This window comes from Symsagittifera roscoffensis, chromosome 9 (assembly GCF_963678635.1).
Source record: "Symsagittifera roscoffensis chromosome 9, txSymRosc1.1, whole genome shotgun sequence".
NCBI lineage: Eukaryota > Metazoa > Xenacoelomorpha > Acoela > Convolutidae > Symsagittifera > Symsagittifera roscoffensis.
The window spans coordinates 49,967,319-50,039,407 of NC_087070.1; the positions used below are offsets into that span (position 1 = coordinate 49,967,319).

Consider the following 72,089-nt stretch of genomic DNA (forward strand, 5'->3'; position numbering starts at 1 on the left):
ATAGTTTACTACAAGTTTATAACTCACAATTGAATCGTACTTTGAAATGAATGTTTATTTATACAGAAACTCATGTATGGTGTGAAGTAATACTAGCTCACTGCTTACCTGTCGCCGGCTGAGATGGCATCGCAGCCCTTTTGAGTCTCAAAGGAACTCACATCACCCACACTACTAGTTGATATCTCCATCTCATTGTCATACGCTTCCATCATACAATATGCAGTGACAACAAGTTACCATCTGATATAAAACTTCACCTTGTCTAAAAGCTACAAAGGAATTGGTCGGCTCAATTCCGGCTGATATAACAAAAACAAATCTGAAACGACGGAACAAATACAATAACGCCAAATTACCTTATAGCTCTAACATCTTAAGTAGCACCGACACTACATTTAAACGACACAAAATCTTAGAGCTCAGTTACCTGCACTATTACAGCTAAATACAGCTAAATTTTCAAGTAAACTGAAAGAGCACGCTCAAGACTAGCCCGATAAAAATAAGCAGATATACGATAGAAGAGAAAAACATTTTAAAAGCCGAAATTTCCGTGGCCAAGAACACTATTGCCGACTCGAACACTAGGCCTTTTTCAAAATGATAAACAGGATGTTGTCCTGAACAAAGTCGATGTCTCCATCTGATAATGATTGCTTATCGCATGCTACAAAATTTAGACTCGCCAAATGTCTTTGTAGACAAAAAAAAAATTGTCAGGTCAAAATTGAAAAATAAAAAATTAGTTTTGAAAAATAGTTGCTAGAAACTAAGTCCAAACAAAGTAACCGCAAGCCATGGCGCCCAAAAGTGAAAACTACTCCAATTTTATCAACTTTTGGTGTTTGAAACTCAAAAATGTGAATTGTAATTACACTGCTGGAGATTGAATAAAAAAACTATAATTAAAGGATGCAACAAATTTAAAAGGAAAAAACAACAAGAACAACTAAATTGAGATTCTGAAAACATGAATTCTCAAAATCTTCCTAAATCCCAATTTCTAACTCGAAACTTTTATCCTTTCGAAAAACTATAGTCTTGACAAAACTGAAACCAATATAAAAAAAAATCTGCTGATAGAGAACGGATCAAATTTGTACCAATAAAAATGCGCATAAAATGCGCATAAGAATGTCAAAAATGGCATGCTATCAAGAAGTAACGAGCAAAATCGAACAAAGCTAACATTGTGACAGGGTCAAAACGGCGCAAAAAACAAACTTTCTAGTTTTTCAGCGACAGCCAGATAGTTTGTTTTAAAGTTGTCGAACTATAATGTCAGAGTTTAATTAAGATTAAATGATGACCAGAGCTTGATCGAATAAAAAAACAGGTCAAATTAGGACAGATATTAGGCCGACACCCAAAAAGCTGAAAATTAAACGAAAGTACCTGAAAGCACCAAGAAACCGCACATTGCAAGGTCTTGCATGTACCGCCTATATAGCAAGCATGTACGAGCTTTATATACTTGGTTCATTTAGGTGGTACATGAGTAACATTCTCATATACATTTTTGGTCATTCTTTAAACTAAGATATTTTCAGGAAAGCAGTCTAGTACCCGTTTGTAACACCTAGGATTAACGCAGGGGTGAAAACAACCTAGTTTGACATTTTTTGAGTTAAAGCATAATTTAAGGATTAACACAGAGGCGAAGCTGCGCTTCGCAAACACTAGCTAGAAAAGGATAAAAAAGGGCTCATAAAGTTGAATAAGAAAACAAAAAGTATAAATAATCGTTGAAAATTAAACTTTTGCTGTCGCGGTACTCGATGTTACAACCAGGACATTTAGAGTCCCCTGTCCTCGCATTTCCGCCACAGGTACTTGACAATTTATTAACACTCTCTCAGAATAAAAGAGCTACATATGCTAATAAATTATGAACAAAAGAGCTACATATGCGATCCAGCTAAAAATATACCAAATACAAATAGACATGTAACAAATTGGAATATAACAAAATAAACGAATATACACTAAATTTGCATGTAATAAATTGGAAAGCAAAAAGGCAAACTATGTATAAATTATGCACTTCAAAAATATTGCGAGATACATTGAGTTGGAAAATTTCTGAAATCAAAATTTTATTACTGTACTGTTATTTGAAACAAAAAGCTATTTCCGATTCATTTGATGAACAAAAATTTCATCAACTGTGTTAACTTTTTACTAATCGAATGTCAAAGCACATGCTATCAAAAAGCCGTAAAGGTGCCACTATAATTGGCACCAAAGTTGGCGACTTAGACTGGAAACAAAAGAATAGTCGTACCAATAATACACTGCTCACTAAAGCTCGAATGTCCCATAAAATTTGAAATGCAATTGTAAAAGCAAACCAGCACTTGGAACTAAAAACTGCAGTTCAATTTTTCGAACCATTTTCATTCTCAACTAAATTATTTTCACTACATTCAGTACTCAACAATTGATACTGGTTTAGCGACTTAAGTTCTTTTCGGTAAAAATTTCACCGTTTTAATGAACGCTAGGGTTTGATATGTTTTCGAACCATTTTCATTTTAAACCAAATTTATTTTCACTACATTCAGTTGTAAAAATTGATAATGGTTTAGCGACTTGTTCTTTTCGCCAGAAATTTCACCATTTTATTAAATGTTAGGGCTTTGGTATGTTTTCATATATATTTTGATCAATGGTGTTTTTTTAATCGTTTCTACTTCAACAGGATGTCATTCTCCAAACCACAAACAAAACTTAAGCGACCAAGTGGTCCATTAAGTTTTGATGTGGAGAAAGGCTGCTTAATGTAAAATGAATTTTTATTCATTAAATGCTATCGTACAAGATTATTTAATTAAATTATTCCAATTTTTGGAGGACAAGGTGGGTTAAAAAGATAAGTTGGTTAAAACATAGCAAACAGACAGTTGGAAAGGAGTCAATGAACGCAAGTAAACATAAAAAATTTTAGAATTCAACGAAAAAAAATTATTGTAAGCTCTCCGAAATTCAAGAACAATTCATGATTGACTTTTTTGAAAAATTTAACCCAATGTGAGAAAACTGGATCAATAGGTAAAATTTTTGTTTCGCTGGGAAGTTCAATAATTTATTTCCGCTTTTGGAACTAGAAGTCCAGCGTTTTTCGTGACCTTTACACTATCGCTGTTCGATAGTGGAGTTTGCTTTCCTTTCAACGGTTAAATTAAACGTCAAAGAAAAAATCAAAGTCAAATCGCCAAAAAGTAAATTTGAAACTGAGCCTAAAGAAAATCATCGCGACCTATAAGAAAGTTTGAAACATGTTCATTAACTCTTAATAATTATTTGCAAAAACAAGACTAAAAACGCAAATGAGCATAAAATTCCCTGATTGGCTTTAAATTAGGCGATTTTGAACTCGACAAAAAGGTGTCAGGACTATTTGCCCCAAGTCAATTGCCCCAAGTCAATTGTCCCTATGCCAACTTGTCCTATACTAACTTGCCCTACATGGCAACTTGTCCTATGCCAACTTGACCCACATGAGATTTTGTCCTATGCCGTTTTGTCCCATACTTAACACTTTTACTTGATTCTTTGATGTTCAAATTGAGGACCAGCAAGTGCTAATTAGCTAACTTTCCTCGCTAGTCAGAACAATAGAATAGTTAACAAACAATGAGAAAACATTTTCGGAACAAAAAAAAATTGAAAGCAAAGGCAAGGACAATGTCAACATGGAGCTCTAAACCACAAACAAAACTTAAGCGACCAAGTGTCCATTAAGTTTTGATGTGGAGAAATGCTGCTTAATGTAAAATGAATTTTTATTCATTAAATGCTATCGTACAAGATTATTTAATTAAATTATTCCAAGTTTTGGAGGACAAAGTGGGTTAAAAAGATAAGTTGGTTAAAACATAGCAAACAGACAGTTGGAAAGGAGTCAATGAACGCAAGTAAACATAAAAAATTTTAGAATTCAACGAAAAAAAATTTATTTTAAGCTCTCCGAAATTCAAGAACAATTCATGATTGACTTTTTTGAAAAATTTAACCCAATGTGAGAAAACTGGATCAATAGGTAAAATTTTTGTTTCGCTGGGAAGTTCAATAATTTATTTCCGCTTTTGGAACTAGAAGTCCAGCGTTTTTCGTGACCTTTACACTATCGCTGTTCGATAGTGGAGTTTGCTTTCCTTTCAACGGTTAAATTAAACGTCAAAGAAAAAATCAAAGTCAAATCGCCAAAAAGTAAATTTGAGACTGAGCCTAAAGAAAATCATCGCGACCTATAAGAAAGTTTGAAACATGTTCATTAACTCATAATAATTATTTGCAAAAACAAGACTAAAAACGCAAATGAGCATAAAATTCCCTGATTGGCTTTAAATTAGGCGATTTTGAACTCGGCAAAAAGGTGTCAGGACTATTTGCCCCAAGTCAATTGCCCCTATGCCAACTTGTCCTATACTAACTTGCCCTACATGGCAACTTGTCCTATGCCAACTTGACCCACATGAGATTTTGTCCTATGCCGTTTTGTCCCATACTTAACACTTCTACTTGATTCTTTGATGTTCAAATTGAGGACCAGCAAGTGCTAATTAGCTAACTTTCCTCGCTAGTCAGATCAAAAGAATAGTCAACAAACAATGAGAAAACATTTTCGGAACAAAAAAAAATTGAAAGCAAAGGCAAGGACAATGTCAACATGGAGCTCTAAACTATCAGTAAAAACTATTAAAAAATGGAAAAAAATTAAAGGAAGTCAAATATTTGAAAATTCGAACTCAGAACCAAGTTAACATCCTCCCCCTAAACGGATGGGGGGGGGGTGGATGTTGAGTAACTTGGTCCAACTTTGGCATTAGAAACCGGACCTCGTGTTCAGTGCCTTCGCACTTGCTTTGCAACTCTGTCAAAGACTTTCCTGGACTAATGGAATAGTTTCATAAGCAATAGTTTCAAAGAACAAACAAATCGAAAAGCTTTTCAATTTTTTTTTCAAAACAATCAACTTTGATAGAAGAATAAATAAATCACGCAATAAACGCTTTTAAAATCAGGATTTTTTCATGATTAAAACTGATATGATTCAAAATGAAAAAATCAACCAATATATTCTTTCGAACGGTGTAGAAAACACTTTAGACCGGAATGCCAGATTGAGAGGAACGTTTCAAAGAAGGAAAGTTGCGCATCACGTTGCTCGTAAGTGACCGTGTAATGCCATGGTTTACTTTCGCTTCTTTGTTTTTTCCAGTTGCGCAGTACCAAATGTGCTAATATCTCAAAATCGAAATAACGATACAACTGGAAATGAATAGAAAAACGAGTAAGTAACACATAACTATCAAACAGTAAGAAAAGAGTCAATGAACGCAAGAAAACAGAATAAAAAAAGAATTTGGTTTTTTTTTGAAAAAATATTAACTTTTAAATTACGAAGAAAAAATAGATGATCGTTAAACTCTTTGAATTTCTAGAACAATTTATGATTGATGTTTTTTTTTGATAAAACTAACCCATTATGAGAAAACTGAATCAAAAGGCAAATTTTTTATTTGGCTTGTAAATCTGAAACTTAAATTTCATTTTCGAAACAAGAAGTCGATCACGTTTTTCGGCAAATTTTATAATTTTTCGTGAGAAAAACGAACAGAGCCAACTGACAGCTGGAAAAGAGTCAAGGAAAGCAAGGAAACAGAAAAAACTACTAACTTGTTTTTCGAAAAAATCTCAAAATTTGAATTTCAAAGAAAACACATAGATGCCCGCAAAGCTATCTGAATTTCTAGAATATTTCATGATAGAAACTTTTTTGATAAAGTAAGCCCAATTTGAAAAAAAAAACTGTTTTAATAGGTAAAGTTTTAGTTCGGCTAATTTAATTTGAAAATTAAATACCACATTCGAAATCAGAAGTCGATCACGCTTTTCCGTTTTACTGTTGGATCATATCGGATTTGGCCTTTTTTAACGAAGGAAATGAGCTGAATTTCAAGAAAAATTAGAAGTTAAACCGCGAAAATCAAATTTGATCGTGAACAAATTTTGAGACTTTTCCTGAAAAAAAAAACAAAAAAATCATTACGACCCATATAAGAGTCTGAACTACGTTCATCGCCTCTTTAAACATCATCACGACCTATATAAGAGTCTGAACTACGTGCATCGACTCTAAATAAGCCGATGGAAATAAACCGGACAACAATAAGCTGATAATTAACCGAATAATTCTGACAACGCCAAAAAGCATTCACTGCAAAATCTTGCATGTTCCGGCTACATAGCAAGACCGCACGCGCCCTTTATATGTGGTACATGAGCCAATTTACCTTTTTTTCAGATTGGAAAATCGCTCAGAGATAGTTTGATACACGTCAAATTATCTTAATAAAATCCGCGTTTTTCTATTTTGTGTCAAGATTGAGCTCAATCTTAGTTTCATGCATTGAAAAAAGTGGCTTCGTTCGAGCAATAGATTTCTTCGAAGTTGGCTTTCACATTGAAGATTGCAACTACAAACTGCAACAACATTCAGAAATTTCTCGAAAATCACCTACCGCGCATAATAAATTTTGACATAATAGTCTTTGTACTGATCCAAAAGAGCTGGAAAAATATATTTGGCCTGACAACAATTAAATTTGAAATTTGGCCTTACTTGGGGAGGGGGACTGTCATTCATTTGCTGATGCCGTTCCCACCTTGAGGAGGCAGATGACATTGAGATTCCTCCAACCGGTACCATTCGATTTTCATCTCCATCGTCAGTTTTATATAGTCCATCATAGTTCAATATTCAATTTCATTTAAAAACAAGTATTTTAACGGCTTTAAATTTTTCGAACTAGTTTCAGAACATTGCATTGAATTAAATTGTCAGCAAATTCAGCACAATGTATATGTATTAATACATAGCACAAATTCATGTTGATATAACTACCAAAAGAATGAAAAGAGAAGTTTGAGTTGAGAAAACATTTCATGAATGCATGACATATGGCATCTACATGTTGTATGTCGAACCTGTGTGAACTTCGTTCATGTTTTTCATGTGTAACTTCATGTGAAATCCTTCTTTTTCATATCGCCACTTCATTCGATCACTTCTCACACGCATTCCCAGGCGGCTAATTTTCTCATTATCAGAGGCGATTTCTTCCCATTTGATGAAAATCGACTGATACATTGAGATAATTCAGCGTTTATGTCGTATAGGCTTGTACAAAGCAACGAACCAATTTTCACTCTCTAAACTTTTCGACCGGCGTTTTTTTGCTTTCAATCTCTCGACCAAATCGGCAGGAAACGATCGATTTGTGTACTGGTATTCATTTCTTTTCCGTTTAACACCGGTCGCTAATACAATCACCAAGCAAATATGAACATGGATCATCGCATAGTAACATTTCAAACAGCGTTTCATTGTAATTTCAAGAAGGTAAATTGAGATTGCATTGTAATTAAGAGGTAGCTTTTCATATGTTGCATGTTAATCAAAGTTGCATATTTGTGTAGGAAATTTTTCAGTTTTTAAAACAGCATGACATTGCACTACATTTTATGCATAGCTTGTAATAGTTTGGAAGCAATATATCAACAACTAGGTTTTTGACAGGCTTTTTAGGTTACTTTATTCTAATCCTTAAGAACTTTTCGACTTAACACGATAAATTACTGGCGTTTGACACACGAGCGACAGTTTCCAAATAGGCTAAAGTTTATTTTAACATCCAATTTCAGGCTTCCATTCCTCGAAAAAAGTAAACTGATATTTCAAGGTGAATCTGTGAATCTTTAAGGGAAACTTAATGAAGTGACTTTAAAGGCATAAATCTAAATGCAGAATAACAACAGAGCTATTTAGAACACAATTTTGATTGAAAAGGTTTTGACGCTGAAATAATTCCAGAGATAACTTTGAAGACATTGAGATTTAAATGAGGATAAAGAATGTCAATTAAGCGTAACATAGGTCGTAACATTGGCCTTCTTCGTCCATAACTTCTATTATGATCCCCGCTTGAACCTGATTTAAGCAACCTCACCTGGCCAAGTGACATTTTGAGGTCAAAATCCAGAAATTAACGGTTAACTACAAGCAGCAGAGAATCAATCGGCGCACTTATTTCTACCACGTTTCTTTAGTGCCATCACTCAGAATTAATGAATTCTTAATTAAATTAGACTTTTCAAGCAATCTTTCGATGGACGAAAAACTGTATCATTGATTCATGCCTTCAGCAGGAGGTCTGATCTGTTGCTGTTGATTGAGAATATTTTGTTGCTGTTGAGCCGATGAAATGATACCATAATGTGCTTCCAATCTCTCCTTGAGCAGCTGTGGAAATTGAGATACAAATTTGGACCAGCTCGCGTCACCCACTTGCTCTTTAAATCCCATTAGAATCTGCAGACAAACATAAACGGAAGTTAAAATTAGTCAATCAGAGTGAAGGGCTCAAGTATTCAAAAGAAGGATTTTTATTGGTTGGATTTCTTTGCCTTTCGACAATTGTCATGAGAAAGCAAACATATGGAACACTAGCTAGAAAAGGATAAAAAAGGGCTCATAAAGTTGAATAAGAAAACAAAAAGTATAAATAATCGTTGAAAATTAAACTTTTGCTGTCGCGGTACTCGATGTTACAACCAGGACATTTAGAGTCCCCTGTCCTCGCATTTCCGCCACAGGTACTTGACAATTTATTAACACTCTCTCAGAATAAAAGAGCTACATATGCTAATAAATTATGAACAAAAGAGCTACATATGCGATCCAGCTAAAAATATACCAAATACAAATAGACATGTAACAAATTGGAATATAACAAAATAAACGAATATACACTAAATTTGCATGTAATAAATTGGAAAGCAAAAAGGCAAACTATGTATAAATTATGCACTTCAAAAATATTGCGAGATACATTGAGTTGGAAAATTTCTGAAATCAAAATTTTATTACTGTACTGTTATTTGAAACAAAAAGCTATTTCCGATTCATTTGATGAACAAAAATTTCATCAACTGTGTTAACTTTTTACTAATCGAATGTCAAAGCACATGCTATCAAAAAGCCGTAAAGGTGCCACTATAATTGGCACCAAAGTTGGCGACTTAGACTGGAAACAAAAGAATAGTCGTACCAATAATACACTGCTCACTAAAGCTCGAATGTCCCATAAAATTTGAAATGCAATTGTAAAAGCAAACCAGCACTTGGAACTAAAAACTGCAGTTCAATTTTTCGAACCATTTTCATTCTCAACTAAATTATTTTCACTACATTCAGTACTCAACAATTGATACTGGTTTAGCGACTTAAGTTCTTTTCGGTAAAAATTTCACCGTTTTAATGAACGCTAGGGTTTGATATGTTTTCGAACCATTTTCATTTTAAACCAAATTTATTTTCACTACATTCAGTTGTAAAAATTGATAATGGTTTAGCGACTTGTTCTTTTCGCCAGAAATTTCACCATTTTATTAAATGTTAGGGCTTTGGTATGTTTTCATATATATTTTGATCAATGGTGTTTTTTTAATCGTTTCTACTTCAACAGGATGTCATTCTCCAAACCACAAACAAAACTTAAGCGACCAAGTGGTCCATTAAGTTTTGATGTGGAGAAAGGCTGCTTAATGTAAAATGAATTTTTATTCATTAAATGCTATCGTACAAGATTATTTAATTAAATTATTCCAATTTTTGGAGGACAAGGTGGGTTAAAAAGATAAGTTGGTTAAAACATAGCAAACAGACAGTTGGAAAGGAGTCAATGAACGCAAGTAAACATAAAAAATTTTGGAATTCAACGAAAAAAAATTATTGTAAGCTCTCCGAAATTCAAGAACAATTCATGATTGACTTTTTTGAAAAATTTAACCCAATGTGAGAAAACTGGATCAATAGGTAAAATTTTTGTTTCGCTGGGAAGTTCAATAATTTATTTCCGCTTTTGGAACTAGAAGTCCAGCGTTTTTCGTGACCTTTACACTATCGCTGTTCGATAGTGGAGTTTGCTTTCCTTTCAACGGTTAAATTAAACGTCAAAGAAAAAATCAAAGTCAAATCGCCAAAAAGTAAATTTGAAACTGAGCCTAAAGAAAATCATCGCGACCTATAAGAAAGTTTGAAACATGTTCATTAACTCTTAATAATTATTTGCAAAAACAAGACTAAAAACGCAAATGAGCATAAAATTCCCTGATTGGCTTTAAATTAGGCGATTTTGAACTCGACAAAAAGGTGTCAGGACTATTTGCCCCAAGTCAATTGCCCCAAGTCAATTGTCCCTATGCCAACTTGTCCTATACTAACTTGCCCTACATGGCAACTTGTCCTATGCCAACTTGACCCACATGAGATTTTGTCCTATGCCGTTTTGTCCCATACTTAACACTTTTACTTGATTCTTTGATGTTCAAATTGAGGACCAGCAAGTGCTAATTAGCTAACTTTCCTCGCTAGTCAGAACAATAGAATAGTTAACAAACAATGAGAAAACATTTTCGGAACAAAAAAAAATTGAAAGCAAAGGCAAGGACAATGTCAACATGGAGCTCTAAACCACAAACAAAACTTAAGCGACCAAGTGTCCATTAAGTTTTGATGTGGAGAAATGCTGCTTAATGTAAAATGAATTTTTATTCATTAAATGCTATCGTACAAGATTATTTAATTAAATTATTCCAATTTTTGGAGGACAAAGTGGGTTAAGAAGATAAGTTGGTTAAAACATAGCAAACAGACAGTTGGAAAGGAGTCAATGAACGCAAGTAAACATAAAAAATTTTAGAATTCAACGAAAAAAAATTTATTTTAAGCTCTCCGAAATTCAAGAACAATTCATGATTGACTTTTTTGAAAAATTTAACCCAATGTGAGAAAACTGGATCAATAGGTAAAATTTTTGTTTCGCTGGGAAGTTCAATAATTTATTTCCGCTTTTGGAACTAAAAGTCCAGCGTTTTTCGTGACCTTTACACTATCGCTGTTCGATAGTGGAGTTTGCTTTCCTTTCAACGGTTAAATTAAACGTCAAAGAAAAAATCAAAGTCAAATCGCCAAAAAGTAAATTTGAGACTGAGCCTAAAGAAAATCATCGCGACCTATAAGAAAGTTTGAAACATGTTCATTAACTCATAATAATTATTTGCAAAAACAAGACTAAAAACGCAAATGAGCATAAAATTCCCTGATTGGCTTTAAATTAGGCGATTTTGAACTCGGCAAAAAGGTGTCAGGACTATTTGCCCCAAGTCAATTGCCCCTATGCCAACTTGTCCTATACTAACTTGCCCTACATGGCAACTTGTCCTATGCCAACTTGACCCACATGAGATTTTGTCCTATGCCGTTTTGTCCCATACTTAACACTTCTACTTGATTCTTTGATGTTCAAATTGAGGACCAGCAAGTGCTAATTAGCTAACTTTCCTCGCTAGTCAGATCAAAAGAATAGTCAACAAACAATGAGAAAACATTTTCGGAACAAAAAAAAATTGAAAGCAAAGGCAAGGACAATGTCAACATGGAGCTCTAAACTATCAGTAAAAACTATTAAAAAATAGAAAAAAATTAAAGGAAGTCAAATATTTGAAAATTCGAACTCAGAACCAAGTTAACATCCTCTCCCTAAACGGATGGGGGGGGGGGTGGATGTTGAGTAACTTGGTCCAACTTTGGCATTAGAAACCGGGCCTCGTGTTCAGTGCCTTCGCACTTGCTTTGCAACTCTGTCAAAGACTTTCCTGGACTAATGGAATAGTTTCATAAGCAATAGTTTCAAAGAACAAACAAATCGAAAAGCTTTTCAATTTTTTTTTCAAAACAATCAACTTTGATAGAAGAATAAATAAATCACGCAATAAACGCTTTTAAAATCAGGATTTTTTCATGATTAAAACTGATATGATTCAAAATGAAAAAATCAACCAATATATTCTTTCGAACGGCGTAGAAAACACTTTAGACCGGAATGCCAGATTGAGAGGAACGTTTCAAAGAAGGAAAGTTGCGCATCACGTTGCTCGTAAGTGACCGTGTAATGCCATGGTTTACTTTCGCTTCTTTGTTTTTTCCAGTTGCGCAGTACCAAATGTGCTAATATCTCAAAATCGAAATAACGATACGACTGGAAATGAATAGAAAAACGAGTAAGTAACACATAACTATCAAACAGTAAGAAAAGAGTCAATGAACGCAAGAAAACAGAATAAAAAAAGAATTTGTTTTTTTTTGAAAAAATATTAACTTTTAAATTACGAAGAAAAAATAGATGATCGTTAAACTCTTTGAATTTCTAGAACAATTTATGATTGATGTTTTTTTTTGATAAAACTAACCCATTATGAGAAAACTGAATCAAAAGGCAAATTTTTTATTTGGCTTGTAAATCTGAAACTTAAATTTCATTTTCGAAACAAGAAGTCGATCACGTTTTTCGGCAAATTTTATAATTTTTCGTGAGAAAAACGAACAGAGCCAACTGACAGCTGGAAAAGAGTCAAGGAAAGCAAGGAAACAGAAAAAACTACTAACTTGTTTTTCGAAAAAATCTCAAAATTTGAATTTCAAAGAAAACACATAGATGCCCGCAAAGCTATCTGAATTTCTAGAATATTTCATGATAGAAACTTTTTTGATAAAGTAAGCCCAATTTGAAAAAAAAAACTGTTTTAATAGGTAAAGTTTTAGTTCGGCTAATTTAATTTGAAAATTAAATACCACATTCGAAATCAGAAGTCGATCACGCTTTTCCGTTTTACTGTTGGATCATATCGGATTTGGCCTTTTTTAACGAAGGAAATGAGCTGAATTTCAAGAAAAATTAGAAGTTAAACCGCGAAAATCAAATTTGATCGTGAACAAATTTTGAGACTTTTCCTGAAAAAAAAAACAAAAAAATCATTACGACCCATATAAGAGTCTGAACTACGTTCATCGCCTCTTTAAACATCATCACGACCTATATAAGAGTCTGAACTACGTGCATCGACTCTAAATAAGCCGATGGAAATAAACCGGACAACAATAAGCTGATAATTAACCGAATAATTCTGACAACGCCAAAAAGCATTCACTGCAAAATCTTGCATGTTCCGGCTACATAGCAAGACCGCACGCGATTGGCGCCCTTTTTTTCAGATTGGAAAATCGCTCAGAGATAGTTTGATACACGTCAAATTATCTTAATAAAATCCGCGTTTTTCTATTTTGTGTCAAGATTGAGCTCAATCTTAGTTTCATGCATTGAAAAAAGTGGCTTCGTTCGAGCAATAGATTTCTTCGAAGTTGGCTTTCACATTGAAGATTGCAACTACAAACTGCAACAACATTCAGAAATTTCTCGAAAATCACCTACCGCGCATAATAAATTTTGACATAATAGTCTTTGTACTGATCCAAAAGAGCTGGAAAAATATATTTGGCCTGACAACAATTAAATTTGAAATTTGGCCTTACTTGGGGAGGGGGACTGTCATTCATTTGCTGATGCCGTTCCCACCTTGAGGAGGCAGATGACATTGAGATTCCTCCAACCGGTACCATTCGATTTTCATCTCCATCGTCAGTTTTATATAGTCCATCATAGTTCAATATTCAATTTCATTTAAAAACAAGTATTTTAACGGCTTTAAATTTTTAGAACTAGTTTCAGAACATTGCATTGAATTAAATTGTCAGCAAATTCAGCACAATGTATATGTATTAATACATAGCACAAATTCATGTTGATATAACTACCAAAAGAATGAAAAGAGAAGTTTGAGTTGAGAAAACATTTCATGAATGCATGACATATGGCATCTACATGTTGTATGTCGAACCTGTGTGAACTTCGTTCATGTTTTTCATGTGTAACTTCATGTGAAATCCTTCTTTTTCATATCGCCACTTCATTCGATCACTTCTCACACGCATTCCCAGGCGGCTAATTTTCTCATTATCAGAGGCGATTTCTTCCCATTTGATGAAAATCGACTGATACATTGAGATAATTCAGCGTTCATGTCGTATAGGCTTGTACAAAGCAACGAACCAATTTTCACTCTCTAAACTTTTCGACCGGCGTTTTTTTGCTTTCAATCTCTCGACCAAATCGGCAGGAAACGATCGATTTGTGTACTGGTATTCATTTCTTTTCCGTTTAACACCGGTCGCTAATACAATCACCAAGCAAATATGAACATGGATCATCGCATAGTAACATTTCAAACAGCGTTTCATTGTAATTTCAAGAAGGTAAATTGAGATTGCATTGTAATTAAGAGGTAGCTTTTCATATGTTGCATGTTAATCAAAGTTGCATATTTGTGTAGGAAATTTTTCAGTTTTTAAAACAGCATGACATTGCACTACATTTTATGCATAGCTTGTAATAGTTTGGAAGCAATATATCAACAACTAGGTTTTTGACAGGCTTTTTAGGTTACTTTATTCTAATCCTTAAGAACTTTTCGACTTAACACGATAAATTACTGGCGTTTGACACACGAGCGACAGTTTCCAAATAGGCTAAAGTTTATTTTAACATCCAATTTCAGGCTTCCATTCCTCGAAAAAAGTAAACTGATATTTCAAGGTGAATCTGTGAATCTTTAAGGGAAACTTAATGAAGTGACTTTAAAGGCATAAATCTAAATGCAGAATAACAACAGAGCTATTTAGAACACAATTTTGATTGCAAAGGTTTTGACGCTGAAATAATTCCAGAGATAACTTTGAAGACATTGAGATTTAAATGAGGATAAAGAATGTCAATTAAGCGTAACATAGGTCGTAACATTGGCCTTCTTCGTCCATAACTTCTATTATGATCCCCGCTTGAACCTGATTTAAGCAACCTCACCTGGCCAAGTGACATTTTGAGGTCAAAATCCAGAAATTAACGGTTAACTACAAGCAGCAGAGAATCAATCGGCGCACTTATTTCTACCACGTTTCTTTAGTGCCATCACTCAGAATTAATGAATTCTTAATTAAATTAGACTTTTCAAGCAATCTTTCGATGGACGAAAAACTGTATCATTGATTCATGCCTTCAGCAGGAGGTCTGATCTGTTGCTGTTGATTGAGAATATTTTGTTGCTGTTGAGCCGATGAAATGATACCATAATGTGCTTCCAATCTCTCCTTGAGCAGCTGTGGAAATTGAGATACAAATTTGGACCAGCTCGCGTCACCCACTTGCTCTTTAAATCCCATCAGAATCTGCAGACAAACATAAACGGAAGTTAAAATTAGTCAATCAGAGTGAAGGGCTCAAGTATTCAAAAGAAGGATTTTTATTGGTTGGATTTCTTTGCCTTTCGACAATTGTCATGAGAAAGCAAACATATGGAACACTAACGAGAAAACGACAAAAAAGTAGCTCCATAAAGTGAAATAGGAAAACAGATAAAAAATAAGCCTTGAAAAAAACTTTTGCAGTAGCGGAATCAATCATACGACCAGGACATTTATAGTCCCTTCCTCACATCTGCGCTGCGACCTCTTAAAAATTTGCAAACACTAGCTACAAATGATGTAGCTACATATGCCAAGAAATTGCCAATCCGATGCAGCAAAAGTGGCACCAAATACCTATAGACACAATTTTGCATGTAATATTTTCGAATATAAAAAAACTCGGCATCCACACTAACTTTGCATTGATAAATTGGAAAGCATAAAGGCCAATTATGTTAAAAATTATGCATTTCGAAAAAAAGCGAGTTTTAAATCTTTGAAATCGAGTTTGTACTGTAATGTTGTTTGAAACAAATAGCTTTTTTCGGTTCATTTAAAATGCATCAACTGTGTCAACTTATAACTGATCAATTGTCAAAGCACATGCTATCAAAAAGCCGTAAAGGTGCCCAAAAGTGGCAGCAATATTTGCAACTTAGGTTAAAAATAAATAAGAGTGGTATTATTACACTGCGTTCGATAAAGCTATCTAGTGTAATGGCATAACTTGAGCTATAAAAACAATTTGCTTAATTCAGTTTGTACGATTTATTTTTTTAACGCACCTAAGAGAGGAGCTTGCATCACATGTAATACACAAACAGATGATGCTTAATATTTTTGAAAACCCAAAACTGGCAACAAACTAAACAGATAAAAACTGTTTATCAGCCAGCCAAAAAAACGGAAAGCTAATGAGCCCACAATAACTGAAAATTCGATTTTCTGTTTTTGGAAATATCTAAATTTTAAGGAACATTCATTTGAAAAAAAAACTTAGCCAATAGATGGCTGGAATGTCTATTAGAACTCAACTAAACTTAAAAAAGGAGACATTTTAAACATTTTTCCACTTCTGAACTTTGAAGAAAAAAATCACGTTAAAAATCTTTGAATTTCAAGAACAATGTTATGATTGACACATTTTAGAAACAGATGCTAAGCGAAAGTCCATACCACTTGCGTTACAACACGAATATAGCATGACAAACTAACCGACAGGGAGCCGAGAAAAAAGCCGTAGAAAAAAAAAAAGAAACTGATTTACCAAAAACTAGTCTTGAATAAAACTTTCATTCAAGAAAAAAGCCACAAGTAAGACAATTGAATGAGCATCGAATAAAAACTTAGAAAGATGTAACAGAGCCGACAATTCTTCAGCAGACACACATTGCGCCGAAAGAATTGATTCTTATAAAAATACAAAGCAGTTTTTAAGTCCCCCTCAAAACATTTATAAAAAACGCCTTAGCTACTCAAACGACTCAGAAAGAGGCCGTTAAGCCGATATATTATCAACTGAAACCTTTTAAGCCGACTAAAATGAAACATAGCTAATAGACACTCGGAAGAGAGTCAACGAACATACGGAAACAGAAACGAAACTAACTTGCGTTTTTTAAACTTCAAACTTCAACTATCGAACTTCACAGAAAAAAAAATATGCCCTTAAAGCTCTTTGAAATTTATTATGATTAATAGTTTTTTGATAAAACTAACCCAATTTAAGACAAAGAAGCGAAGCTCTGCATCGCAAATACAGAGAAAACAAAAAGCGAGAAAACAAAAAGCATCTGTAGAAAGTGCAACAAGAAAAATAAGAATAAGCATCGAATTAGCAAAAATTCGGCTAGGTCTAGGATTCGATCTGCGACCAGCTGCAATCAAGAGATTTTGAGTCTCACGCACTAACCACTCGGCACCGCACGCTGACCCATCGAAAAACACGGCTCACGAACAAAGCGGCTATATATGCTAATAAATTGCAAATGCCATTCAGCAAAAGTGGCACAAAATACAAAAAGACACTATTTCGCTAGTAAAAATTTGGAATATGACCAAATGCAGGCATCCACACTAGCTTTCTTCAGTTCATTTGATAAATTGAAAATGCATCGAATGTATCAAAATATTACTAATCGAATGTCAAAGCACATGCAATCAAAAGCTGTAAAGGCGCCCCAAAAGTGTAAAACTGACGCTGTAAAGCTGAGGCTAGTGTAAAAACTGTTTAATAGATAATGTTTACATTCAGCTGGGAAATATGAAAACTACACATAGGCGAAGCTGCGCTTCGCAAACACATCCAAGAACACTACTTTTTTTATGTCGCTTGATAGAGCTGTTTTTTGGAAATAGTAGAAATAAGCCTCGAATTTGTAAAAACTCGAGGCTTAGCAAAAACTCGAATTAGCAAAAATCAGCGACCTAGCAAATTTGAGTCTCGCGCGCTAACCTTCAGCCACGGATGCTTAAAATACCCAAAAACTAGCAACTAATAATGCAGCTTCATATGCTAAAGTAGCATCAAATAAATATGCTAAAGTAGCATGCAAAAGTAGCAACAAATACAAAAAGATGCACTTTTCCATGTAAAAAAATCGCAAATCATAAAGCCACATTATGTATAAATTACGCATTTCAAAAAATTGCGAAGAAACAAATAGCTTTGATCGGTTCACTTGATGAATTAAAAATGCATCAATTTTGTAAACTTATAACTATTCGAATGTCAAAGCACATGTTATCAATAAGCTGTAAAGGTGCAACTAAATATCAAAGGTGCAACAAAATATCTTATTGCCAATTTGATGCAGCAAATTCGACGCAGCAAATATTGTTGCTTTAAGCCACAACAATAATTGCGACTTAGCCGCAACAATATTTGCGACTTAGGTTGGAAAAAAAGGAAGTTCGTACTATAACACATTGCTTCGCAAGTGTAATAATCCACTTTTAAAATATGAAGTCCATTAACTTTATTTTCATTGTATTTATCTTTTCGTTTTGGAGAACGTAATTTACAGCAAATGAATTTTAAAGAAAACGAAAGGCCACTTGCGAAAAACAAAATTTGAGCGTAAACAAATGTGAAAACGACACGACTGAAATTTGTCTTCACTTCGTTCATTGAGACTTATTAAGGGAACCAAAACAATTAGGTATTAATTAGAAGTAAACTTAAGTGAATCATAACTGTAAACTTAGCCCGGATTACTAGCATTGCAATTACTAATTAATTTTATGAAATTGAGCATGGAACCACTTCTTGAAATTGCTGAATGAAAATAAGTCTAGTCCAGATTATATAAGACTCGCTCGAAAAATAATTTATGTCCTTCCCAAAAAAGAAGCTCGAAAAAAAACAGGGCAGCTTCTTAATAGAAACAGTTTACTCACTTGCATCTTACACAAATCAAAGCGGAGCTTCGCATCAGTTGCAATACAAAAGGTAGAAGAGAAAAACTAAATTTTTCATATTTTCCGAGACTACAAACCCTCACATTGCGACGGAAGTAGTCAAAAAAAATGATGAAAGAAATAAAATCAAAAGCAAATAGCCTTGAAAGTTTGCCGGCAACAATTAAAGGAAAGCCAAGTAAGACAGAAAATGACAAATTTTCCCTTTTTTTCAATTTTGCTTCACAGGAAAGTTATTTTGAAGATATTGCCACTTAATCTTGAGCTTACCATGTAGAACATCTGTTTGAGGTCCTGTTTAGGCGTGGCCCAGGAGGCAATGGCATCGCAAAAGAAGATGAAGTCCTGCAATATGCCGGCCGGGTTTACACTGATCATCGCACATATTCCTCGAAACGCAGAATCCTTCTCCTCGTTGTCCCGAATATTCCGAAGACTCGTGCACCTCAAAAGACAGGTTTTAGGTAACATCTCACAGTTACGCTGTGATTTATTTAGAAAATAGAAGAATATTATTCAAAAAATGGCCATCAAGGTTCTGGGCTTTGATCAGAACGGGCCAATTAAAACATACTTAAAACAAAAAGGACAAACAACGAAAAAAAATTTAAAAATTCAAAGTTAACGTTCAAGTTTCCGGACTGCTGTTTTAAAAATACCGCCCCTTGTTCTTTATGTGGTGATCTGAATTCACTTACCACGGTCTGATAAATTGGTGCAATTGAGGCGAAACTGCAGATGGACACACATAGCCGACTCTGCCCAGGGTGATCGCTAAGCAGAAACAAATCAAAAATTATTTCCACTAACTGTATTCTTTATATAAACAGACATTTGCTAAATTATCAGACAGTTGGAAAAGTGAAAAACGAAACTGAAAAAGGAACTCTGACTCGAGTTTCACAGAAAAAAGTTAGATCAAATTTAAAGTATTCGAATGTCAAGAATTCACCAAGTTGACAATTGAATAATTGGTTTTTTATTTCCTTCTATTTCTCCACCATTTGCCCATTAACAGCACAATTTGCCTTCAATTTGGTACATTATTTCAAAGTGAACTTAAGACACCATAATTCAACTGCCAAAATACTTTTTGAGCATAATCAAATGTTAATAAAGACTTTTCCGAAAAAACCACGACTAAATAGGTGAAAGAATTATTGATCCTCGATAATTAATCCTGAATAAGCATATTTAATTTACCTGTGTTCTCCATAAGCGTCTTGGGAATATTTGATCTGTTAACAATTTCGATCAGCTGCTGAAGAAATAAGTGCACATATGGCTCCATTCCACTCCCTAAAACCAGATAAATTACACGTCTTTGAAAAATTTCCGAAAGTTCAATTTTGAAGTATAGAAACGCATAGTGAAATCGTAGCAGATAAACAGAACAAACCCAGTTCAACAGCGGGCAACTTGCCTGAAAGCATCATTTTTCAAAAAACTTTGCTATAGCCAACAGACAGTTGGAAAAGCGTTAATGAACGCAAGAATAAATTGTGAAAAAAATACTGACTTGTTTTTTGAAAAAATCTCAACTTTCGAATTTCAAAGAAAAATAAGATGCCCTTAAGGCTCTTTGAATTTCTAGAAAAAATTATGAATGACAATTTTGTGATAAATTAACACAATTTCAGAAAATTAGATCAATAAGAAAACATTTCTTTCACTGGGAAAACTGAAAAAAAATTTCACTTTCGAAGATAGAAGTTGATCACGTTTCAACTAATGAAATAAACTGATCATAAAAAATAATCAAAAATCGAACTGCAAAAAAGTAAACTTGAGCCTGAAAAAATTATAAAAAATTTTCTGGAAAAACCAAAAAAATATATCGCGACCTATATAAAGTCTGAACTACGCTCATCAACTCTTATAAAATATGGCTTGAAAGCTCTCTGCATTTCAAGAGCATTTATTGATTGTTACTTTTTTTAAAAATATATCAACTCAATTTGATAAAACTGGACCCACAGGTAAAACTTCCAATCTGCTGGGAAATCTGAAAACTAAAATCCCTTGTTCGATACTAAGAGTCGATCATGTTTTTCGTCAATTTTTCACTTTTGCTGTTGTGGCGGAGTTTGCCTTCCTTTAAAAAAAGAAAGGAACTGAACTTCAAAAAAATCAAAAGTCAAACAGCGAAAACTCTTACTGCATTACGACCTATCATTACGACCTATACAAGAGTCTTCAATACGTTTATCGGCTCTTAAAAATGATCATAGCCAATAGACAGTGAAGATAAACAGTTACGTTAAAAAAACAAGGAAACCGAAATAAATTCATAGGATATTTTTGAGCATTTTTCATTATTTGATTTTCCATTGAAAAAATATATCACGAAGCTCTTTAAATTTCAAAAACTGCTTACGATTGGCTTTTTTTGAAAATTATCGTCTTCAAAGAAAACTGAATCAACACAAATTTTTTATTCCGTTGTGAGATCTGAAAATTAAAATCCACTTTCGAAACAAGAAGTCGAATCACGTTTTTTGTGACCGTGATTCGACTTCTTGTTATTCGTTGGTACAGTTTGTCTTTCTTTCATCAAAATGAATGAACTGAAATTAAAAGGACAAATCATAAAAAAAAATCAAAGTTGAACGTGAAATTTCAAGACTTTCCTGAAAAAAAAAATATTCACGACCTATATAAGAGTCTTCATTACGTTCATCTAATCTTTAAAACTGACAGGAAATTTTTACAAGGAAAATTTGTTTTTAAGTTTATTTTGAGAAATCATTTGTCGTAACATTCTGAACTTGTTGCACAGCAACCGGCTATCTTTGTTATATTATGCGACAAGATAGTGTCGTCTCTCCTTACCCATCTTCATGGCGATCTCTCCTATGGCCCAGGTGGCGTTGTTGCAGACGGAGATCAGCTCAGGCACTAGATTTTCACTCAGAACAGGCATCACTTCATCCATGTGGGGTTGAACTATGTGGAAGCAGGCCTTGGTCAGGTCTCCCAGAAGGGCAAAAGAACTCTGCCGCACCTATATCATAACCAAAAATGCTATATCCACATTTAACAACTATTATCCACAGTGGAAAGGACTATTCGGCTATTTAGGGAGACCCACCGCTGCACTAATTTATAATATTATACCCTGGTTAAAGCATTCTAGCATTTTAGGTTGTTTTTCTTTGTGTATTTATTTCACTAGAGTCTAGCTGCGGACCAACTATGGCCAGACCAATTGTCTTCAAGCACGGCTATTTTAACCTCTGGTTGTACATCTCGCATGCACTGGAGCAGCAGTGGCATCATGTCTGTCGTGGACGTGGGGGATGAATCCAGCAGTCCCCCTATATTCACGCCTCCCAGTCCCTCTACCACACTACTCATCAGGTCAATCGCAACCACCATGAAGTCCTTGTCCGGCTCCTCCGCCCCCGAGGGGTCCATGCGATGCATCTAAAGATACAAGTGACATATCATCAATCATGTTAAATGAATTCATTTTATTATTTATGGAAAGAGACCTTTACTGTAAAACTCATTATTGACAATATCGTAATGGTTTTAAACAGAGCCAACATACAGTAGAAAAAGAGTCAATGGACACAAGGAAACAAAAAACTGACTTCTTTTTTGGAAAACATTCAAATTTCATTGAAAAAACATATGGCTTTCAAGATCCTTGAATTTCAAGATCAATTTATGATTGGAACTTTATAAATTAAATTAACCCAATTTGAGAAATCTGGAGTGATTAGTAAAGTTTTTAATCCGCTGGAAATCTAACAATTAAATACCACTTTTGAAACTAGAAATCGTTCACGTTTTTTTGCTCCATTTGCACGTTCGAATTTGGAGAGTACTATTTACGTCACTTTAAGCAAATGCACTTCAATTGAACTCAAAAAGTGCACATATACCTAAAGGCATTCAGAAATGAATTAACCTGTGTGAATGAACTTGTGGTTATTAGAGCATTTTAGGCATTTCCAGACTTATCCTGAAAAAAGTAAGCAAGGATAGCCGGTCACTGCAAATAGCACAGAATGTTCCGACGATAGTCTTGACAAAAACACAAAATTTTTTCAAATTAAGGTAGTTTTTTTTCTGTGTGGTGTAATAGAAAGATATAAACGAAAAGATAGAAATTAGGCATATTAGGCAGTCATAGTCGAGACTAATTGGAAAAAACTTTTTGACACAGGCGAAGTTGCACTTCGCATACACAAGCAAAAATATGACCGATAACGCTACTGGGAAAAACTGATTGAGTAAAACTTTGAGTCTACAAAATAAGCAGTACCAGTCAATTTGAAAACAAAAGAAAATTACCAACTAACATGCCTCAATTTATAGAGCAGGCTATGGAGCAGTAATAACATGAAAAAAATAAATGTAATAAAACAAATCGATTTTTTTTAAATTTGAGATTTTTGTAAAAATCATCCCCCCACACGCCATATTAAGTACAAATAAATACATTTCGCTCCTAGTTATATTTTGATTGTGGCAAATAAGCTTCCTTCAACCAATTTGGAACGACTTTGATGACAGATTAAATCTCCGGTTACGTGTTAATAGCGCCTAATATATCGCGCATTAATTGTCCCAAATTGCCCATAATTTTACGTAAAATGATCACAGGTGAAATATCTTTCCAAATCTAAGCTCAGGACAACAATACTTTTTGAAGGATTTTTTAAAGTCTCGTCAAGATGGCTAGTTAAAAAATTCGAAATTTGTCTGAAGAAAAAACCACCCCGAGCACAAACATTCAATTACTTTCGTTACAAAAGTCAGAACAAAAATAGTCTGTGTTAATATCCTTAGCACTGGCTGTACTTAATAGCTGGTTATTGATCAAAATGAACACATTTATCGCAACAATATTTGCGTCGCAATAATATTTGCGACTTAGGTTGGAAAAAAAATAGTTCATACTATAACACCAGCTTTGCTTGAGTAAAGAAAAAGAATAAAAATGAAAAAAAAAAAATGTAAAAAAAATGAAATTTTTCTAAATTTTTTGCAGAACTTTTTTGATTCCCAAAGTGGTTTTCACGGCTTACCTTTGTAAGCCTGCGCGCTGACTGACCTTATGAGCTGGAAACTAGACCAAAAATCAAAAACTTCAAACCGGTTTTTCTCAAAACTGAGAAAAAACTTTCAAATTTTTTAATGTCGCTCGAATTACGACTAAAAGGGCTTTTATATGATATATAAATCGACCCATTTTGCTGATAGTTTTCGGTACCTTATTTTGCGTGGAAAACCAAAAGAAAAATACAACGATAGCCGGTTACTGAGCAAGTAACACAGAATGTTCCGACCATTGTCTTAAACAAAAAAAAGTTTTTTTTTTAAATTAGGGTTGTTTTTTATTCTGCGTGGTGTGCTAAAAAAAGATTTGAACGAAAAAAAAACTAGAACTCAGGCATATTCGACATTCATAGCAAAGTAGGCCAATCGGGAAACAGTTTTTGTAGAAAAATGACTAGAAAAACGAAAAAAAAATCGTTAAATTAAGCATAAATAAGCTTTGTAAGCCTGGCTCAGCCTAACCTTATTGGCTGGAAATGATCAACTTTTTACCAACTAACATGCCTCAATTTATAGAGCAGGCTATGGAGCAGTAATAACATGAAAAAAATAAATGTAATAAAAAAAAACGATTTTTTTTAAATTTGAGATTTTTGTAAAAATCATCCCCCCACACGCCATATTAAGTACAAATAAATACATTTCGCTCCTAGTTACAATTTGATTGTGGCAAATAAGCTTCCTTCAACCAATTTGGAACGACTTCGATGACAGATTAAATCTCCGGTTACGTGTTAATAGCGCCTAATATATCGCGCATTAATTGTCCCAAATTGCCCATAATTTTACGTAAAATGATCACAGGTGAAATATCTTTCCAAATCTAAGCCCAGGACAACAATACTTTTTGAAGGATTTTTAAAAATCTTGTCAAGATGGCTAGTTAAAAATTCGAAATTTGTCGAAGAAAAAACCACCCCGAGCACAAACATTCAATTACTTTCGTTACAAAAGTCAGAACAATAATAGTCTGTGTTAATATCCTTAGCACTGGCTGTACTTAATAGCTGGTTATTGATCAAAATGAACACATTTATCGCAACAATATTTGCGTCGCAACAATATTTGCGACTTAGGTTGGAAAAAAATAGTTCATACTATAACACCAGCTTTGCTTGAGTAAAGAAAAAGACTAAAAATAATGAAAAAAAAAATTGTAAGAAAAATGAAATTTTTCTAAATTTTTGCAGAACCTTTTTAATTTTTTGATTCCCAAAATGGTTTTCACGGCTTACCTTTGTAAGCCTGCGCGCTGACTGACCTTATGAGCTGGAAATTAGACCAAAAAATCAAAAACTTCAAACCGGTTTTTCTCGAATTACGACTAAAAGGGCTTTCATATGATATATAAATCGACCCATTTTGCGGATTTTTCGGTACCTTATTTTGCGTGGAAAACCAAAATAAAAAAACAAGGATAGCCGGTTACTGAGCAAGTAACACAGAATGTTCCGACCATTGTCTTAAACAATAAAAAAAAGTTTTTTTTTAAAATTAGGGTTGTCTTTTATTCTGCGTGGTGTGCTAAAAAAAGATTTGAACAAAAAAAACTAGAATTCAGGCATATTCGACATTCATAGCAAAGTAGGCCAATCGGGAAACAGTTTTTGTAGAAAAATGACTAGAAAAACGAAAAAAAATCGTTAAATTAAGCATAAATAAGCTTTGTAAGCCTGGCTCAGCCTAACCTTATTGGCTGGAAATGATTAGCTTATTACCAACTAACATGCCTCAATTTATAGAGCAGGCTATGGAGCAGTAATAACATGAAAAAAATAAATGCAATAAAAAAAACGATTTTTTTTAAATTTGAGATTTTTGTAAAAATCATCCCCCCACACGCCATATTAAGTACAAATAAATACATTTCGCTCCTAGTTACATTTTGATTGTGGCAATTAAGCTTCCTTCAACCAATTTGGAACGACTTCGATGACAGATTAAATCTCCGGTTACGTGTTAATAGCGCCTAATATATCGCGCATTAATTGTCCCAAATTGCCCATAATTTTACGTAAAATGATCACAGGTGAAATATCTTTCCAAATCTAAGCCCAGGACAACAATACTTTTTGAAGGATTTTTAAAAATCTCGTCAAGATGGCTAGTTAAAAAATTCGAAATTTGTCGAAGAAAAAACCACCCCGAGCACAAACATTCAATTACTTTCGTTACAAAAGTCAGAACAATAATAGTCTGTGTTAATATCCTTAGCACTGGCTGTACTTAATAGCTGGTTATTGATCAAAATGAACACATTTATCGCAACAATATTTGCGACTTAGGTTGGAAAAAAATAGTTCATACTATAACACCAGCTTTGCTTGAGTAAAGAAAAAGACTATAATGAAAAAAAAAAATTGTAAGAAAAATGAAATTTTTCTAAATTTTTTGCAGAACCTTTTTGATTTTTTGATTCCCAAAATGGTTTTCACGGCTTACCTTTGTAAGCCTGCGCGTTGACTGACCTTATGAGCTGGAAATTAGACCAAAAAATCAAAAACTTCAAACCGGTTTTTCTCGAATTACGACTAAAAGGGCTTTTATATGATATATAAATCGACCCATTTTGCTGATTTTTCGGTACCTTATTTTGCGTGGAAAACCAAAAGAAAAAAACAAGGATAGCCGGTTACTGAGCAAGTAACACAGAATGTTCCGACCATTGTCTTAAACAATAAAAAAAGTTTTTTTTTTAAACTAGGGTTGTCTTTTATTCTGCGTGGTGTGCTAAAAAAAGATTTGAACGAAAAAAAAACTAGAATTCAGGCATATTCGACATTCATAGCAAAGTAGGCCAATCGGGAAACAGTTTTTGTAGAAAAATGACTAGAAAAACGAAAAAAAAAATCGTTAAATTAAGCATAAATAAGCTTTGTAAGCCTAACCTTATTAGCTGGAAATTATTAGCTTATTAGCTTGAAATTAGATTAAATAAAATTTCAAACTGGTTTTTCTCGACACTGAGAAAAATTTCAAACTTTAAATGTCGTTCAGAGCATGCAAAAAACCTCCACTGTTGTCTATTTTTAGCACATCATTTATTGTTAATCAACAACCTTTGAAAAAAACTTGAAAGCAACATGGAAATACTCTCTACTTCACAAAAATCGAAAAATAAATTAAGCACAGAAATGAAAAAAAATCACGACTGAAAGGGCTTTTATATGATATATCACTCGAACGATGATTAATTTCGGTAACTGATTTTTCGTGGAAAACAAAACAAAGAAAAAACTTAAACACACCCTTGTACTAAGTTCCTCCGCATTTTTCAAATGGCCGCAACAATCACCAGGACCTATACAAGAGTATGAACTACATTAATCGCTTCTTACTAATTCAACTCACCGATTCCTGTTGGAGATTTCTTTCTACCAAATTTTTACATCTTGCGAACACTGGCTGTGCATAGGGAATGAACCCGGCCTGGAGTGCTGTGGCAACTGATGAAAGACACTCTAGGAGTGGGAAGAGACCCTTGTCATCGTCACGCAGTGCGTTCCACTTCTCGATCAGAGGCGGCATCAACAGTTCAATGAACTCGGGTTTGTTTAGATGTGTTCCCACGGCGTCTGCAAAGTAAGTAAATGACATTATAATAAGCACTTTTATAAAATAAAACTTTACAATTCCTATAGGTATGTTTTACATCTCAAGCAAAATATGCAGGCTGTTTTTTCCACGCCCCAATGAAACTTTTGAAAACTTTCATTGCTGCTGGAATCACATCTGAAAGGATTTTAATATGTTATACCAATTCTGAAGTTTATTGATGATCCACAAGTTCGAGCGACAAAAAAAACTCGAATTCAAAGTACTTCCACGCCTACGCTAATCGGAACAATTATGAAAATTGCCAAAAAATGGATTTTACATACCATTCAAATTGAAATATTTGTCGCAGTTCACAACTGCAATGAATTACTGCATCATAATGAGTAGTCTTACATCCCCGATTATGAAGATTTAAAATATTTCGACTGTGTGCAATTCATTGTGAAAAAAGCTTTCGCTTATTATTTTTTCAAACCTGCGAGTGTTCCGATGGCGTCGTAGAGGAGGAGGAGGTTGTTGGCCTGGTACTTTTTGAAGGCGTACACCAGAGTGTCCAAAATGAAGGGCAAATAGGGCACCAGTTCAGTTCTTGCATCCTCCTCCAGAGTCGCAAATGCACTAAAAATCACAATTAAAATCTATGCATTTTAACAACATCTTATCTTTTACATTGACTTATCATGATGAGTATAGTATGTATGATTGAGAGAATAAATAAATTAAGTACTTGTCCATGATTCTTCTCTTTCTGACAATTTTTTTCTCGGTTGTCTTTTTTGTATGCAGAATTATTACCCCTCCTAATTTAAACATTGCCTATTATTGTTATAATCTAAGCCATGTCAAATGCGAGGACATAAAACGCTACAAAAACCAAATGGGCTAAGTGTGCTACGTGCAAAAGTGTCTGTTCTTGCATGTGGTGGTCTGTACTTATAGTACCGTGGTCACATGTTAAGAAATGTGGTCGCCGAATCACACGACAAAAAAAACTAGTGAGACCTGCATGCTGCCTTCTGCACACGTTTGTTCGCATCTAGAATCTTCCTCAGCAGAGCAGACATTAAGGGCTGGAGACAGTGGTCGTGTGGTTGTTGCATCACCCACTGAGTGTAGCGAGACAGAGTCCAACACGTTATACTCCTCACCAGCGCCTTCTTAGAATTCAACGCCTGAAACGACAAAATTTTTTGAACCCAAAAAAAGGTGGCTAAATAGCTTCACCGTCGAAATCTCGACAGCATCTCTACACTACATTCGGCTGCATACTCATTTTCAAAACCAACGAGACATTTACCTCAAGTATACTATTAAAATATCACACAGAGGCGAAGCAGATCTTCGCACAACTTGCGATACAACAAAAGCGTACTATTGCAAGCTACTAAATGGTCAGTGACAAGGAAATAACTAAGTGGAAAAAAATGGAAATGCCAAAAATTCGATCACAGAAAAAGCAGATGAGAAACACAGCCACTAGCAATAAGCACGCTTTTAGTATTTCCGAGCGTTTACTAAGCCAGCAAAACGTGGTTAGACGTTAATTGATCCGAAACAAAAATAGCAAAGGAAATTCGAACATTTTTTTTTTAATACGAAAAATTCAACCTCTGAAAAACACAGACGACAAAAAGAGCAACTGGCATGAAAAAAGCTATAAATATTTTTTAAGCGTTCACTAAGCCAAAAATTCGTTTTTAGACGCCAATTAATCCGAAAACAAAACATGTCAGAGGAAATTGTTCTCATAAAAAACATTGAGCGATTAAAAAGTTTGAACTTTTAACCTTTATACAACCAGCCGAGCTGATTTATTAAGAACATGAAGAATCACTTTTATCCTTATACGGATGCACAATAAGTTCACCAATCGGAAAAACAGGAGCCGAAATAATTTAATACCGACAAAACAAGAGCCGATATCATTTAGGCCGAAAAAAAACTTCGAAGCGAAAAACCAAAAAACCGGAAAAAATACAAGTCAGGTAGAGTAATTTTGAAAAACTAATGGACTTACAGCGCAAAAAAAATGCGAGGTGGCAACTAAGCAGACAAACTATAACCCGACTAATCAATATTTCCCGGAAATAAAATTTAAATTTGAGACTGAAAAAAGACGTCCGGCCCGGACTCAAACCCCAGGCCTTCAATTTCAAAGTCCACTGCATTACCTCCAGACCACGTGCGATGATAAAGCAGCATCAATTTCAATTATAAATCTGTAAGAAAAGTTGTTAAGGGGGGAGTATGGTTACCGGTTACAAAAAAAATGCTCTCGCAAAGGTAGAAATAACAAATTACATGAAAGAATCATAAAACACTTTCAGTTACAAAAAATATCTTACACAAGAAATGTAAAAAAAACGTCGCAACTAATCCGACAAACAAAAAGCAGACAACCCGTAGGCCGATCATCTTTTGATATTAAATAGTTTAGGTTAAACAAGCACGTGCTGACCGGATTCGAGCGTAGTCCCATAAACGTCACCTAGTACCTTTCGTACTGTAGTTAAAATTGAAATTTCGAGCATGTTTGCTTGCTGCGGAATTGAATGCTGCAGAAATGATTCAGTGATTTTGTTAACCTAGTTGTTAACTAAAAAAAAGTATATTCGTTTGATAACGCTTGCTAAAAGCGTAAAAAACAGTAGAAATTGTTGTTGTTTTTAGTCGGAGGGGTGCAAGTCTTTTATGATTGGCGCTTTTTTCATAAACTTAACCCAATTTAAGAAAACCGATTCATTGATAAGTATTGATTGGGACTTCCATAAAGAAAACTGAGAATTATATTCACTTTCGAACTAAGTAATTCACGTTTCTTAGCGCAGTTTTTGTAATCGGAGAGAGTTATTCGCCTTCTTTAGACCAAATGAATCAAAAGTCAACCACGACGATCGGTAATCAACCAGAAACAATATATCGATCATTGCAAGGGTCATATCACAGCTGCCTATTTTAGAAAACAATGAGAAACCAATCTAAAACTTTTTAAGAACGAGGATAACCGGTTCGGCGCAAGTAGCACAGAAAGCTACGACCTCAACATTGAGAAAAAAAACTAGAAAACTTTTTCAAAATGCGCGTTTTTTCCTACACTTTGTGATGAAAAGTCATAATTTGATAGAAATAATAGCGCAGAGGCGAAGTTGCACTTCGCATACACATGCAAAAATATGACCGATAACGCTACTGGGAAAAATTGAATGGGTAAAACTTTGAGTCTACAAAATTTCAAAAGTGACGCACGCCAATTATGAGTCTACATAATTAATAAGTTAAGCAAGCCAATTATGACGCATTAGCAGTACCAGTCAATTTGAAAAAATAACTTACCAACTAACATGCCTCAATTTATAGAGCGGACGCAGTACACGAAAAATTTCATTAAAATGATCCGACCCTCCAAGGTTCGAACCCTCTTATTTTACTGCTGGTCTCCTTCCCTACCTCTACGCTACAGATCCATGATGCCTTGAAGCTAAAGTGCTATTTGTAATATAATAGTCTGTGTTAATATCCTTAGCATTGGCTGTACTTAATAGCTGGATCAAAATGAACACTTTCAAAATGAACACATTTTGTCGCAACAATTGCATCGCAACAATATTAAAAGTTAAAAAAAAGTTTATACTACAATACAAGCTATGCTTGTATAAATAAGGCGTAATGGACAACATATTTCAAAAATAAAAGGAAAAAGTTCTAAAAATTTTATGTTTTTTATTATCAAAAATTTGCTGAAAAGAACGTCAAAATCTAGTTTTCTTAGAGTAAAACTAAAATTTCACGGTTCAATTTGAACTATGAGCCATAAATTATACGCCTATTTTGAGCATGCTTTCTCGCTTTAATGGCTTAAAATTAGACTGAAAAATGAAAATTTTCAAACTGGTTTTTCTGGACACTGAGAAAACTTTTTGGAAATTTTATATGTCGTCCGAATCACGTCAAAAAGGGCTTCAACATGTTATATTACACGGCCTCTTTCCTCTAATGATTTCCGTTGAAAAACTAAAACACCCGAAGACAAAGTTTTTCCCCGAATTCAGTTTTTTCCTTTCTGAGCAGCATTTCTGAGCGTGATCTGAGCAGATTCAATCAAAGTTTGCTAGAACTTTTAGTGAAGTGTTTATTGACTGCAGTTATATTTGCAAAATTAATGACAAAATAATAACTAATTTGTTTTCAGAAAAATTTTAAAAAGATAACAACTCTTAGTGCTGAAGAAGCGCTGAACTTAGCTTAAAAAACTTGTTTTCCACAGTTAAAAACAAAATATTTATAGCTCAACTAAGGCTGTTTAGGTCGCTCAAAACTAAGCTGTTTGAACTCAATCTGTTCAAAAAACAAAATTTGCAAGAAAATATGTTGCAAAATATGTCGCTATTTAAAAAACAAAAGTTTCACAAAATGGCAACAAAATATTCCAATTACGTTTGAAAAAGTGGACTCGTATACAGCACAAGCGTAGCTTGTGTAAGCATCAGTCGAACACTAAACTTACATTTAAAAACTTCTGCATTTGAATTTCTTCAACTGTTAACCCCAGCAGTAGTTAACTTATACCCGGTTTGAGCTTTACAAAATAGCTTGAGAACATACAAAAACTAAAACTCACTAACCTGTATTAGAAATGGGATGAGATCTGGGAGGTGTGGGATCATGCCCTTCATGCACCCTTCAGCTATAGCACCCAGCGCGAGAATGGCCACTTCAATCTCCTCCCACTCTTCAGACTGGAGTTTAGAGGTCAGAATAGGCAAAAGGGTCTCCAGAATATCTTCATGGAATACATTAGACAACACGTCCAGACCTAGAAAGCAATTAGAAACACGCATGAATAATAACTACTCTGAACCATTCATGACTTGCATCGTCTTGAAGTGACAAAACAAACCGTAAAATTCACTTAAAATGCAGAACAACAGTTTCAAGTAAAGAATTAGCGCAAATTTTGCTTCTTAAAAATGAGCAGAAAATGTGTTCGCGTCACCTGCGGCTGAGCACTTGCGGAGGTTCCAATTAGAGAGAGTGTCTTCGTCGTCCTGGTCACCCAGACCCCCTCCGAGCATGGGACTCCCAATGTCTTCATCATCATCCGAACCATTCGCACCATCACCACATGCTGTCACTTTTCCTGCGCAAAATCACGTGATATACAGGGAAAAAAAACGGATTTCAACTAATAATCATAATAAACTCGGGATATTATTACCGGATGTGTTGGACATTTTGGAAAAGTGGAATCTGGGCTTGATGTCTTTTTCCAGGTCGGGTATATGCTGATCTTCCTCCAAATCTCCCTTGAGAAGGATCACATCTATCTCAGAGTAGCGCATGCACTGCACAAGCACCGGGATCAGTCTAACAACAAAATAAATTAAAATAAGTAAGTCATTATTACACTATGCGCTGTCAAGTGTAATTTTTCAAGTTTGATTTTACAAAAGAAATCTTTAATGCAGTTAAATTTGAAACGTATCTAATACATGTATTTCGAAAATCATGGTTATCAATTAGATTTTCGAAATTTTGTTTCCCACACTAATTTTCAGTTTCTGTTTCGAGCGACTGCTGAAATTTCAACAGCTCCTCCTGTGACATTCAGAAACACTCAATATAAATTATATAGAAAGTAGTAAAGCGTTGCAGCAGACCAAATAGATTTTAAAAAAAAATAGGCAAAACTTCAGTTTTGAACATGTCAAAGTTAGATTTTCAGACTAAATTTATAAGGCAACTTCACATGAAAAGTCAAACTTGCATGCAAGATTTATTTAACATTGGCAGATCTCTTCTTAATTAAAGCTGTTGGTTCCAACTGTCTGCAGCATAAAACACTGAAGTTATATTCAATAAGTATTTATACAGCCATATTTTCTAACATATAGTATTTGTACTAACATATATGAGCTATAACGTTTAATACGCATTGCGTTGCTTGTAGAAAAAATAACTTTTAATTTCAACAGCAGAAAAACTTCAGTTGGTTTGAAACTGTTTTTATTTTGAACCCAATATGAATGCTCGCAAGAAAAATTTCAGTTGGTTTGAAACTGTTTTAATTTGAACCCAATATGAATCCTTTTCAACAGCTAACACAGTAAGTTTAACTGCGCATATAGGAGGGGAAACTGCACAGATTACGCTACCCGAACTGAGTCTTTATGCGTTTTCAAAAATTAGTTAAGCGACATTGAACTGACATACGCAGATTTCAGACGCCCCGGATGGCTGAATGGATTTGAATTTAAACACAGAGGCGAAGCTTCGCTTCACAAACACTTGCGAGATTACGAAAAAGCAGCTTTAGTGCAGTAAAAAAAACCTTGAATTAGTAAAAATTTGTCAAAGTCAGAGATTCGTACCTGCGACCTAGAGATTACACAGAGACGAAGCGGAGCTTCGCATCACTTTCGATACAATACAAACATAAAAAAAAAATTTAATGTTGAAAAAAACTAGGTGAACCAAAATTTTCGTATGTCTACATAAAAACAACTAAGGGCCCAGCAAAAGCTGGAGGTATGTGTTTGATATTGAATGAATTTGCTATACTGATGCGGCACGAAAAAATGTGATTTCAAATATTGACTTTTCCCGAAACCTTAGTTGATTCTCTACTACAACAAATGAGAGGAGTGAAAAATTTTGAGATAATCAATTTTCCCAAGGAGATAACATTTCTCCATCAAAAATTTAATGAACCGGCGCTTCTGCAGGAACCATTATCGCAACCCGTTCTTTCAGTTGAACTTTTCATCTCAGATTTGATTGTGCAAATTTTAAGAAAATTCAATAAGTTTCTAAAAAAACGGTCAAAAAGATTTCCTAAATCCATGAATTTTTCCTACAAAGAACAGGTTGTGGCCACTTAAGCAAAGAAGATCCCTAAAACTGGATTTCTCGATTGAACACAACCTAAAAATTGGCACGCTAGTTTTCGCGTAAAGTCGAAAAGTTTGCAAAAAAATGTCAAAGTTTCAAAACTTCGACTTAATGGAAGGCCATAACTTTTTTTGTTAAACAAACTGTGTATTTCCAGTTAAAAAGGTAGGCTTTGAACAACATGTTGTTTCGATTAAATCTATGATATCGGAATTGGCAGGATAGTTAGCGAGAAAGGTCCAAAAAACGGTCAAAAATCGAAGTTTTGATTTTTTCGAGAGCCATATATTTTGGTGCCGAAAAATTTGGAGGTAGTCTCAAACAAATAAGTTTCCCACAAATCGCTCTGTGAATTAAGCCCAAAATCTCAAATATGGCAGTGTAATTTTCGAGAATAATCAAAAAGTTTACAAAACAGTCAAAAAATCAACTTTATCTTTTGTTTGGGCGCAGCCGCTCATGTAGGAAGCTTTTCGAAACCGTTCTATCCAATGAAAGTAAAATCTCATATTTAAGATTTATGTTTTTCGAGAAAATGAAAAAATTCAAAAACATTTGTCAAATATTCCCCACAGACTTTTTGAAGGCTGTAGACAGAGGGGGTCAAGTAAAACGAGAGTCTAGGGGAGTATACAGACTCGCAGGGGACTAGGCGGTTTTTCAATTGATACTCCTTTTTGAAAATCAATAGAAGTTTCCGCGAAAAACTAAAATTTTTCCAATGAATTTGGAAATAATTTTCAATTGTAAAAAAAAACTCAACCAGCCAATAGGTAAACACACAATCAACAGAGTAAGTGCGGGGAGGGAAATATTCAATTTGTGTTTCCCTTGAAACAAACTACAATTAGCTCATTGAGCCGATAAAATTGGTCCGAAGAATTTTTTTAAGCGAAACAAAAGCAAACAAAGAAGGAAAAATAAAGTCAAGGTAAGTAAAAGACAGAAGCGAAGTTGCACTTCGCATACACAAGCAAAAATATGACCGATAACGCTACTGGGAAAAACTGATTGAGTAAAATTTTGAGTCTACAAAATTTCTTAAGTGACGCACGCCAATTACGACGCATTAGCAGTACCAGTCACTTTGATAAAAAAAATCTACCGACTAACAGGCCTCAATTTATACAGCAGTCTACTGAGGAGTAATAACATGAAAAAAAAAGTAAATGCAATTTAAAAAAATGAAAATTTTTATTTTGAGATTTTTTGCGAAAATCATCACCCCAAACGCCATATTAAGTACAAAGTGATAAATTTCGCTCCTAGTAACAAACCAATTATGGCAAATAAGCTTCCTTTAACCAATTTGGAACAATTTCTATGACGGAGTAAATCTCCGCTTACGTGTTAATAGAGCGAAATATATCGCGCGTTAATTGTCCCAAATTGGCAAAAATGGCATTTTTTAACCCCCATAACTTTACGAGCACAAATATTCCGCCACTTTCGTTACGAAAGCCGGAACAATAATTGTCTGTGTTAATATCCTTAGAATTGTATGTATTAATATCCCTAGAATTGGCTGTACTAAATAGCTGGTTATTGATCAAAATGAACACTTTCAAACTGAACACATTTTATCGCAATATTTGCGACTTAGGCTGGGAAAAAAAGATAGTCCACACTATAGCACAAGCAATGCTTGCGTAACTACAATTTGTAGGAGTAAATCACAAACTAAAACCAAAAAATGCGCGCAGCAAAAAGAAAACAAAGATTTCAAGATATGACAACTACGCCGACAACAGATAAGCAGAAAAATAATTGGCCGACAATTTTATTCGAACCCAGGACCTTTGCCGTACCAGGCATATTCGTTGCCTGCAGGCTAAATTGACCGAAAACAGAGATCAGATGCTATGAAATTTCCAATGCTTAAGTGAAATTTCCAAATAAATGAACACTTTTATTTTAATGAACACTTTTAATTGCGAGTTAGACTAGAAAAAGAAGGTTCGTAATAATACACTCTGTTGATCGCAAGTGTAAATAGAGGAAGCATATGGCTGAGTCCAGGCTCCAGGAGATGAGTCCTGCGAACAAATTTATTTACGGGAAAAAGTCTAGTACCCCATTGCAGGATTCTTGCTTATTGCAAGGGTAATTTAAAGATCAGTAAATTGATTTTTATCATATTCAAATTTTATATAAAGGCGAAGCTGCACGTCGCAAAGATAAGCGATTTATCGGCAAAAAATAGCTCTAAAAATGTAATCGAGTCCCGGACATGGAGATTAGAAATTGTTGACCTGAAGATTCTGGAAGTAAATAACCAATGTGAACAACTTAGTGAAAAAGCCGGCTGCAAAAAAAATAAACGGAGAGCAAAAAAAAAAATGTTTAAACGCTCATGTCAAAATGATTCAAACGGTAGCAAAAATTTCAAATTTTGAAAACAAACATTCTTCTATAAAAATTCAGAAATAGAATAGAATTTTACAATGTGTAAGCAAAAGTTTTTGCTTTTTGATGGCTTTTTTTGCAGTAATCGGTTTGATCAAATTTATCAGGCCTATATTATGTTCAACACAGAGGCGAAGCTACGCTCCGCAAACACAAGCGAGGAAAACGCAATAAGAGCTCAAACAGGCAAACAAATGAAATCAGAAAAAGATTAAAAAAACAGCCTGACAATTTTTTAGTATCACGTTCTCACATCTGCTCCATGACCGCTTGAAATTTTACTAACACTAGCCACCAAAAAGCAGCTACAGTTTATCAAATTGCCAATGTTATGCAGCAAATATTAGACCAAAAAAACTATTTAAGTGTTCCGGATTTGATTATCCGACGGTTTGATTAGGAGTCTCGCGTCCTCGCCGCGGACGCTTGGAAGCAAACAAGTGGCCCAGCTGATGATGGATCATCCTGTTGTAATATTTTAAATCAGATATTGTACAGATATGGAAATGCGTAATTTTCAAAAAAAATGGACTAGAACCCTCAAAATTTTCTGTAGGGAAATAACCGCTTAATTATATTTAAAAAACTACTACTCAATCTTTCAATTAAAGACCAAAAAACTATTTAAGTGTTCCGGATTTGATTATCCGACGGTTTGATTAGGAGTCTCGCGTCCTCGCCGCGGACGCTTGGAAGCAAACAAGTGGCCCAGCTGATGATGGATCATCCAGTTGTAATATTTTAAATCAGATATTGTACAGATATGGAAATGCGTAATTTTCAAAAAAAAGACTATCTCAGATTTGGCTAAGTAGTTTTCGAAAAAAAATGAAAACGATTCCAAAAATCGATCAAAAAGTCAAGAATTTGAATTTTTCTAAATGCATACACTTTTCTCTACTAAAGCATAGAAATTACCTCTGCTTTTCACCTGCTGATTTTTAGATTGAAGATTTCCGCACCTTTATTTTTTAGATTGAACCCTTAATGAGATTTAGCCAGTAGGTTTCAAGAATAGTGACGAAAAGTTTTTAAAAAACGGTAAAAAAAATTAAAGAATTTTTCCGAAGACCGTACCAGCTTTTTTTAAGAACAGGATAAAACAGATTACGCAGGGAAAATATTAACACCATGATAGTTTAAATGAACTATCAACCTCAAAACCAGCAGGAATGTTTTTTTAAAAAAAGAACAACTTTCCAAAAACCGGGCAAAATTTCAAAAATTAGACATTTTTAAGGCCATATTTTTTAAACTCAGGGCATAGCCGATTGCGCTGGTAAGATTCGCATAACTGATTTTTTTTGTTGAACCCTTAACTTCCAATTTGGCAAGGTAGTTTTTGAGAAAAGACGAAAGTTTTTGAGAATGGGCTTTTTGAGGCAACAATTTTTTTCTACAGAATTTAGCAACTTGAGAAAAAGAGAGCCCCTTAATTTGTTCTTTCAATTGAAACCAGATTTGAGCATTTAATATAACAAATAGGTCAAAAATCCCCTTAAGAAACTTTCGAAGGCCGTAGAACCCACATAGAAGAGCAGCCAATTTTTCCATTGGTTCCATTTTTTCGACAAATTATTTCAGCAAAAATGTTCCACAGTGTGGCAAAAAAAACTAAAAACAACAAATCCCATACATTTTCATTAGAAATGTTTTTTTCAAACAGGATCTAACACTAGCCAAAAATAAAGCAGCCTTATATACCATTAACTTATATAGGCTTAAATAAAGTTAAATATGATTAAATTAAAATACAACAAAAGTGCTACCAAACGAGCACTTTCATTTGCAATTTAGATTAGAAAAAAATCATCGTAATAAAACACTACGCTTCGCTTGTGTTAAAAATAAATGTAATTAGATTTTTTCGTCCTACTTCACATTTGTCCAACATTTTGATGATAATTTATCAGAAACTTTCAAGTTTTCAACTGAAATTAAATAGAAGCTGTTCAAAGCGTAGACAGTAAATAACAGATAATTTAATTATCAGTAAATTAGTTTTATATATTTCAAAATTTAACACTGAGGTGAAGCTGCAAATACAAACGATAAATCGGCGCAAAGTAGCTCTACAATGTAATCGAGCCTCGGACCTTGAAATTACGATCTAGCAAAAAAATGCAAAAATGGACAACAGGTTGGAATCGAACCAATCACCCTTAGTGTCTTCCCAAGCATCAGGGTTACCTCTAAGCTAAATACGCAGAAACCGTAATTGGATTTAATTTTTTTGAAGCGATTTCTGCTAGCAAATAAAAATTGTTTTAACCTTTTTATGGTTAAAAATTGTTTTAGCCTGGCTAATCGCAAGAATAATTGAATAATTGAACGTGGCTGTGTTGATAGATCTTACTTTGGCAAGAACTCCCTCAGAATGTCTCTGCATATGTCCTGTTCTGCGAAGGTTAGCCAGAACTCACAGGCCTCTAGAGCCACTGCCTCGTCCTTGTCAAGAGATCGCTCCAGAATGTACTGTCGAACAAACAAAAATAACACACTGAGACAAAGCGGAGCCTCGAAAATCCTATCAGCAAAAAATCCTATCTTCGAAAGAGCTGCAAGAGAGATTTTTTTCGATAATTCATCAAAACTATAATAATTCATCAAATCTAGAAATTACGAACTAAGCATTATATGCACACTGAACAACAACAAAAAAATGTCTAGGTCATATTTTGACTGCTAATTCACCCAGAAAAATTCTAGCAAAAAATAATTACTAAGAAAGCGAAAAATAGCCGCAGTAGAAACGGACTGAGTATCAGATAAAAAAATCCGCCAAAACTTGGGTTATTTGCGTTGAAGTTTGAATGCTTTGTGCAAATTCTTCTTAGTTATCAGATAATTATGAAGTAAATGCTCAGTATTTTCGGCTGGTGTAAATTTTAGCTGGTTTATACTTAAGCTGATTTATATACAACGAATTGCAAGATACAAGCAAACCATCGTGCAACTCACTCCAATGATCTGGCTCATGTGCGGCAGCAGCTGTTCCAGCCTTACTTCCAGCAACATCACCAGCGCCCTGCACACATTCTTCCTAACTTCGGGGTCACTGTCAGAGGAGAGTGCGAACAGAGCTTCAATGAATAACTCCATGTGCTCCCCCAGAGTGGAGAAGCGTCCAAATATGAACTGATTCACACACGCCAGAGAGTGCGACCTTACTTTGGCCTGAAAAACAAAAAGTTTCTCAATTTTCCAATTTCAAAACAAACAATTTATGATTGGCACTTTTTTGATATAAGTAACCCAATTTGAGAACATAGCCAACAGACAATTGGAAAAAAGTAATAAACTTAAATAAACCGAAAAAAAACACTGACTTAGTTGAAAAAAAAAACTCAACTTTCGAATTTCAAAGAAAAAAATAGATACCATTTAAGTTCTTCGAATTTCTAGAACAATTTATGATTGGTGCTTTTTTGATAACATTCACCCAATTTGAGAAAACAGGATCAACAGATAAAGTTTTTATTCCGTTGCAAATCTAAAAAACAATTTCCACTTTCGTTCACGTTTTTTCGCGCCATTTCCACGTTCGTATTTGGACAGTACTATTTATGTAAACTTTCAGCAGATGAATTTTAATTGAACTCAAAAAGTGCATTTATACCTAAGTGGATTCATAAATGCATCAATATGTATGAATGCACATCTGTAGTTATTTGAGCATTTTAAGACTTATTCCTGAAAAAAAATCACCAAGACCTATATAAGAGTTCATTACTCTTAAAACCAGGACCAAGAGGTAACTTTTTAAATTCACTTAACAATAGGACTAAAGTCGGCAACTAAACTGACTAAAATGCAATTGCTTGCCAGTAAAGAGTAAGAATTTTTTTTTTCGGAAAACAAATAAACTCAGTAAATGCACTATAGGCAATTTCCTCAAAATAGAGGTCAAAATAAAATGGTCATTTGGGGTCTGAGCACCGCGCCAAATGCGATACAGAAACATCTTAATGTTCAAAACAAACGGTAACTTAGCAAAAAACAGGTACATGCCACATTATTTAAAACAGTTTCCGTTAACAAAAGATTTCAAGAAAACACAACTCATCTGACAACCTGACCAATACGAAATCAATTAAAATTATTTTATCCAGCAAAATAAATAGACAGCTGCAACATGAAATCAAAACACATACTTCAAATCCCTGCAATCCTCGTCATTTCTTTGAAATGCGTTGCATGGCTCTCAAAAGTATCCAAGATGAAACTTTTCAAGAATAAATTATAAGCCCAGTTTTGCTCAAAATTTTTGAAATATTTTTGAGCACTGAAAATTATTACCTGTGGGTGTTTGAGGAAGAGGATGAACTTGGGGATCATGACTGCGAGGTACTGGGCGGCAGGCTCCGTCTCAAAGGCCTCATACGAGTCCTCGCATATCTTCTGCAGGGCTCCAAATGAACCCTAAAAACACCAAAATAGATCGACATTTAAAAACTACTATCTAAACTACTCATGTTTTGCTCAACACTATCACAGACAATCGATTTGAAACTTTGTGAAGATATGGATAAATAGTTAAATTTGAGTTGTTGTTGTTATTATTATTACTACTATTATTATTCCTATCCTTATTGTGATATCCGCACAACTTGGGATATACGTGCGTAGACATAGTGTCTAAGACAAAGATGTCCAGAAACTCTCCGGCTACCTGAGTCAACACATTTCAAAATTTCCCTAACTTTTAATCACACAGCGAAATCTTTTGTCGAACCCGAGATTTGAGCTTCCGAACTTGTGATTGTAAAATCATTGACTGCACCGCTCGGCCAAACGCGCTTAATAATTTTTTTTGAAATTTCCACTTGCTTTGACTGATCAATGGTTACTTGTTACACAGATTCTAAATATATAGAAATAAGCCTCGAAATAGTGAAACTTTGTAACATATAGGCTTCGCACCTCCGACCTCGAGACTTGGAGTCTCCACCTTCTGCCCTCTCGGACACGAACGCTTAACAACCGACAAACACTAGTCACATATAAAGCAACTACATATGCTAATAAATTGCCAATGCCATGCAGCAAAAGTAGCACCAAATACATATAGACACAATTTTGCAAGTAAATAATTTGAAATATAACAAACTGAAGGCATCCACACTAGTTTTGCATGTTATAAATTTAAAGCATAAAACCACATTATGTATAAATTCTGCATTTGAAAAATTTCGAGATATAGTGAGCTAGAAAGTTTCTGAAATCGAGCTTTTATCATTGTCTTATTGTTGGAAACAAAAAGCTTTTTTCGGTTCATTTGATGAATTCTAAATGCATCAACTGTGCAAACTTATTACTATTCGAATGTCAAAACACATTTTATGAAAAAGCCGTAAAGGTGCCCCAAAAATGACACCAATATTTGCGACTTAGGTTAAAAAAAAAATAGTCGTAGTATAACACTAACGCTAGTGTAAACAGCAGTAACAAGCCGGAAAGTCTTGATCGCACCAGTTGAACCGAAAATTTTTTCCACAATGAAATTTAAAAAAAGTAAAGTATTTTAGACCCCCCTCGAAACGTTTACATCAAAAACTTTTTCACCCATCAAACAACGCAATAGGCCACTTAGCCGATATAATAAAAGTCGAAACCTTTTAAGCCGAATAAAGAGATGAAGAGGTAATTAAAAGGAAAGTTAAAATGAAAAATCGAAACGGGAGCTGAACTTACGACCAATATAAACAAATTTCGAACACGTCTGATATTGAAAAAGCAGGTAGCTCAAAATATGTCTGCTATATGACAAAAGTACATATATGGAGATGGCCACAAATTTGAGTCATCCTGTGAACAATTATTTACGGGAAAAGTCTAGTAGCCGGTTGCAATAACGTCACTTATCGCAATGAAATATCCATACAGTAGGTCGAAGCTGAGTTTCGCACCGCTTGCGATACAACAGGTACAGAATGAAAACAGCATGAAGAACAAAAGTAGCAAAGAGGACCTCGAACGATGTTACCTTTGAATGAAGAACAAGTAAAACGATTTTTTTTTCAATTTAAAAGTTTTTTTTTCTCACGTTTATAGGTATTCAAGTTTTTTTGAAGAGATCCTTGTGGAGTTGATTTCGAGCCTTCAAAATTTTGTTCCAAAGTCATCAATTTCGAAAACAATAACCGCAATTTCTAGGAAATATAATATTAGGTAGATAATTTATCGAAACTTTTCGGTGCTTTTCTTGGAAAAAACCATGTACTGCCCACATAGAAACGACGAGTGCTGTATATAAAAGGTATGCAAGGTGGCATACAAAATTTTGAAACTAATCCGACAGAGCTGAAGTCAACGACCGAGAAGCCGAAAAATCATGAGCAAAAAATTGATATCGAAATTCTATTATCACTACATAAAATGGTTAGAATTCTAGATACAGCATGTACCAGTAGTTACATTTGAATTTTTAAGAAATTGAGCATGTCACCAGCACAGCATCATCACAAATGACTCAAGTGACTTTATTAATCAAGTTGTTAACGCAAAAAAGTCTAGATTCCGATTTGATGAGGGTTGCTCATCGCAAGCGTAATTAATACTATCGTTTAACGCACCTCTGGTGCTTCAAATTTTTTCGACAACTCATGAAAAACCCCATATATTCGAAACAAGATCTGCAAACTTTTAGTGCACTCTGACTGCAACCAATTACAGGGTTGGTAATTTCAAACTTTCTAATTTTTTTAATTCCCATTTTGAAAAACAATAAAAGCGTCATCTCGAAAACTTAATGGGCTTCTGGAGAGAAAATTTACTTAATTGGAGGCCAGATTTGCAACCACTGAGAACCCCTGAGAGCACCCTACTTAAGATTCCCGACAAAAATTGAATAAATCATAGAAAAACGTCTTTCCTCGGAAACTAAAGGGATTTGAGCATTCATATTTAGAGGCAAGATTTGAGACGCCTGGGTAAAAGCTGACAATAAAGTTGTGTCTTCATCAAGTTAGTAGTTTCAAATTGAGCGAATTTCTTGTTAGATAATTTCTTGAAGAAAAATCAAAAAAACGTCACATCTCGGAAACTTAAAGCATTTCAGCAAACGCATTTGAGCAATCACATGTTGCACGATTTGTAACTCCTGGGAAGGCCCTGACAGCACTCAACTACAAAGTTAAGAATTTCAAGTTATCAAAAAAAATAATTTAAATTTCTGAAATTTTTTAAAGAAAAGTAAAAAGAAACGTCATATCTCGATAACTACAAGTATTTGAATAATCATAATTGGAGGCAAGATTCGCAACACCTTAGAGTACCCCGACAGCACCCATCTACAGGGTTGGGAACTTCAGCTTTTGCGAAAAAAAAATTAATATAAGTTTATATTAATATAAATTAATATAAAAAACGTCATATCTCGATAACTACAAGTATTTGAACAATCACATATGGAGGCAAGATTTGCAACTTTTTGGAGTACCCTGACAGCACCAAACTACAGGGTTGGCAATTTCAAATTTTGAAAATAATTTGTTTTCTGAAAATTTTTGAAAAAATCACCAAAATCGTCTTATCTCGTTAAGTAAAAAGAATTTGGCCATTCAAAATTGGAGGCCAAATTCGCAACCCCTCGGTGAATCCGGACAGCAACTTCTCGGTGAATCCGGACAGCATGCCAATATTGGGCTGCTTATTTTAAACTCGGTGAAATAACCACTAAATTCAATCGAACAAAAATTCTTAACCATTGCAATATACGATATGGCTTAAACGTGCAAAAATTCTTTCGTTAAACATGCAAAAATAATACGTTCAAAAAGCTTAAACAAGGCGAGATAGTGATGCCCATATTTAAATATAATAGATATATAATAGATTATTAATAAGCAGTCGTCAAAATTGACATTTTGCTTAAAAAATGTGTAAAAAAAACTTATATGTTTTGCCACTGCGAAACGAAAAATGTATTTCGTTTTTAAGCTCACCTCAACAGTTTCGATATTCTCCGAATCGAGAAGGGACAGTAACGTCGGCACTAGTTCTGGCCAGCCAACTATGCTTCCTTTGGAGGATATGGTTGTAATTAGGATGCCGATGGTGGCACGAATGAGGGGGGAACGGTCGCCGACACATTTGAGGCACTCCTGTTTTATGAACTTTTTCACTTCTGGTGGAAATGAGTCGAAGTGGTTCTTCACATTGTTTTTCAGAATCAACCCTGATAAAGACCTTGTAGGCTCATCTAAACATGAAAACATTTAACATTAATTAGCAGAACCGATTTGGCCGCTCGCTTTGAACTATAGCAAAACGAAGCTTTCATCACTTCTCCGTAGCTTATACAAGTGATGCAGAATTGAATTTGCTGTTCCTATTTAGATTTTTTTGACTTTAATGATAGCAAAAACTATATGAAATTAACAAACTAAATGCTACTCTCTTTACATTGTGAATTTGACAAGAATTATATTTAAGGCTGAGCGCAGTTCGGTTGTTTGCTGGGTTATTCTTAAGGTGTTAAACAAAAAGTACTGCAGCAGAAAAAGTTCAAAATACATAAGCTACAAATTTTAACGCGATGACTTATATCGGAGTCTACAATTCTGCATGAGTTCAAAAAATCTGTACAAATAAAACATCAGTACCAAAATATCAACAATAGCAGAACAAAATTTCCGATTAAATCGCAAGGCGGCTACGACTACAGTGAACAGTAATAAAAAATCTTTCATTAACGATGAAGAAAAATAGTGCATTTTTGGAGATTTGAGAGACTGGGAGGGAGTGCTAGATTATTTCTGAATTTTCAGAAAACGTTTATTCTACTCCAAAGCAGAAAAATCTTATCAAACAGTTTGAATAGCGAGTACTTAAATCTGGCAGCATGGCTTATCAAAAAAGTTAGCAAAAAGGCATACTTTTCTATACCACATTTCATGTTTCAAATGTTGGTCGTCGGAATTAAGCAATTGTTGCGCATTCAGCTTTTCTTTTGATTTCTCTTTCAACTCACTTCGAGATCTTTAATCAGTGTTTATTTGTGCTTCCAAATTTTTCCCAGGGAATGCTAAGTAAAAGATCAGTGAAGTTGGAAGGACATAGTTGAGACCCCTTCTGGGACAAAGCGTCTAGATCGTTCAAAAATGATTGTTTTTAATTACGATCTTTTTTGTTCCATTGAAGTGCAATAAGATAAATGGCAACAAGGTAGTTGAGGGTGTCTTAATGCTATCCGTTCACTGGGTTTGACCTCATAATTTCATTCGAGAAATTCTTTGACTGAATTTATATTGATAGTATCCAAGTGGGCATTCTGTAAGCTTTTCGCCTGCCCTCTTTATTATTTTTCTTTTGTTAATTTATCTTTAAATTATTTTGTTGAATAAATGAAAGTTTTTTGTTCATGCTTGCAGTAAATATACTGGAGAAATAAATTCTTTTTTTTTCTTTACTATTTTTTTCATTTCGATGAACAGTTTATTAATTATTTAAGTGGGGCGAACGATCTGTCGCAGGGGCGGATCTAGGATTTTCTCGATGGGGGGGGGGGGGGGGGGAGCGGCGGATTTTCAAAAATTCGAAAATTTTGATGACCTTTTTTTTTAGGTCGACCAAATTGATTTTTCGAGCTCTCCCAAAGCACTGTTTTGCCCCTATTTTGCCCCGTTTTTGGCCGCTTTTTGAAAAATGTTGACAAAAAAATCGCGTTTTTTTTTGGCGCGCGCTCCCCCTCAAAGTTAGTATATATTGGCGCTGAAGGCGCCTTTAGAAAAATTTTAGGGTCAGTCGGCCAAAAATGGATTTCTGAAAAAGTATCAAAGGGGGGACCCTTTGGGTCGGCAGGGGGTCGAATCCCTGAGGGGGAGGGGGTCGCCCCCCCCCTAAATCCGCCCCCGATCTGTCGAAAAGGTTATTTGTACGATTTTGTTGCGCTGGTTCATTGGGGATTCAAGCTTTAGCGCATGTTCTACCGCATTTTCTCCCAGGCGTATTCGTTACCACCAGGCTAAGTGTGCAAAAAATACTACAAAATTTGAATTCGCTATGAACCAAGGTACCACAAGGAGTCCAATGAGTCCTGTGAACAAAGTTTTTTACGGGAAAAAAGTCTAGTACCCGATTGCAATACCCTTGCTTATCGCAAGGGTAATGAGTCTGTTGAGAAATATTTAATAAACTAATCTGACTAACAGTTTATATGCTCTATCATATCTCTGTGTACTCTAAATCCTTTCTTCTTCCATTTAATCATATTTATACTATAGATGAAATTATCAACAAAAAAATATGTCAACGAAGCCTTCATCTTTGATTACTGCACAAAAAGCAATAGTTTTTATTAAAGGTAACATGAAAGCAAGTTAACTTAAAATGATCGTAACGGCAGTCGAACTTCAGGACAGAGTGACTATACCGTCTTAATTAACTATATTAAAACAAGTCTCGGAAACATTAAACCACTAAAGAAATGTCAAAATCATGTTCAGCTATTTCATTCTATGCTTCGGCGACTGATGGCTTCAATTTTTGCAATATCTTTCAAGTCTCTATTAAACTTTAAGGCATCTGTTTTGTCCACGGATATCTTGCAACGCAATTTTCAATTAGTTTTTGTTTTCTGGAAATGTTTAATTTCCAGATTTCAGGTTCTTTATAAAACTCTACACCACAGAAGAAGAGGATCGGATCTTCTTACACTTAGCTTGAGGAATAACGTCAAAAACTTGATTCACTTTTTTTAAGATACTGGATTACGGCGGGGTAAAAAAAGTTGGAAGGTTAAAAAAAAACATTTCGTTTTAAAACATAAATGGGACATACTAAGCTGTTAAAAGGTAAGACACCCTTCAAAGGAAGCCAAACAAAGATTTATGGTCGCTGTTTTTTAAAATGTTACAAGATGATTTGCATTATTTTTTAAAATGTTACTGCGTAAATTTTACTATTCTTATTTTAGAGCTAAGACCAGACTGCTCCTATGAGGGCAAAGCAATGAGTTTTCTCAACGCCCTTTCACGTAACTTATCTGCTAGATAATTATCTTAAATTAAGATTGGTTACCTTCGGCTGTCAATTGCGTCAAGACGTAGACCAGGTAGTTATTGAAATCTGCGAAATGGTTAAGCTCCTCGAGTTTCTAGAACAGAACAACAGTGATGAAATGGGAAGAAGGTACGCAGGTCATCTTCGAAATTAACCCCTAGATATCTTCCTTTTAGCCATCGCAAAGCAGATGGACCAAAAAACGATCCCACCGCTCTCGTACTCCCTTCCCTATCCGGCTTTTGGGGATAAAATTCATATGGTTACTGGAAAAATTTGCTTTTGTTTCAGCCAATCACAAATGAGTAATTTGCTCCAATCGAACCGTGACACTTTTGGAAAAAGAATCAATTTTTTACACCAAATCGATCAGGCGAAATAAAATTTTTCCTATTTGCTTCAATAAAAAAAACATTTTATGCTTCAGTAATTTAACAGTATTGTTTAATTTTTGACCAAAAAAAATACTTTTAGACAAATTTTTTGGCTAATTTTTCTGTCGACCAATTTCTGTTGTCGAAACAATAAAAACCTAATCCAAATTGCAGAACTTGAATATGAGTGGGGGAACAATTATCATAAATGAACAAGTTGCCGGTTGCTGTGCAATTAGCACCGAAAGTTCCAACCAGTTCTGTTCAAATTAAGTCGCTTTTTTGTGCGAGGTTTGAGCAGATCAACACAACTAGCGATCCAGTGCAGAAATGTCTGAATTCTAAATGATTATCGTAGATCATTAAATTATAAGCAAGAAAACCATTTTAAAAAAATTCATCAGTAAAATGATTTTGTCAAATCGAACCAAACCTTCTAAGCAATCAAAAGAAGCCCGATGCGAAAACCAATGAGAGCTCAAAATACTGACGTAAGAGCGTAAAATCAGCAATACAAAATTTAACAAAACATAATTTTAAAAAAGCTCAATAAAGTACCCTATTTTCTATAAAAAGTTGAATTCATGTCTCAAATTCCAAAAAATCAACTTTTTGAGCAAGATAGGCTTTCAACAAGTTGAAATAATTACTTAGACCTTAGGCGAACCAAACAAAATAGAGCAACACAAAAATAAGATGAAAAACGAAACACGGTTAAGCTTTACTTTTTCCGAAAATAAAAAAAATCCGCTTTTCTACCGGCTGTCATTTCTGTTAATTAAAATGATGACCTAAAGATGACGCTGATTCAGCGATACAGACGATGATATGAACACAAGCAATCAGTATTCGAAAATCAAAATATATTTTTTTCCAATTATTATTCTTGAAAAGATCAAAGGTGATTTTTCTAGAAAACCAATACGGTAACAGTTATTGTTTTTCAAAGCTTAAAGCACAATAAAAAAAAGATAGCGCGCTCATATGAGAGAATCATAAAAAGCCAGAGGATCAAAAGAAGATGAACAATAAAAACTAAAATGAAAAAATTGATTTAAATAGTTTTTTTTTCGAAAAACGAATAACAGGTTTATCTCAAAACCGAAGCAAGCATCAGGTGCCGTTTTCTGACTCTACCAAAAAGACTCGAAATATATGCAGATTGATTCGGTGGACTTGCGCTGTCAATAACTTAAAAATGAAACTGCTTAAAAAGAAACATTTCTGCCAAAAATCATCGACCGATCTTTTCAGACAGAGTACATCCAACTGAGCCCATGCAAGTGAACAAATTCAAGAGAAGCGTCAGCTTCCAAAACAAAATTCTAGCCCAAACCCAAGAATAGTAATTAATAAATTTTACCCGAAACTGAGTATATCATTGTAGAAAAAATCATCATGCATCAAAAGAAGTTCTCAAAACATCCCGGATTTGAGTTTTGAAAAATTATATGAATAGATGAAATAAAACACTAAAGCACAAAATACTTATGCATGCTTAAATCAAACAATTCGATTAGACAAAAAACCAATGCTAGATGAAAAACCGCAAATTACCAGTAGCGCTCGAACCAATTTGCACAGCATAGCTATTTAAATAGACTGTAGCTATAATATGTTGACTGTAGCTTAAGAATGAAGAAACAGCCTTAAACTACTATTTATTTAAACTGGGCTTAAACATTACTGGATATGTCTCGCTCAAGTACATAATAGATATCTTTCGGCCAACGTTAAGTAGTTTTCCTTGAGTACAGTTATTGAAAAATTAACAACAAAAAATAAAACTTGTTCTATAACTCAGTCTTCGTAATGTTTAGTGCCGATAAAGCGCTTAAAAACAAGCTTCGAACTAATTTATAACCTGGTAGAGCTTTAAGGAGTAATTCCTCCCTAGAGCTTGATAAAAAGAAAAAAATTCGAATCAACGTTTGACAACACTGAGAATCTAGTAATGTCGATCAACTCTTCATTTAGATGACGATTAACTAACTCAGCATTCGAGCACTTCAGAATTTTACTTATGGTGCTATATTAGAAATAACACAGATGAAGCGGAGCTTCGCGTCACTTGCAATATAGCGAAAGCGCAGCATTGAAAGCTACCAAATAGAAAGTGAGATGAAATTGTCCTATTGAAATTGTCTCAGAGCATTTCATTCTATTGATGAAGTTATTAAAAAACGAATCCAAAAAGCCTATACATTTGATTTGATAGCTGCATAAAAAGCAAGCATTTTTCAGTTTTCTTTCATTTTAACATAACATGAAAGCATGTTAATGTAAGAAACATTAAGCAAGTTAATGTAAAATCATATCAACGATAGTCGAACTTCAGCACAAAGTGAACAAACCGTCTTAATTAATTATATTTAAAAAGTCTCGGAAACTTTAAACCACTACAGAAATGTCAAAGTCAAGTTCAACTATTCCATGCGATGATTCGGCGACTGATGGCTCCAATTTTTGCAATATCTTTCAAGTCTCTATTCAATTTCAGGGAAAAAATCTGACTTGTTTCTTCAAGAACCTTCAACTTTTGAATTTCGAAAAAATAGATGGCCTTAAAGATCTTTGAATTTGGTGAACAATTGTTTTTGTTAAAATCTTTTTTGTTAAAATCAACCCAATTTGAGAAAAGTGGACCAATAAGTAAAATTGGACCCTTTTATTTCGCTGAGAAAACTCAGAATTAACTTCCCGTTTTCGAAATCAGACGTCGATCACAATTTTCGTGAACTTTAGACTTTTGCTGTACGATAATGGAGTTTGCCTTCCTTATAACAATGGAAATGCACTGAGCTTAAAAAGATATCGCAAGTCTAACCGCGAAAAATCAAAATTCAGCGTGAACAAACTAAGACTTTATCCTGAAAGAAAACAATTGAAAATCAGCAAGATCTATATAAGAGTCTTCACTACGTTCATTACTCCTAAAAAAACAGAAGTTTCATGTCGGTTTTAACAACCTGTTGCACTTTTCTCTGTGTTTCGGTATTTGGCGATTGAGACTCTTGAAGAAGCTGTAAAATCTGACGCAGGTCAGATTGATTGGGCTCCCAGATACAGTTGCTGGACGGTATGCTCTCAATCATTGCTATTGGTCATTAATATCTTAAGCATTTGAGCAAAAACATTGTAGAAGGCAGCATCAAACAAAACAAACACAAGAATATATTATACCCAGGCGAAGCGGCGCTCTCCGTCATTTCCTATACACGAAAAGACAGTCAAAAAACATTAATTAAATGTGAAACTTCGAATCTTGAAAAATATTTTCTGGCTAAAATGTTTGTTTCATTTACTGCAGGCGTGAAAAGATTTCGATTCCTGGCAACAATCCAACCCAATTTCTCAATGTTACATAATATATATTGTGCAATCAATTTTTCTCTTTTTTTTTCTTTTTTCATCTTTTCTTCTATTGGTAATCAGAAGGTCAAAAGTATCATAGTAACCGAGGTTACAGTCAGGGGTCCCTTCATCACGTATTCCAGTCAAAATCCTTGGAATTTTCTAGATATGGAAGTAGTAGTAGTAGTAGTAGTAGTAGTAGTAGTGTAGGCTTTAGGATTTCTCCATTGTAACATTCGCCCAAATATCACACAGCGACGGAGCGTAGAAAAAGTACCTATCAACGACTGGCAGGCGTCAGTTACCTTAATTCTACTCGTTTTTCACCGTCTCGACCTTGCCAGTTGATTTTCTGGTCTGTTTAGGGCAAAGTAAAAATTACCATTTTTAGGCCATCAGTCAAACGACTTTTGATCAGCTTTCGTTTGCATGCGAACACAACCACATAGCTGAGTCTCGGATCCTCAGACTACGTGATTGTCATTAAAAACACGGCTCGAACAACCTATTTTATTATGTTTTTGTGTGACAGTTTTATATTAAATCCATTGGAGATGGATTGACCCTTTCCTTTTTCTATCTACTCATGCTCTGAAATATTAAATAATAACGGTGTTAATTAAGATCTAGGACATTACAGCAGCTGTTATAGTCAGTTTTCACAGTCCCTTCACATATAACAGTCTCTGGGGGACCAAGCCTCCGCTCCCGTGATTTTCTTGAGATAACACTCTTATCTCCTATATTTCGTGTCCCGGGAAGGTTCCGTGGTATTTCTCTTCCCCCCACTGAAGCCTCCGTCTCCACAAATATCTGTCGCTAAGGTCCTTATCGTGTGTTCTTGCCACGATAAGAGGCTCCGTGTTTTTCTGTCTCTGATACAACTGTTCTTCACAAAATATGGCGTCGTTCTGATTTTCGTCCTTTTTATTCAAAATGGCCGTCTTTTTTCTATTTCTCAGAAATGTTCTTCTTCCAATCGAAATTTTAAAAATAAAAATTCTAGAACATTCTGACCCTCCGTCGCAACACTTTTTTGTTCATAAGGCCTTTAGTCACTTTTTTTTCTGTCGCGGGAAGGTTATGCTGTGTCATCCGGCAGAATGGCACACATGGGTTTTGAACCCTCGTTTATAAGTTCATAATTTTTCCCGGTGGGTTGCAGTTTCCACACCAGCAAAGAATTCTCCACATACACAAGTTGTTTTCTGCAAAATTTCTGTTGAAGAATTTCCAAAACGTGTTTGTTATAGATATTTTCAGGCTGTCATAATCTTGATTTTCGAAGTCCACAATTTGGCTAAAGTAGTTGTATAGCGTATTAGAACGTATATAATAATTTTCATTTGACTTTTTCAGTCTTGTTGCATGAACAGCAATCTCACCACGTGTTGCTTGTCTCGTTCGTGATTCGTTTTTATGAATAATTGTATTCAAATCAATGTCATGTTTATTTTTTAGTAGTGAAACTAAGTACAATATGTCGTGTTATTCAAAGTACATTGAGAGTGGAAGGAGCTTTAAAAATTTCAGTCTTTCAGTATAACTCATTTTGAAGTTATTTGTAATCCAAGATGTCGCTCGTTTTTGTACTCTTTCTAGTTGTCTTAATTCTGCTTTGTTCGGATACCATGTTTGCGATGCATAGCTTATGATTGGTACGATGTATCCGCAGTATAAGTTTAATTTTGACTTAAATGATGTTTTTTTCGAGATATTTCGTTTGATTTTGTAAAAAGCTCCCATTGCTTTTGATATGCGATTTTCAGCATTTACTGACCACGAAAGGTTGTCACACATTAAAATACCTAAGTCTTTTTGGGTCTTTGCGGTATCAACATTTGTATTAAATAGTGTAACTTCCATTTTCCCTTTGAGGTTTAACAAATTACATTTATCTTCATTCAGCGGCATTTTATTTTCTTTGCACCATTTTTCAACATTTGCCGTGTCTTTTTGCAGATGAATTTCTTCAGTAGACAAGATCTTCATATCGTCACAATAGCCAAAACAATCTGAATTCTCAATGCATTTGGGAAAGTCGTTAATGAATATGATAAAAAGTAGAGGACCAAGAATTGAGCCCTGTGGTACACCGCTAGTTACTTCTTTCAGAGTTGATGAACTTTTATTGATTTTCACAAACTGCATTCTATCTGTTAGATAGTCTTGTATTATGTCTTGTATTTGAATGCTTAGACCTATGTTCCGTAGTTTGGCGACTAGGATACTATGAGGAACTTTATCAAAGGCTTTAGAAAAATCTAGATAAAGGACTGATAGTGTTTGAACATTTTTGTCATCGTAGAGTTCATATACTTTGCTCAAAAATTGTACCATTTGTAGTACTGCTGACCTTTTTTGCCGGAAGCCGTATTGTGCGTTTTCCAGGAAAGGTTGAACTTTGGGGTATATATTATCAAAGATAATTTTTTCGAAGACCTTCGAGGCGGAGCATAAGAGGCTAATTGGGCGGTAGCACTCGACTGACGCCTTGTTCTTTTCTTTAAAAATTGGGGCCACTTGACTTGTTTTCCAGTAGGTCGGGAAGAGCCGCTTGTTAATGAATGTGCGGAAGAGAAGATAGAGCGATTTTGACAGAGTTTCAGAAAGATTTTTTAGGATTATATTACCTATACCATCAAAACCTGACGCTTTATTTGTTAAAAGATTTTTGAGAATGTATTGGATTTTGGTTTCTTCAATGTGTATTTGTGTACAGATTTCTTCTGTAGGAGAACAGTTTGTATTTCGTGCGAGAGGGTTAGGAATTGATTCCTTTTGATATACACTGATGAAAAATTCGTTAAAAAATGTAGCTTTTTGGGTGTCATCTCTTGTGGATTTTTCCTTGTAGAACATTTTTTGGGGATATTTCCTGGAACTAGTGATAATGATAAAAAGAAGATGACGAGTGTTTAAGTCCTTTTCAATTAAAATCGATACGTGTTACGTTTCTTCAATAACCAACGGATACTGGGACTATCCTTAACTTCAGAAGCTGCGCTCCATTGCAATATAAACGCAATGTAGTTGAGGGTACTGTTCATCGGATTTTTAGAAGTACATCAACTTGGGAAAACTTTGACAAGGCAATGAAGATTAATAAAGAACAATGGGTGGATAATCAATACCCTGAAAAATGGTCAGATGGTGTCGTATTAAGAACGTTGAATAAGATCATCGACCGAAAAACTGACTCACGAACAACGGTATCATCAGTCAAGGAAGATCCTTTAAAGGTCAGTGCACCCATTATAAGATAACAATACCGGGGTAATGCATCGGAGTGGTTTGCTGCCAAACTGCGTCAAAACGCCGGAGCCCAAGTGATATTTACTACGAGAAAGCTCAAGACTTGCCTACCGTCCCTTAAATCTCCCTTTGCGAAAGATTTGAAATCCAGAGTGGTCTACAAGCTCACATGTAGTGGATGTAATTTGTGACATTCGACCAGAATGGCCAAAATGCAATCTCTGCAGAATTCGGAATTTTAGCAGTAAGCCTTCCGGATTGGTGGTTTTTAAGAACTAAGGGCGTTATTGGAACGTTTAGCCAAACGGTGAGGGCTGGAATATTCTAGTATTTTAAATTTTCAAAAATTCTAATGATGACGTCACATTTCTGAGAAATGCTGAAACGGCCATTTTAACAAAAAACGAGAGAAGAAACACAACAACATTAGTTGCGCTGACGATAGCAACGACAATCGTGATAAGAAAAACAGCAGCAGATTGCAGAAAACGTTCCGAGTTGCAACTATTGTGCTGCTACAATAGTTGCAAGGCCGTTGCGAACAACGGTGAAGGGTAAGAAATCAGCCTTCCGGATTGGGAAGAAATCGAGATCAACGGGCTTGATTCACCGGATTCAAGAACCCGGAGGGGTCTCGGGACGGAAAACTTTTATTGACTCGTGTGAACTTTTAGCATCCTGTCATGTCCTGACTTGAATTTAATTGATATTTGGATTAGTTTTGACAAGGATGAGGTGCTAGGAGTTGGGGGAAAGGGTTGATCCATCTTCGATGGAGATGATGATTTTTATCTACTGAACAAAAACAATAGTAATATAATAAGTAGTAACCCTGTTTTTAGGAGTGACCTCGTGGTCTGGGGATACTGAGACCCAGCCATGAGCTCACTATTTGCATGTAATTAAGTTAATTTGAGCGTTCTGGTCGAAGCCGGAGAACAGTAACGTTTTTGTCGACCCGATGTTAGAAAGACCACCGAAAAGTACTGGCTTGGTAGAGACGGTGAAAAGCATACAAAGCTCTGTTTAGACGCTAGCCAGTCGTCTTAAGACTTAGTTTTGTTATCCGTCGATATGTATCTTCCGGGCGAATGTTACATACATGTTTTTATGGCGCTCCTGGGTGTTATTCTTTTTAACATCATGACCGGCAGAACCGTTAACGAGCACTCCGCGCCGAGCGGGTGCTCACATTAACGCCCTTATTAGGCCTAAGCCGCCGGGGCGGAGGGGTGTTTCGGAGCGCGGAAGCCCTCCGGATTACCGTGAATAGCTTTTTAACTTAGTTAAGACCGAAAATTTACGAACCAGGAAGGGTGGGGGGATCGGCCATTCCCTCGTCCCCTGAGTGGTTTGTGACCAAAAACAGTTAAAGATATAAGTAAAACCAAACAAAAAGTAGTATAGTACCCAAGAAAAACAAAAAACATAAAAAATTGCCGAAAAAAACCAAAAACAGTAAAAAAGTAAAAAATCAGTAGAAATCATCCCCCCAGACAAGATGTGATCCGACCCCCCCGTTTGTTGTTGATAGATATATTGTTGTTACAGGCATTTATATCAGTCAGGATTGTTACGATCAGTTTTGTAGCCCGTTTGTGAGGCTTGTACTGTAGGGTTATTTGAGCATTTAAGCACGTTAATGATAAATTGCGCTCAATCCGGAAGGGTCAGCTGATTTGCGCTCAATTCGGAAGGGTCTTGGGTGAAGACCGATCCGGCAAGCAGTACAAGGAGCAACAAGAAGGGGCTCAACGACAACAACAATCGACTGTTGGGTATCGTTAACAAGTTTTGTATCCCTTTTGGTACAAAAAGTAAGATAGTAATCTGTGGGGGGCTCGACAGTGCTGCACTGTAGTGACCCTTCACCGAACTGCGAATATCCGAGTTAAGCACCTTAATTCGGATAATAAACAAACCCGGAGGGGTATAGTATTACTAATATTATTATTTATATAGCCTATATTAATAGTCTTACATCGTTTTTCAGAGAAAAACAACGAAAACAGACCGGTTTTTAGGGTCAAAATAGAGATATTTTGATTCCCCCACAAGTCGCGATTTTTGAGATATCGATAATTTTTGAAACGGAAAAAAGCGCTAAGTTAGTGTGTTACATCGTAACTGCACTACTGTAATAAGTAGAACCGGTTAACTTTAGTTCGGAAGTGGTTGGAACTAGTTTGGTACCAAAAACCAAATTTTCCCATTTTTTGAAATTTCCCTATTTTTCTGATTTCCCTATAAAATCAGAAAATTTTTTGAAATCTTTGAGTTAGGACAGTAAAAATAGTTGTTCGGACAACGTCCACTAGTGAATCTACGAGTTTTAAAACCTGCGACCCGAAAGCCTTCCGGGTTGCAGAGAAATCGAACATAACGTGTTTGATTTGGTGGATTCATCAATCCGGAGGGGTCCAGGTAGCATAGTTTTTCGCAAATTTTTTCTACAAAAGCGTTTTAGATCGGGTCTTTTGTATTGAACGAGAAGAGCATAGGCCTTCTGAGCTCGGATCGATAATTTTTAGGTCGAAAGGACCAGAATTGCGGAAAAACTTAGGTGGAGCCTATAAGCGAGAAATTTTTTGAGTTTGCAAGAAAGACGTTTTAGTTAATAACTTTGGAACTACTGAGCATATTGAGTTGATCTTGGTACCAATAGATCAGAAATTAGCTGAGCTTACTGATAGGGTCAGAAATTTTTTTTGGAAAAGCGAGCGAGAAAATTTTTTGAGATTGTTTTTAGCAAATTACACAAATCCGGAGGGGTACACCCTTCACGTTTTATAAATTTTTCTGAAAAACCCTTAGACCCCTACCAAAAGGTAATAGCGGTTGAATAAAGTAACTTTAGACCATTCTAGACCAAAAGGGAGGGCTGAAGGCACGAGACAACCATAATAGAGTCGAAATTAGGCAAGTGATAAGACCCTTCACCGTTAGTGTGAATTGTCAAATAAGTGCCTTAACTTCAATCCGGAGGGGTCTAGGAAAGTACCCTATACCCTTCCCAGTTAATTCAAACAGCATAAAAGCAACGCAGAACGTATCAGGAGGGGTATAGGTTAAAAACAGGAAATCTCCGAAAAGCTACTTTTTACAAATCCGGAGGGGTCCGAATCCGGAGGGGTCATATAGTTGCTAATTCGGAGGGGTCCAAATCCGGAGGTGTCTTCTATTAACCAACTCAGAGGGGTCCAAATCCGGAGGGGTCTAGATTCTATCAATCCGGAAGGGTCCTATTTGTGCCAATCCGGAGGGGTATTATTTTATTAAGGACTTAGGTAGACGAAAGAAAGACTGAAAAGTGAGAGGTATTAGGTTATTAGCACACAGGCTAGGTATCAGTGACTGCACTGGTAACTTGCCTTTCAATAAGAACCAGACTAATACAAAACAGGTCCGAACTCGGATATTCGCGACACTAAGTCTAACTAAAAAAGAGCGTGATTCATTGGAGTGGATTGAAACATAATACGTTTTTGGGAAAAGTAACTGCCCTGAGGATTTTAGTAGGTCTAGCTCGGGCAGTCCGAAGGCAGATAGGTAACACAGTACTCGGTGGGTGCAATAGACGCCCACTTGAGAAAATTACTGCCTTCAAAGTTTTGTCTGTTTGGTGCAGCACCTGGCAGGGAAAACTTTTTCTTTAAAAGACAAGTTCGACTATTGTACTGCGACCGACTAAGAGTACAAGACACATACGTTTTTTTATATAATACATTCATATTGTGTCAAAATAAATTATTTGTTTTTGATTTTAAATCAACATAAACTGTGCTTGATTGGGTAGTGAGTACACTATCTTTTAAATTGACTGATAACATCATATTGTGCTAGTTTCAAAATCTTTGGACCGATAATCGGTTAGTGTGAATAAATTTTATACAAACTGTACTCTGACAACATACAGGGATTCGTGGTCACTATTTAATAGAATCTGGTGAAATTTATTGTGTTGTGTCATTATTATTGTTAATAAAACTATAAGGAATCGAGTTAAGTATAGGCATTAAAAAGTGACAAATAGAGAATGAGTCTAGACAAGTCAAGGATACCAAAACGAGGTAATAGCTCTAGGAAATTCATACCTGAAAAGCAAAGAAAAACGATGACCGATCCTTTTGTGGATTGGATCAAGCGATCCCGGTCCGATAAAGAGGAGACGGTTTCAGGCAGAATGGTTGAAACGAGAATTCAGAAGACCTCAGAAGAGCGAAGAGAACTGTTAGAAGTGGAGGTCAATACGGACCATACCATGAACGACAACCAGGGAGTAAATGGACTGGAAGGGAGAGGCAGAAGGCTGGCGAGTGAATCTACTCCGGTAGAACAAGGCCACGATTTTGCCACTTCCACCGGGACATTGGATCGGGAAGAGATGTCGGAACTGTCCGACATCTCAACTGAAGTAGCGGCAACTAGAAGATCTCCGACAGACAACACTATGATGGCAAGCGGAACTGGGAAGCAAACAACGTCGTCATCGTTCTCAGAAAGAATGAAGAACACCTTAGGAAACTTCTTTCCATTCAGCATGGGAGGAGGAGCAGGAAACGATGGTGAGTCCCAGGAGGATGAGGAAGATGAAGAAGAGCAAGGGGACTTTGGATCTCAAGTCAGCCTCAATAGTTCGATCCAGGAGAGTGAGGCACACGTCGGAAGAGAGACTGGAACCATGGACAAATTTGGTGTAGTGACAACGATAAGCAAGGAGGCAAACACACCGGGCCAGTCAAAGGACTTCGCGATTAGGACAAGTTCGGAGCCACAACCTGAAGAGAGTAGAACCAGAGGGCTAGGCAATGCGTTAATGGATCCAGAAATAAATAATGAAAAGACGTTGAAGCAGAGAGTCAAGGCCCGGATCTCGACAAGCACGAAGTTACCTGGGACCGACAGGGTTACACCGCCACTAGTGACGCCACTCGTGGATAACGGGGCAGCACTAGAGGAAGCCTTAAACAACATAGTGGGCAGTTTAGGAGAACAAAATGAACAGATGTCGATAAGGATGAGTGAACTAGAAAGAGCAGTTCACATTGAAAGAGAAAGTCTGCGGGAAGAAATAAACCGCAACAGACAAGAAGTTGGCAGAAGCGAAAAACACTTGAAAGAAAGAACGGACGAACATATGACGAGGAACTTGTCGCGAATGACAAGAGAGGCGGAACAGAGGGAGTTACGCTTAAGAGCCGACATGGAGAAGTTAAGAATTCAGCAAGAGCAGTCTCTTGGGTCTCTTGACACAAAGATAGACGCGATGATGGAGAGGCGAACGCAGGCTATCATGGATAGGTTAGACGGGCTACTAAGCAGCAAGAGTGGACCAAAAGAAGGAGAGCCGAACTCGGGAGGTCCCAGCAGGGAACCGAGGGTGAACTTCAATGAACATCAAAGGAGGAAGACATATGGATCCACTAGAGGCAGGGGCAGTTCATCAGGCTATGCCACAAGGGGTAATACAGCATGGGGCCCGAACAGTAGAGCAAATTCAACGGGAAACAGACAGACCTCTGACGAACGACCGACGCAAGGCACACATTGGACTGTGAGAAGTGATTCCGGTAACAGAGGGCATGCAAGCCCGGGGAGGAGTTTTGTGGGCCAGGCGGGAAACACTCACGGCGATTCGGATTGCAGGGATGCACCGCATACAGAGCCTTTGACAAGGTGTGAGGACACTCAAGCGGGACACTCAAGGGATGCTACGGCAATGGCCACAGCATTTGAGCCCCTGAACAGGTCTTTGGAGACATTCCTGACGAGGTTATCTAGAACCAATGAACGCAGTGAGAAGTCCAGAAGAGTCTTTAAGAAGCCAAGATGCTACAAAGACGAATCTGATGGCTGTATTGATACCTGGATAGAGGTAATGAAGCTGCATTTCGAGGAAGAGGACTTGTCGGAGAGACAGGAATGCAGCGCGCTCACCAGCAACTTAGAAGGGACAGCCCTGAACTGTGTCATGGCCAAGAAACAGTATCAACGTGACACTGCTGAGAAAATCTTCGAAATCTTGTTAAACCGTTTCGGATCAGGGGTGCAGGGGCACCAGGCGATGATGCGCTTCGAGAAACGGAGGCAACGAGAAGATGAAACAATAGACAAGTTTCTCGATGATTTGGAAATGCTGAGAAGACGCAGCCAACCGGATGAGTCAAACCGAAGGATGAACCTGGCCGTAGCCTCAAAATTCATCGATGGTGTGAAAAGTGATGAACTTCGTACAATGCTAGCAACGCATTACACACCACTATCAACTAATGCGCCAACTCCGCAGGAGTTGAGGCTCAAATCAAAAGAGTATCTTTTGTTGAAACCTCCTTCGAGATCTGGATATTACAAGAACAATTATGGAAATTTTAACAACGGACTAGCAAACCAAGGGAACAATTGGTACAAACCGAGGGATGATATGGACAAGAGACGTTCTTGTGCTAATTGCAGTTCAATAGACCATCATGTGTCAGCATGCCCAGCTTACAAACAAAGCATTACAAACTGCTTGCCCAGCTTACAAACAAATTGCGAAATTCAAATTGCGAAATTCGCAATTTGTTTGACATGCCCAGCTTACAAACAAATTGCGAAATTCGGCCCGAGGTGTTTCTTTTGTAATTTGGAAGGTCATTTTAAATCAGATTGTCCGCAATTCTGGGATGCAGTGGCAGACATCAAGCATCCAAGACATAAAGAAGCTTTGTCAGGAGTGAAAGCCAGCAAGGCTCGACTTTTGAGTGAAGCGGAGGCACGCAGAAAGGATAAACCTCAAGAGCTGGTAGCAAAGAAGATGCAAGCGGTAACAGAGGAAGCACGTGAACCGGAACCAGCAACTGCGGCCGATGAAGCACGTGAACCGGAACCAGCAACTGCGGCCGATGACTTCAAAATCGATTATAGGGCAGCTGCGAGGGATGCTATAAATAGAGTACAGCAGGAACTAGTGACGAAAGAGATTGAACAAAAGGTGAAACTCGAGCTGGAGAATGAAAAATTACAGGAGCAACTGAACGCCTTCGAAGCAACGGAAGTTGAAGAGGCAAAAGCACCAAGCAGCTTGAGCATGAAGCTTAATGTGATCTCCGGTCAGAGGTTCGGCATGGCGCCGCAAGGAAGCAAGATACAATCGATAATCTCGGTGGCAGGGCATTAGGTAATCAGAAATCTGAGTGAACCGTCTGAGTTCACTCTGATGCATTTGGACACATATGCAGACTATCTGAGGCAGATGGAGCCACGCACCGAGTCGAGGGCTGTGAGGGCACTACTAACGACGGGTGGCCCTCGCACGAAAAAACTTCATGGACGCTACCTAGAAGTCTATGGGCCGTATCAAGTGATGCTGAACGTGGATGGGATCAGTATCTACACCAGGACTTATGTAACAACAGATGATGACCAAATAGGGCAGATCTATTTGGGAGAAGAGGAACTCAAGGTCCGCAGGATAGGCCATGACGCCATGATGGAACAAGACGCAGTACACATTGGATATGAAGCAGATGTGACAGCACATCTGCTCGACACCAACGGAACAAAAATCGGAGTCACAGGGCTTCTGGACACAGGAGCGGTCGTGAGTGTGATGCCGATAAAAACTTGGGAAAGAATGGGCTTCACGCGGGAAGATCTGATTCCAACAAATCTCCGACTGGCTGCAGCCAATCGAGGAGCTATCTACGTAGCCGGAAGAACACCAATAACGGTCCTCCACATGGGAGGACGGGATCTTTGGATGAGCTTCCTGGTGGTAGAGAATCTGGACGATGCCGACCAATTCATCTTGGGCAGAGATTTTGTCAGGAATTTTGACGTGATGATTGACTTGAACAACGGTCTAATACGGATTAGAAACCCGGACCGAAAGTATGTTAAGAGACCAATTAATAGGATAATAACAGACGAAAGCAAGGTACCAATTTTTTTGGATAGGAAAGTAAAATTACAACCAGGACAAGCTGTAGTAGCAATTTTTAGAATGAGAAATTTAAATTCGTTGAGTGATAGTAAACAGGTTTGCTTGGTACCGAATCCAAATAGTCAGAGTTCGGTGATTTTAGGCCGGAGCTTCTCGGTAACGCGAAACGGACTGTGTGTCAGTGTGTTGTTGAACACACTGGACACCACGGTTTCAATCCAGCGTGGAAAGAAGCTTGGCTACGCTTTGCCGATGAGGACCGACTATGAGGAGACAGAAAACTTGAAGAAATATAGTGTGAAAGACTGTCCTTATCATGCAAATAAAGATAAAATTTTAAAGAGAATTAATGAATTAAAATCTATTCATAAATTGTTTTCAATTAAATCCGAAACGGACGACGGCTTATCAAGCTGCTCGAATTTTCCGGAACGCCCCTCGTCATATGAACTAGACTCTGACAAACCGGTTTTGCCAGAAATAGAACATTTAAAAGGGAAAATATGTGAGGGAGATTTTGAAAAATTGCGGGACCTCCTAAATCGGAACGCCGAGGTATTTTCAAAACATAAAGCGGACATCGGTTGCTGTAACTTCGTCGAACACGAAATCGAACTAGAAGAGGGCGCCGTTCCCCATAGGGAAGGCGCAAGGCGAATGACGCCACATAAGTCGGAAGCGTGCCGAGCGGAAATAGAAATGTTGCTTGAATACGACATGATAGAACCCTCGAAATCGCCATGGGCTTGCGGAGTAGTAATGGCGAAAAAGAAAGGGGGGCAGCTTAGATTTTGTTGCGACTTTCGTTACTTGAACGCGGTAACGATAAAAGATGCGTACCCGATTCCGCGAATAGACGAGAGCCTATCTAAACTCGGTGATGCCAAGTTCTTCACCACATTGGACTTAGGTTCTGCCTTCTGGCAGGTTCCTTTGCGGAAAAAGGATAGTGAAAAAACCGGTTTCGCGTGCCAATTGGGGTTGTACCAGTGGAAGAGGATGCCCTTCGGCTTGTGCAATGCAACAGCAACCTTTCAAAGGCTGATGGCTCAGGCTTTGACAGGAGTGACCAAAAAGTACGGGAATCTCTTGATGTGCTACGTGGATGACGTAGTCATAGCGACACCGACCCTGAAGGATCACATTGACCGGCTCGATGAGGTCTTCGGATGTATGAAAAGAGCAGGCTTGAAATGCAAACCATCGAAATGTGAAATCCTTAGGGATTCGATCAAGTACCTGGGAAGAATGGTGGACAGGCATGGTGTGAGGCCAGATCCGGAAGCAGTAGAGGCTGTGCTGACATGGAAGGCTCCGAGGACGGACACACAGCTAATGAGCTTCCTGGGGTTTGCCAATTATTACCGTGAATTCATTAAAGGATATGCGGATAAGGTGTACCCGATGCAGAAGCTGATGCGCAACAAAGGGAAAAAGTTCGAATGGAACGATGAGGCACAGGTTGCTTTCGAGAACATAAAGCGGGAACTGTGCGAAGTGCCAGTGCTGGGCATGCCTACAGAAAAGGGCATGTATGTTCTCGACACAGACGCATCGGTGGTGGCCATCTCAGGAATCTTGCATCAAGAGCAAGAATGGAACGGAAGAACGGTTCTCCGTCCCATTGCATACGGCAGCAAGGTCTTGAGTGACACAGAGATGAAATATGGCGCACCGAAAGCAGAAATGTTTGCAGTAGTCACCTTCGTGGAAAAGTACCGTGCATACTTGGGGAGCGCTCCCTTCAAGTTACGCGTGGACAACAGAGCGTTATCCTGGTTGAAGACCTACTCGATGGATCAGAGTTATATTGGTAGATGGATAGTAAGATTGGATGGCTACCATATGATAATCGAACATAGGATAAACACCAGAATGCTGACAGCCTCAGCAAGAAAACTGAGTTCTATGAAAGATTGGAGCAGAAGCAGGCCAATCAGGCGGAAATAAAGGAGGGATTCTCGTTTTTGGACAAAGAAACTTATGAAACGCTTCCCTTAACGAGATGGTTGGATAAATCAGGACATCCAATTCCAGGGCACCCTGAGTTACCTGTAGAGAAAGCAGCCGAGATAAAGATCCTGTCCAAGGAGGATCCGGTCCCCTTGGACTTGTTGCTGCGCTCGAACCTGGTCCAGCAAGAACTCTCTCGCATGAATATAAACAGCCTCTCATTATTGGATAAAACGGTGCAAGTCACACCACAAGTAATGCGGATGCTGGGTGGATTGTTAGAAAGAGAAGTGACCAGAGATGACCCCGAGTGGACAGCAGCAGTGGCATCGCTAACAGTCAGTGAGAAGGTGAAGATCATGCCGTCCAGACGACAGCACGAAGAGAACGAAAGGGATTGTAGGACAATAGTTCAGCAACTAGTATCTTCAATACCCCAGGAGATTTTAACAAGTACTTCTTACGGACAGAAAGAACAGGGGAGCAGCAAGCGAAAGAAAACCGTCACCTTTGTGGACCGGGATAAAGAGGGTGAAGTTGTAGAACAAAATCTGCCGCAAGACTATTTGTCCGGGGAGAAGGATGAGGAGAAGAACCAGCAATCACAAGATCAACACCCGGGACAAGGAAATTTGTCCGGGGAGTCTGAGATAAACGAGGAAATTCCTGATGAGAGACAGGACCCAGAGAACAAGGTTTTGTCCGGGGAGTTCAAGTGGATGCGAAGAAAGCGCAGACATGATCTGGAGGAGCGTGCAGTCTCCAGCACAACCTCTTCGACGGATGATGCTTCCCGAAACTCAGGAATGGACACCTATTCAGACAGGAACTCGAGTTCGGGATCCGAACTGTCAGAACTGGCGATACACACGCTACTAGTGGAAACTCGGGCGAGAGACCTGGACAGAGAGGTGTACCAGGATCCTGACAGTGATCGCTACCTAATACCAAGCGAAAGAGTCTTTGACAACGCAGCGGATGACTTAGAAACGATAGCGGTATCGAAACGTTCGATAAGCCTGTTGCCGCAGAAAGAGGTAGTCAGGACTGATCTTCAGCCGTTTCAGCAAGAAACACAACCGTTGGCGAAGATTTGGTGCGTTAAGATGGAAGAAAACACACATCAGCCCAACGAGCTGAATAGTCAGATGAGAGTCATGAAGACGTACTTGACGGCGAGATACAGACTCTCGGACCTTCTAAGGGCGCAGAGAAATGATCGCATGACAAGCAACCTAAAAAGGTGGATAGAAAACGGTGCACCTGACAAAGGTGACCTAGAAGAAGATAGCTATAGGATCCTGAGACAATACTTCATGCAGAAGGAGGGGAGATTATATCTGAACAAGGACGGGATCGTGGCTTGCAGGAGAAGAGAAGAAGACAAAATCTTATACAAATATAACGCGATAGTGTTCCCGCAACTCTATCAGACAGAACTATTATTCAGGTCGCATGATCAGATGGGCCATCAAGGGATGGACAAAGTGTATCAGAGGATCCTGAAGCGCTTTGAGTGGCCTGGAATGAAAAAGGCATGTGAGAAATGGGTAACAGCGTGCCTGTCATGCCAACAGGTCAAGGATCCGAGGAAATTACGATTTCCTTTACAATCGATTGAGTCGTCTGAATTCAACGAGGTGGTGCAGATAGATCACCAAAAGATATGCATGACAGACAGCGGTTATAACCAAGTCTTGGTCATGATAGATCACTTCACGAAGTATGCAGAGGCCGTGCCCTGCATAACAGCCTCGGCGGAAGAGACATGCGACCACCTGATCAACACGTGGATAGCAAGACATGGTTGTCCAATGACGTTTCAATCGGATAATGGTACAGCTTTCGTAGGAGAGCTTACGAAAGAGCTTATGAGACGCTCACAGGTCGCTCAGGCTCACTCCACGACATACCACCCTCAAACGAATGGCTTAGTGGAAAGACAGAATAGGACGTTAGTGTCGATGCTGAGGGTATATTGTTCCAGGTACATGACCGATTGGGACAGATACCTTCCACAGGTGATGGGAGCTTATAATAGCACGCAACACTCCACCACTGGGGTCAGTCCACACATGATGCTGACGGGGCACGAGAAGTCTTCACCCTTGACATTCTTCTACCCAGAGTATGAGGGGAAGAAAACATCTCCACAGGTTTACGTAAGGGATGTGATCAGACGTCAACAGGAGTTGAACGATCTGTGCAGACGAAATACTCAGCAAGCACAGGCAAGGCAGAGGAAAAGATTCGACAAGAAAGCAGCTGGTGCAAAGGCCTACTCGGTGGGAGACTACGTATGGGTATTTCAGAACGTTATACCACCGAAAGGAACAAAGAAGCTTCTAAAAAAGTGGAGGGGACCCTTCATGATTACGGAGGTGCACCAGGAGGGACGTTTTTATAGACTGAGTACTGGCCGAGCCGCCCACTACGAGAACATCAAGCCACACAATCCATCGACAGAAGACTGGTGTATACCTGCAGACATGGAAGAAGGGGATTATCTAATGATGGACCCTGCTTGTGAGGTCAATGAAAAAGGCACCAGGGAGAAGAACAATGGAAACGAAGTCGTAGAGGAAGGCACGGATACACCATTGGACCTGGATCCAAACGAACAGATCGAAGCGGACGATGAAACCTTGCCCTACGCAGAGGAAGATTGGCAGGATTCCGAACAGACAGAGGTTCCCAAGAACATGGAACCAGATCTTCCGTTCACGATGCAGACTCGTCAGAAAGACGGGACGAGACCAAGAAAGAAATACAATCCTTACGGTGACGAAATGACATCAGACCCTAAAAAGACCAGCGTTACGATTCAAGACGTAGATCGTGAAAGCGCGAAATACATTAAGACCGAACGAGATGATCCTTCCTGGGCTGCCCAGGAAGGACAACCTCTCATTCCAGCTTCTAACCTTGACTTGATATCCGGTATGCGATCGACAGGGACGCCGATGGATATTTTTGTCCGGGGAGTGGGGGTAGGACTTACCCACACTGAAAACCTGATAATAAAAAAATTGAGAATAGCAAGAGAAACAGGAGAGTTAGAAGCAGAAACAGGCGAAGAACCTAAGAAACCTGACATAGGCAGGGTAGTTGAGTCATATTTTAACTTACCAAATGAATATTCGAGTAACATAATACTAACAGACAGTGATTTCATACTCACAAACAGAACATGTGCGATAGCAATCACCGCAGACATGAGTTTTAGGACAGCGTTAGCGGCAGATTTTAAGAGAGAATACAAAAACGTGGAATTCCTTTGGAAGCAAAGACCAGGGATAGGGGGCGTAGCAGCCTTACCTCCGGCGGTGTCGCAGATACCGGGAAAGTACTTATGCTTCTTGGTAACGAGGGCGACAGAGAAGCAGCACGTGGACCCAGAAAACCTAGTCTTGTCTTTGACGAGGCTGAGGGACTTCCTTGTGGAAATGGACGTGAAGGAGCTCTCGCTTCCAGTGTACGATCCAAACAGAGGAAGACTGCATCCTCGGGAATTGTACGCGCTTGTACACGTGATATTCTCTGATACAAACATACAAGTATATCTACATAAGAAATATTACTTAAGTATAGGCTGAGTGAAGTGTGAAAGAGTGTTAGGCCAAAGATTAAGTTGTGTGTAACATGTGATATGTGTGTTATGTTATGTTATGTGTTAGGTTATTAAGATCATGGGTAAGTAGGGGTTAGTGACCATGAACAACTGAATGACGATCTTGGGAATAGATCCAAAGTTTGGACTGTCCAATCTTAGGTCGAATTCCAAAATTTTAGAAACCAATTGATTTTAACAAATTTTAGGATAAATATCTTTTTATCTGAACTGTTTTAAGCAAATTTTAACGATATATGTTAAGGTGAAACTGACAAGTGTGACATTCGTGATTTCTTTTCTAGATCCTGATTGATCATTTAAATTACTCACTTGAGTCAAAGAATCGAATCAAATCAAACTTGAAAAGAATAGAATGGACAACTTCAACCTGGATGAATTGATGGACCTGGCAGAGGCATATGTAGGACCGATGGTAGATGCGATCTATCGTCGGCTGATCGAACGAGACTTCGCTTTGGAGGACCCAGAGGTGGTCATGTTGCTGACCGCCCTGATCAACATCTTGGGGCACGACAACCGTGGGGACCGCCCCACGGAAGTTCTGTTGATGGCAGCATATGGAGAAAGAGGAGTACTAGACCGCCCGAACATGAGAGTGATGAGGTGGAGAAACGGGGCTCTCTCAGGGAGTGACTTGGCGAATGAGACTGGATTGGGAAGTTCTAGGACTTACCAACCAGGTGAGATGCCAATGCCCTCTAAGCCTAAACCTGGGCTGACGAGAATGCATCGGGAGATGAACAGCGAGGCGACCTCGTCTGGTTCACCACTGAGAGCAGCTGTGCCACCAAAAAGGGCGAAAGTAACGCAGAAGGTTCAGACGAACCAAACCATACAAGATCTGGACGAGATGAACGATCAGCTGAGAAGTACGAAGAAGGAGTTAGACGATATGACGAAGACCATGCTGGCGATGGAGGAAGACCGGGACATGTGGAGAAAGTTGTTTGAAGACTGCAACAAAAAGCAGGGTCAAGAGATCGAACGCTTAGGGCAGGAATACAAAGAGCGATCGGAACAGGTGGCGTTGACAACGGCCATTGAGAAAGTGATACCTGCAAGGGATATTCCTCGTGGGCAGTCCCCGATGGAGCTCTTGACACCTCTAGAAATGAGTCAAACAACGGAGACACGGCTTCCAGCAGAGACGAACCGAGTAACAATCCCGGATCCTAGTGACACCTTGGGTGATACCGTCGTAGAACAGACAGTGAGAAAACTGATAGAGACAGCTGGACGATTGGTCGCTAACAAGAATGCACCAGGTTCCGGGGTGACCGCACCCTATGGAACGATTGACGATACGGGCAGAGTACAACTCTCCCAGACAGTAATCAGACAAGGGATGAGTATCGTGACACCACTCATGGGGAGCTCGAGAATCCCAGAGAGGAAAGTACGGAAGATGCCAGTGAAGAAAGTGTCTCGTATAATAGACGTGCAGAAGAATAATCAATTGAAGTATAATTTCACGGGAGTTCCGGAGACAGATCCGAGAGCCTGCTTCAATCGAGCTACCTGGAGCCCGGCTGTGAACCTGCAGCAACCACCACTCGGGACATCTCACCTGATATTGGGAGACAGTTTAGTCAGAGTGCTGTCGAATTTGAGGACCTCGTGGGTCACCACGGTGATGGCCTTTGGAGGCGCGACAATAGCCCAATTATATCGGATGGTGGAACTGATGAATCCAGGCAAGATTCCCAATGTGATGATCTTAGTTGGGACGAATGACATCTCCAGAGGATCAGACGGGCAGGAAGCACTGTGGGAGTCAATGATGGTGTGTTTGTTCACTACCCTCTGGCAGAAGTTCAGTTGCGCGGTACTGACCGTTTGCACTGTGCCAATGAATACGAGAAGCCTGACAGCATCAGGAAGGAGGCACAACTAGGGAGTCATGAGATGGAACAACATACTGAGGAACCTAGCAAATCGAAATGCCGGAAGAATGATCCTCATGGACATTGAACATGAATTGAGAGCCATGGATCAAGCCAGACTGACCACGGATGGCATCCACTTCGACAGCATCGAAGGACAGGCTTGGTTGAATCGAGTCTTCCAAGAACGGTTGGATGAGCTGGAAGCAGAACTCTTTGACACAGGAGTGCTGAAGGAAGAGGGAACGGTGAGTGATACGGTGATCACCACCTTTGTGCCTCCTAACCTGGAAACACGCTTGGGTACGGTCCCAGCCGTCACAAATTACCGGCAACAAAGCTCCAGTGAACCAGGTCGAAGAACAGACGTGCAGGATCGGTTGGGAGAAGTACCGATGAGGAGGACAATTCATCCTAGGAGAAGGATAGGACCTGTCAACCAACCAATCGAAGAAGTAGCAGGCACATCTAGGTCGGACACTAGATCGGAGACGACGAGTATCAGTCGAGAGGAAAGACCGAGCAGAGGCTCATTGTTGTGGTCGAGGCCCATACCGTCTCCTTGGCATATATACAAAGACGAACTAATGAAGCTGGATCTCCAGAGAGTAAGCTTCATCGAAGATGCGAGGAGGATGTTGAATGGAGCGACGCTATCCGTCAGCAGATTATACTCGATAACCGGCGTAGACTGGTTGATAGCCGCTAGCATAAATTTCAGCTCCACGACGGCCTTGAGATTTGCCGATTTGGAGGGACTGCCCTCCAACAACACAATGGGACCTGTTAATGCAAGACCGTTGCAAGATGTGAGATTGAACCATGATGAGAGGAATCGTGAAGAGAGACCAGGAAGATTCCTGACGGCGAGAGCACCGATTGGACAACACGTGAAGATATTCAGACAGCTGACGACACCACCTGGTCATTTGAAGGAGAGAGTGTACCCAAAACTAGTGAACCAAGATGGTGATGCCCAGAGATATGGCGGATTGACAGCGATAAAGAAAGATGAGACCATCTTCGCGGCCTACGACAAAGCAGAGATGAGAAAGGCCAAAATCATGGTAGTAGCGAATTCAGAGTTCGTGTACACCTCTAAGTCTTTGTTTTGGCCGGACGTCATAATGCTGGCCGCAGTTGACCTAGACCTATTGCAATCAGTATCATTGGCTAAAGGGGTACAAAAGCAGACAGAAATGAACCCGATAACGATTGTGTTTGCTGGCATCAATGACCATCTACACAGTAGAGGTTTTCTGAGCAGGCTCAGAGATCCTGCAACAGCAGAAAACGCAGTATGGTCAGCGATAAAAGACATCCTGGAGTCGATGGGTGAAGTGGTGGATGCGACGAAGGAGGGATCATTCAATAAAGTGACGTTGAGAGTAGTATTTGCGTTGTCTCCGGGATATGCACATCTCCCGGATGGACTGAAATTTGTGTATGCAATGGTAGCCTTACTTTCGGAAGGAAAATATGATGTGATCATATCAGCCCCGAATCGCATGATAGAAATGGAGAACCTGAGGCCACTTAAGGCTGAACTGCCTGCAGTATGGTCAGATATCTCAAACGCGATGAGAGGATTCAAGGACCACGCGCTACACATGTTAGTGTTGGACGAAGTGCTGGGGTTGGAACTGTCCAACTTCAGTCGGCAACTCAAACTGAAACCAGGAATAGATGATGACCATCGAGTGATCACGGCAATGTCCAACGACTTGTGGTTCCGAGCAATAGAAGTGGCGAGTGAAGACACGAAAAGAAAGAATTCACTGGAGACGAGAGCTCATCTAGAAGCGATGGTGCTGAGAACCAAGCCGGAAGCAAACCAGTGGCTACCTACACCTGAATCCTAGAGTAGCGGCATTGGGTGCAGATGCTTTTCAGCAAGGCCCAGTAATGATCACTAAGATACACGCCTACTTGTTGAAGGAGGTGAACCTGGCGGAAAATGCCGGAGAAAAGACAGCTGAGTTCGTGAACAGAATGTGTCAGATTACTCTGGAAACCTTCTGGACCCAGGAAGTGAAGGGACAGGAGGGATTTGAAAGGACAGACAGCATGCTAGAAGGGTTGGGAGCCGGATGGACCGCGTCCTTCTTGGCAAAAGTTTACCCGAAAGTCTCGCACTATTTGATAAAGGAATTCCTCC

General features: G+C 37.3%; 2 protein-coding genes across 2 annotated transcripts in view; both read right to left on the reverse strand.

The window, feature by feature from the left end:
- The window catches only part of LOC134854515 (uncharacterized), a 9,589-nt gene extending 9,271 nt beyond the window's left edge, over window positions 1-318 (reverse strand). Inside the window, exon 1 of the mRNA XM_063870806.1 lies at window positions 109-318. Coding sequence (XP_063726876.1) covers window positions 109-215 — 107 coding nt within the window. The 5' untranslated portion in view covers window positions 216-318. The remainder of the gene's footprint in view (window positions 1-108) is intronic.
- A 13,315-nt stretch (window positions 319-13,633) lies between these two features.
- Window positions 13,634-51,038, reverse strand: LOC134853862 (transportin-2-like). The gene is made up of 18 exons (XM_063869810.1): window positions 50,898-51,038; window positions 47,573-47,648; window positions 44,497-44,753; window positions 40,850-40,972; window positions 39,512-39,727; window positions 38,907-39,025; window positions 32,472-32,620; window positions 32,250-32,393; window positions 31,879-32,069; window positions 28,259-28,428; window positions 27,732-27,874; window positions 27,050-27,273; window positions 21,863-22,054; window positions 21,461-21,632; window positions 19,832-19,927; window positions 19,327-19,402; window positions 18,899-19,073; window positions 13,634-15,190 (listed from the first exon to the last, which is right to left on the reverse strand). Exons 1-18 carry the CDS (start codon window positions 51,021-51,023, stop codon window positions 15,005-15,007), a joined length of 2,835 nt encoding a protein of 944 aa, XP_063725880.1. The 5' UTR covers window positions 51,024-51,038; the 3' UTR covers window positions 13,634-15,004.
- Window positions 51,039-72,089: the final 21,051 nt, after the last annotated feature.

Coding starts and splice junctions, on each gene's coding strand:
- LOC134853862 (XM_063869810.1), bottom strand. CDS start 51,023: ATGATTGAGAGCATACCGTCCAGCAACTGTATCTGGGAGCCCAATCAA. Junction 19,928..21,460: donor AGAGATCGCCATGAAGATGG/GTAAGGAGAGAC, acceptor ATCTGGTTTTAG/GGAGTGGAATGGAGCCATAT. Junction 19,074..19,326: donor CACCAATTTATCAGACCGTG/GTAAGTGAATTC, acceptor CTGTCTTTTGAG/GTGCACGAGTCTTCGGAATA.